The 72,089-nt window shown below is 35.7% G+C and overlaps 1 protein-coding gene across 2 annotated transcripts; it reads left to right on the forward strand.

Annotated features, from left to right (window-relative positions):
• Positions 1-6,383: 6,383 nt before the first annotated feature.
• On the forward strand, positions 6,384-58,452 carry LOC149543254 (D-tagatose-1,6-bisphosphate aldolase subunit). Of its 2 annotated transcripts, none has more exons than XM_089798102.1 (5): positions 6,384-7,023; positions 31,105-31,205; positions 31,443-31,559; positions 31,665-31,766; positions 58,024-58,452. In XM_089798102.1, exons 1-5 carry the CDS (start codon positions 6,681-6,683, stop codon positions 58,189-58,191), a joined length of 831 nt encoding a protein of 276 aa, XP_089654228.1. In that variant the 5' UTR covers positions 6,384-6,680; the 3' UTR covers positions 58,192-58,452. The 2 variants fall into 2 exon arrangements, with proteins under 2 accessions (XP_089654228.1, XP_089654227.1); XM_089798101.1 differs by having other exon boundaries at positions 6,534-7,023; positions 31,087-31,205.
• Positions 58,453-72,089: the final 13,637 nt, after the last annotated feature.

Raw genomic sequence — 72,089 nt, forward strand, 5'->3', positions numbered from 1 at the left:
GATGGTCAGTTTACAAAGCTATATGGGTATCATTTTATGTTAGCAAATCACTTTAGGCATGATGTAAGGATCAATTTCCCCTTTTACTTGAGGAAGTCTCTAAGTTTCTCTATTCATGCAATTCAAAATGATCCAAATGGAGAACATGTGTGTCATGAGGGTCTTATGGTTCTTATTATGAATGTGTTAAAATTCAAAAAGGCTGAGAAACCTAAGGGTAGCTTGAAGGCTGTGAGGTATGACGCGGAGGGCAGTCTCTCGGAGAAAGGTTATGATTTGGATATTGGAAATGATGTGAAAGGGGGTAATGTGAGTTTGAAAGGGGGTATTGGGTGTAGCTCTCAGAAGAAGAATAAGATTGCTGAAGGGAGTGACTTTGACTGTGAGAGTGATTTTGTGGAGGAAATGGTGAGAGATTACCAGAAGAAGAGGAGTGGTAGTAAGGGAAAGGGAATTAAGGGTCACAATGACGATAGGGTTTCGACCCCATCAAATGATGAACCCCTTGCCCACAGGATGGAGAGGAAGCATAAATCTATGAGGCTTCAAGAGGAGAAGATTCAAAATTCTATTAAGAATGTGGAGTTGGAAAGAGAGGAAAATGGGGAACAAGAGCATATTCCAAATTTTGATAAGACTGAGGGAGAGATTGGTTCTACCAAAGGTTTGTTAGGAAACCTTCAAACCATTCTGAAGGAGATTGGAATTCTAAAATAGTAAATGTAGCTTATTGGAAAGGAAGTTGAGCAGCTTAGCAAACTGGCCAAAGGGGAGCGCACTTTGGGTCAACACATTGACCAACTCTCTAAGGTAATTGGAAATGTTGAAGAGGTTAAAAACCTAATGCATACGATTCTACAGATTAAAGCTAACAACAGGGTGCTAGAGAAGGCTAATAGTGATAATCAGAAGAAGGTAACTAGACTAGAGGCCAAGTTGAACAATATTGAAAAGATGATTGAGAAAATGGCAGACAATAATAACAACTCTTTAAAGACTGGTAGATAATGTGGGCAATCTCCTGAAAAAGCTTGAGCAAGACAAAGGACAGGATTCCCCCTATGCGGTTGACAACCAGGGTCCTAGTAAACATACTCAGGCTCATTCTAAGAAGAATGAGGAAATGAACAAGATGGAAGAGGTGACGGCCACTGCAGAGAATATGCACATTCTGACAGACCAAGCTAGTGACCTAATAAAGACTATTTAGTTATTTCAGAGCTAGTCTTTTGTTGTCATTTTCAGCTCTATTTCTGGTTGGCCTCCTGTCTCTTTGATCTTTTAGGAGGTCTATTTTTTGTTGTTGATCTACACTTTTATACTCTAATCTTAACTTTACACTGCACTTTTATGACTCTTGGTTCTATGTAAAAGATTTCGGGTCCTTTAAAACCTATTTTTACTTAATCAAAACAATATTCTTCCTATTCTATTCTATTTTCCAAAAAATACTCTATTTTTATATTTCAAACTTCATTTTCTGTATTAAAGAGATTTGAACTCAACATCATATATGTGTTTAGACTTTTGACAATTATATAGTAAAAATATAATTATGTTATGAATCCGTAAGATAGATGGACAAACCCTCGAAAGAAATGGAAAAAGAGAACTTATGTCTTTTGTAACAAAAATATTGTTGAAGCTGAGTGGCACTACATTATAGAGTGTGCAACATATGAAAATATTGTAAAGAATGCAAAAACATTTTAAAATATTATAAACAATAAAAAAATTGTAGACGTTTTGAATTTGGATAGTCAAAATGAGAATTTGAGGAGACAAGGCTTCACAACTATGCACATTTTTTAACCAAGATTCATAATAATAAAATGTTGACACAGAGAAAAACTTAAAAATATGCTAATACTATAGTTGATAGTGGGAAATGTATTCCATAACAAGTCAAATTATGATATTGCTATTAGGATTGATCTGATTGTTAGGATCTAGACAATTATATGCTAAGTGAAATCACATAAAGGTGTACAAATACTTAATGTCTATTATGTAACTGAAAAGACATTAAATATTAAAAATAGTACGATTAATAGAAAGAGAGAGTTATACCACCAGAGATAGAGAAAAGAGAGAGAAAAGAGCCAATTTGATTACGGAGTTCATCCGATCTAAGCGAACTACATCTTTGGGTCTAGCTCAACTGAGTGACCGATGTATTATTGATGCTCCCAAAATTGATTTACAACATATTGCAGTCCATCCACAAAGTCATTATACAATTCCTGACTCGAACCATCCTACATACAAGCTCTCAAGGTGCAAGATTGGTTTCTAAAGAGCAAGAAAGACTTCACCTGAAAAAGGCTTTACTACAGAGATAGAGCATCATTACATCACATTCTCCTTATTCCTCCTACAAGAATTCTTCTTGATCAGAGAAACTCTCACATTCTTCTTGGCATCGACTGAATCAAATGCAAAATGCCTTACATAAGCCTCCTAACCCCCTTTTATACATAAAATTATGCTATAATAGGATTTAACCATATAACAAAAAAAAAAAACCCTTTTATGGAAAATATGATTTCATTCACAATCACCCTACAAATTAATTTGCTTGGCACCACTTATTATCTAGTCATTAGTTTGACGATACTCCTTATTTAATAAGGTTGGGTGGATACATATCAGTTAAGACAAATATTATCCACAAATAATTCAAACACTATAAATGGTGTAATAGTGGCCAACACTTTTGGTGGTGTGGTGGGTGGAGGATCAAATCCCACCGACAACATTCCTTCTTTGGATGCATTAGTTAATAAAAAATCCACTCCCAATAATAGTACAAGTGAATGGTTGGTTTAGTGATAAAGGTGGTTGCTTGAGGTTAAGGTGTCATGGGTTCAAATCCCACATTTGGATTTTTTTTTATAATAGTTCACTTGTCCTATATCCGAGGTGCTATGTGACATCATGTGGTGGTGCCACGTGGCACTGTCTTATTCATTCTTCAAACGTTGTGTCCAAGTTTGATTGGATAAAAATGATCAATGTACTAAATCTTCATCATGCCACATGTTAAGCACTGATTGGTGGATAAGCCAAGTCATTTTCTGTCATGTCAGCATGATGACATCATCAAAATAATGCTTTTCACTTGAACTTTGAATTGCCATAACTTCTACATCCCATCTTTGTTTTTGATGAAATGAACGCTGTCAGAAAGCTCTTTAATTTGAAATCCACTGTTGGCCACTTTTGAGATGGTCAAATTTTCACCTTTATGATGGCCTCTATATGAGGTTTGACCGAAACTTTGACTAGCTATAACTTGAGAAAATGAACTCCTTTCGAGCCTGTTCAAGTTCCATCAGGTTCAATTTGATGAGTTCTCTAATTTGACATTACTTCTAAGAGACGTTGGAACACTTTAATTTTTAGTGGTAGATCCACCTGGATCAAACCTCCCCACTGAAAAGGCTTTTGGTCCTCAAAAAGCGTATACAATAGAACCTTTATCTCCCTTGTGACAAATCTTAACTCTGTTGCCACCTTTGAGGCTTCACTACAATTCTTACTTTTGACAATTGATTCAGACTCTGGTCTTGGTCGAATTCACCTTTTCCTTGATACTAGCTATTCTGCCTTCTTAGGGTCTTACATTTTGACAATATCATGAAGCATATTTTTCTGCAAGGAGACTTATACTTTGGTCACACTAGGACTTCTAAAGAAGAGGAATGCAGTTCAAATGGAACTTGAAAAACCGTAAAGAAAGAAGAAAAATTGAGTATGATAAACCTGTCACTCAGTGGTTCTTACGATGGTAGTTCACATTTGCATTCCAACCTAGTCACTTTTGATGCTCCTTTCTTGCATACTGTACGAGCGATGGTAACAAAGCCTCAACTTGAAACATTCCTTCACCTTTGTACTTCAGAATGGCTAAGTAAAGGCATCACCAGAAAGCTCCAAATATGTGCATATGCACCAAGGTCATGACAAAGACCTGTAGGAACATCGGTCATCAATTGACCATTTTTAACCGAGTCATAAAGTGAAGAACTTTAAGGCATTAGCTAGCTGTTCTCTGCAATTGTGAATCACATTAGCTATAATAGGTGCTTCTTCTAGAGAGCCTTACACCAAACAAAGTCTGCAATAAGAAGTTCAAAGTATTCTCCTTTCTGGATTATAAGAGATATGGCTTTTAATAGCTGTACAAACATCTCAACCCTAGGATTATACAACTTCATTACATACAAATTTATTTAGAGTCATATATTCATAAACACACTCGCTTACTATCAACAATCACCCTACTCTAAAAAAGGTAACACACACAAAGTTGAGATTGCTAGTTAGCTGAAAATTGTTCCCAACTCTTACGAAGTTATTCAAAGGAACCTCCTTTCTTGGGTTTCTCACTACTCTATTGCGCTTCCACTAGGACTGCCTAAGGAGTGGTGGGAACTATTGGCATTGTTTGTGCCTTGGTCTCTTGCATGGTGATGCCAAGTACCATCTCGACTCCTGCCTTGTCTGCTTTGGGTTGACTAGATTTTGCAATGAACTTAGGAGAACGTCGGAGTTTTGGGTGTAGCTTCCAACACTTCTCTATCCAATGACCACTTATCTGACAATGGTTGCATAAGTTTTCGATCCTTTTATGCATCTTGACCTTCTTCTTTAGAGAAGACTCAGCTTCAACACCCTCAACATTGTCCAGAGAATTTGCCTTCAACAAGGCCTCAAAGTTCTTGTTGGTTCCCCCATATCCCAATCCTTGCTTTTAAAGCCTCTAGTTTGCCTCACTGGGATGGGTAATGCCTTGTTCATGGATACCTAGGCCTTTGCCACTATATCCCATTTTGGACATTAGTTTCTTACCGATGCTCTTGGTGTGCTTCTCAAAGCTCCCAATAGAGTGGTGTTTAGGTTCTTGCTTCTGTTCTGATGTAGAAGACATCTCTATCCAACCACTGTGGTTGGTAGGGGCTTGAAACTGTCTCAGGTACTCCATATGTTCGCAAAAAGCACAATGGCTTGCATTCTCCTTTGAGCCATAATTATCCCATTAATCAAATCAAGGATTCACCTAGGTAATATTTTGAGTCAAACTTATTGACCCATTTAAAGAGAACAAATTTCCACAATCCATTCTATTGTACTGATATGTTTCTGGATTCGATTGTGTGAAGATTTTTGCCATCAACGTTTCGAATCACACTACGTGATCCATCATCAGGATGAAGAGCAAGAGATTATTGACCCATGTTTCATGAGTAGCGGTTCACACAACCCATCTCTAATGAGAATGAATGGAACACTGAACACTCATTGCATCTAAGTGTAATGAGTGAATAAATGTATTTACAGACGTTCACAAGAGTAAACAATTTGGAGACCGTACATCATAAACTCAAGTCATTTTTCAACGTTGATCCTTCTGTTATTAATTTTTATTAAGAAAACCAATAATTTTGTGCATTCTTGCTTTGTCAAATAATTGATATAAGTCACTGCTTCACCTATGTGAGAATCAACTAGATCCAATGGTGCTAAGTGTTCCATTTATTTTTATGAAAGATGAAAACATGGGTCAATGAGTTTGACTCAAAAACTACATAGTTAAATCCTGATAGCAATATCACAATTTGACTTTTTGTGGGAAATATCTTCCGCTTATCAACTAATGAGCTTAAGGGGCTTTCTAATGACTGGTTCATAAGGCACAACACTTTATGAAGGTTTTGCAAATGAGATTGCAAGCAGAGTGGGTTTAACCATGAAGGAAAATCCATAGTTAAGTGTGTTCAAGCTAGAGTAGTACTAGGATGGGTGACCTCTCGGGAAGTCTCGATGCTTTACTTTTGTAAGCATCACCTAGATCTAATGAGTGCTAAGTGTTCCATTTATTCTCATGAGAGATGGAAACATGGGTCAATGAGTTTGACACAATTAAATCGTGATAGCAATATCACAATTTGACTTGCTGTGGAAAATATCTCCTACTTAGCAATCAATGAGTTTAAGGGGCTTTCTAATGAATGGTTCATAAGACACAACACTTGGTGAAGGTTTTGCAAATTAAGTTGCAAGAAGAGTGAGTTTAACCATGGAAGAAACTCCGAAGTTAAGTGCGCTCAAGTGTAGTACTTAGTACTAAGATGAATGATTTCTTTGAAAGTCTTGATGCCTCACCTTTATAAACATCACCTAGATCTAATGAATATTAAATATTCCATTTATTCTCATGAAATACAAATCCCTGTTGTAAAACATGAATTAATGAGTTTCACTCAAGAGCTACACTATACAACCCTCCTGCATATTGTTGACAAATGTCGTAATGTACGACGCATTCAAAAGTAAAATGCCACAACTTTGAATCAGGACATCCTTATTCGTACCCCGAGAGGAACTTTGTTTATTTGGTATGACAGATTACTTTTGTTTAAATTCAATCTGTAACCACGGGAGCGCGTGCAATTTGTCGTCCAGCTTGCCAGCTAAATAGAAATTCCATTGCGACTCTTCAAAAAGACACGACAAAAGGGAGATGAGAGAATGAAACTATAGCAACAGCTCGTGAAGATCCTTGTTGGCTGCTTCAGTCCACAATTATTATTAAATTTATATATTTTTGGTTTCCATTGAACAATTAACATAACAAGCCCCCACCTTGAAATCCGAAAATTATACAATTCTTGGAAATGGCAGCAGCCATTGCTTCTTCTTCCTGTTCAATTTCAGTCACAGTTTCTTCCTCACGCATTTCACTCCAATCTACTCTTGTGGGTGTGAACGTAAATTCCAAGAAGAGCTTGCGAAATTTGTCGACTTCCCGTTGCTACTCCTCCAAATTTCAATCCGCCACTGTATGCTGTAATTTCTTAAATCGTGCGCGTTCAAGGGATGCCGTCTTTTCAAGCAACAGTTTAACAACGTATAGACGTTTTGTGCGTGTGTATGTTGGGAGGAGAGACGAAGAGGAGAATGAATTTGGAATGTATCCCTGGGAGGCTTCCTCTTTTAATGACAACAGCAATCCTGAAGGTAATTGAATCCATTTAACGATTCTTTTTTCTTTTATTTACCGCAATTTATTACAAATATGCCTTGTTCCTTGAAGAAAGCTTTAAGAAAGCAGTTCATTTTTGGGCCTCCATTTTGTGTCGGTTTCGCCTGTTTTCTACAACGGTATGAGTATTTAACATAATGTTAAAGCATACGTGATATTTGGGAGCTAGGGGATCGATCAGCTCGTAGAATAGAAATTGTGATGTTTTCTATCGATATTGTTTCCTCCTTTTTAATAAGTTGGAATTTTTTCTACATCGTCTTACTTTTGCGGCTTTTCTTGGAGCACCCTGTTATCAGAGTTTATTATAGAGTTAAATTTTTGAAGGCAGCACGAACAACAATCACTAATCAAACACTCCTAGGCACCGAACAGCCACATGGGAATTGGTGCCTTTTAGCCCTAAGAATGTGATTTCTCTTCATCAGTCTAGGCAATATTACTGCCCTGTGTTGAAATGTAAATCCACCTTAACTCCGACAAAATTATAGGTATCTCCGAACTTGGCATTTTTTTTGTCTAAAATAGCTCACCAATATTTCTAAGCTTTTAAAAACAGGCCTCTCTTAAAATTTGCAACTATCTTGGGACAGTGCTTTCTTAGAGTATTGGGGTTACAATGCAGAGTTAAATAGAAATGCCTTCTGAACAATAGTGTTGCGACATAATATCCGACTGTTCCCAAGCTACGTGTTTGTGCCAGGTTATAAAACATTTCAATGTAGAGTGGAATGTTTTCACTTGTAGCTAGTTTGTAGACTAATAATGTAGAAGAGTTTATACGATTACACAGGTAGAATTCATATTTCCAGGTGACACTATATTACTTGTCTTTAGACAGCATATTTGTTGTCCCTCCACCTTCAAACATTATAAGCATTTGCAGTCTCCAAATGATAATTTTGAAGCCCACGATTACACATTACTGTCTTTTCGATGGTTGCAGAACCCAACTTAGCACATGTTTATAGATCACATTTGACTCTGACATCTGATCAATAAAAAATATAAATATAGCTCCACAGTGTTTGGCGTTAAAACAAAATAATTCAAACCGTGTCACCCTTTGTGATAAGCAAATAATGCAGATTCAGGAAAACAAATATGGAATGAAGGGAATGGAGAAAATATATGGCATGAAGGGAATGGTGAAAAAACTTGAACAAGAGGATGGAGAAAATCTATATGGCAGTTTATTGCATTCCATTAATTTGTAAGGAAGAAAGTGCATTATTGTTTTTGCCATTGGCCTCATGCTATATCAAAAAGAAAAAAAAATGTTGTGTTTGATATGGTTTTCTTTTTATGAACCATGAACTTAATTACTTTAGATCATCATAAAAACAGTAGACTGGTTGGATCAGATCTACACATTCTATTAGCTGAACATTTTATTATAAACAAAAAGTTATTACTTTAAGCTTTATGCAGGCTTCCAGAAATCAATAACAATTGTACTCTTTGAAAAAATTCCAATTCAGCAAGCAATCACCATCACCTGGAGCAGACTTTGTTCTAATGAAACTGGTGTGCACTGAGACTTGCAGTTCATATCATTTGAATCCATGTTGATCAGAGAAGATGAACATGAAATTTGAGTAATATCTTCTCAACAATGAATTAGATCTGAGAAGTCGCAGAATTATTGATGACATTATGTCCCTAAGTATCAACGTTTTTGTATGTACATATGAAAGTCTCACTAATGCTGAACTGTATTTTGAAGATCTCATTAAAAAACATAGCTACTGAAACACAATTCTTCATTTTGGTGGCCATATGCGAAAGATAAAATTGTAGATAGAACAGGTACTATAATAAACAAAAAATGACTGAGAAAACAAGATGAAAGTTATTTATGCAAAGACAACTACCATAAGAAATGCCACCTCCTGAGTGATTAGAAAATTACTTCAAGTTTTGAGGATTGGTGAAGGATCTTGCTATGCCAGATGAAGTTTGTAAAATAATCCAATTCAGCTGTTTATGTTGATTGAAGGTAAGAATTAAAACGATGAATTGGCCAGTAAAAAAGTTAACATGCAGTTGAGTTAGTTATAGCAAAGACTGAGGTAATTGCAAAATTAACTATTTCACCAAAGGCAGGGACTAGTATGAAATTGCTAGTATTGGAGTGTTTCTTTGAAGCTGAGTTGCTGTAAGTGTTGTCTTGATGTTATACTTGCTATGTGGAAATGAAGTACGAATGAAAAATAAGAAACATAACAAACATCCATTCTTAAATCTAAAAGATGCGTAGAGAACTGTTCCACAAAATAATTTATTTGAACATCTTGTGCATGACATTCTCTAAGGAGAACAATGACTGCTTGTCTTCTATCTAACTCGACCCCTGTATGTACATGCAATTGGTGATGTAGAAGGCAAAGGAGCTATTATGGAAGATGAAAGGCTGCTTGACAACATGTGATGGATTATGTTCTGATGTTTCTGGATGAGTTATACTTGAAGTAATGGTTGTTCATAGACGTTGAGTCATCACAGTTTGAATCCTCTCCTGAAGCTAAGGGGACAAAGTTGATTTTTTGAGGAGATTTGCATCTGTGAACTTGTCTACTAGAAGGGATGGTGGTGTGACAACATATGAAAGACTGTGTGCCTTAATTAAACAGGGAATTAACAGAGGTGCTGATATCACACGTAGGTTTGGAGCTGCCCTTTGGATACACAGCTACATTAAGCTTTGTAGAAGATCTCTATTTACCTTAAAGGTCGTCTGAAATTTAAGAAACATATAAGTACATTGGTAATTTGTTGATTAGCATGAAATTGGGTTAGTAATAGATAGAGTAGGATTATTCCTAAAAATGTTATTGTCAATTATGCAAGTTATCTTTTATGTTACATAGCCGCTCAAGCCCAATTCTTCATTCTTAATCAGAAATGGTTTGGTGGATCAAAAAAATTAGAAACATGGTTTGTGTTACCACAAAGACAGTGAATTCATTCCTTACATGCCAAAACCAGTTGAAACTGTGGACCTCTGTTTGAGGGTCTTTTGGAATTGCATTTTCAAATTTAAACCTGATGCAACTTTAGCCAATATAGACCTTCTCAAAAGTTTTTCAATGTTTTACTTGGAATCTTGACTCTGTAATCTTTACCAGACTTATCGCTTGTACATCAGTGACAAATTTCGACTGAATCAAACATGTTTCATGTGTACATGAAGAATAAGGTCCAGATTGAGTCCATCTCTGTGACGGAAAAAATAAAAGAAATAGATTCAAGATGGCCTGAACCCTCCTCCAAGAGTAACAGTTTTGTAAATGTCTTAACTATTCTACTAAAACATATTAACTTTTTGGATTGAAGATTGGTTGATTGACTTCCTGACTGTTGAGGCATTTCAGGTTTTGAAGTCGTTTTCATTGGCTTTGTAACATGTTTCAGGATAAGAAGAAGCCTTGGAAGGAAGGTGAAACTGAATTAGGAGTTTTGCATTATAGCAAGGAGAAGAATGTGAATTTATAAATCTCAATAGCTTTGCCAGCTTGTTAGCTTTCATTCTTGGTAATTGTAGGAGGTACAATCTCATTAGAAGCTGGGATCTTTCTACATTGGGTTTTCTATTGCGTATATAGTGTTACTCTTGTTTTTTTTTTCCCTTTCTTGATACATGAATGTGGATGTAGGGGTACACCGTACACTTCCTTCTTGTTAGGTGGATGTGGATTGAAGTTTGGTTGATTGACTTCCTGAGTGTCGAGGCATTTCAGGTTTTGAAGTCTTTTGCATTGGCTTTGTAACATGTTTCAGGATATGAAGAATCCTTGGAAGGAAGGTGAAACTGAATTAGGAGTTTTGCATTATAGCAAGGAAAAGATGTGAATTTATAAATCTCAATAGCTTTGCCAGCTTGTTAGCTTTCATTCTTGGTAATTGCAGGAGGTACAATCTCTTTAGAAGCTGGGATTTTTCTATATTGGGTTTTCTATTGCATATATAGTCTTACTCTTGTTCTTTTTTTCTGCTTGATACGTGAATGTGGATGTAGGGGTACACTTCCTTTGATCATATGAGCAAAAATACATAAAACAGCCTTTTCTGCTGGTGATGCAAACTTGGTAAAAAATTTACATTCCGGAAACACAATAAAAACACCAACACAGTCAAAGTTTCTGCTAGAGCTCTCATGAGAATTATCATCTTGAGAGTCGGCTGCACCATGAACATCAGCGTTTCTAAGCAAGAAGAGATTGATTGACAGTAGCCTTCACCCTGTCACATTGAGCTTTAGAAATGATGCTGTAACTATTGTTGAGCATGGTTCAAAATTCTCCCAGTTGTTGAGTTTGGTTCAAAAGCCACCCAGAGAGTTTGCCACGAGTTCTCCATTGCTGCCTAAGTATGTCTGTGATAATAGCAAAAGCAGCAACTTCTAGTGAGAAAATGCCACCTGCAGCCACTGTTATAGGGTGAGGGTTGTATTCAGCAATGGCAGAGGGTAGATAACTCAAATATAAATGTGAACAACCACCTTAATTAGATCTGCGTACAAGACAATATCCATAAGGTTGGAGAGGAGAATAGACACCATCACATCTTTAAGCCTTTTTTGTGGAAATTCTTGTCTCACAGCCATCCTAATGGTGCTTACTGAAGGAAAACTGATCCAAAAGACCTCCCAAAGACGCATGAGGTCAAAGCAATCAATTCATATTTCTTCCAAATTTGTGGCCCCAGTTAGATTCTCGTGTTCATTTTTTGTGTGCAAAAATCCACTTCCAATCTCTCACCTCAGAAACCATATTATGATTAATAGAACATGTGCCAGTGTTTTGACAATGGGGACGCAAAACACCAGTGGCTAATTACAGACTTATATCTACAACTGATTTTATAAGAGGAAGAACACAATCTTTATGTTCTCTTTTTTTACTGGAGGTGTCTATTAACTAGTTCATGAAGCCAGTCATCAGAAATTAAATATCTAAGGGACAACTGTTAGTACCAAAGCCAATTAACCAACTCTTACTAGTGCCCGTGGTCTCTTATATTTTCTGTAGTATCTTGTGCAAACAGGATAGGGTGCCTATCATAGCATAGACCATCCCATTGATTGATATCATCTACAATGACTAGCTGTTCCTTGTTATCAATGGCTTTGTTGTTGAGGAAGTCTGCCATGCCATCGGCTTCTCTATAGCAATGGCTGCATTCAAACATAGGGAGCAATTTTAGTACGACTCATAACCATTTAGTTTTCAATTCTGTTGTAAGAAATAACCATAAGTAATAATAAATAATAATAAAGTTAAAATAAATAAATTAGTAATAATTATTCATAATGAAATATGATTACAAAGAGTATCAATTACAGTAATGAGATTTGTCCTTTATATTGTGACCATGAATTCAGACCCTGTCTTACCAGTAAATTATGAACAGTGGTACTTCATATGTTGCTGGCCAATATCCTTGAGTACTGTTAACTTCAAATCACCTAGTATTGGCAGGGGTTGAGTACGTGTATCTACTGATAAAACAATCATCAAATCCATTATTGGGAAGTATAATAAGGGAGCATAAAAGGTATTGATGCTGTTGTATGAGGAGTCATCAATAAGATTAAAATGGCGATTGCTATTGCTTATCGTGGTGATAAAAGCTAAAAGGGTTTGCCGTGTTTATACCAGAAGGCTACAATTGGTATTCACATATGAACAACCAGCCAGCATAAACTGGAGTGATTGTATAACATCCATTTGCTGGGTTCGTCCACATCCATATTTATTATCGATGCATAATCGGAGACTTAACAATTTGGTTAGAAAGGATTACCTTAATCAGACACCGATCAGCTACAAAGGCATGTCTAGGCAATAATCATAGCGACAGGGTTCTAATATTATATCTGGCAATAGGCAAGTACCACTAATGATATCGTTACAGGCATGCCACTAATGGTCAAAGAATCCAAGCAAGTGGTCAAAGGAAATATATTTCTATTTTAGAAAGACAACACCCATACATTGTTAATGATAAACAATTCATTAGTTAATAATCATGAAAGGAAGTAGAATTAGATTATGAAAAGGCACGATAAGGATGATTAGGGTAGGGTTCAGCAAAATTAAAAAAATTAAACCTTGAGGGCAGGGTCCTGTAATAACCCTAGCTGGTTCGACTTTCACAATCTGATGTTTTGTCATTTTGTCAAACACTTTGCCAACAAACTTTTGATCCTACTATAAAATTCTAACTAGCTCTTAATTGAATTGATCTTACCTATATTAACTTGTAATTTTCTTTGTATTTTTAGAATGTAAGCTTATAACATTAATGCCTATAACCATGACAGATTAAGAGACTTCTCTCATCATATTCCAACTAATATAATAAACTGAAATGAGACTTCAAGAATTAGCAATTGGAATACATACAGCATCAACAAAACATTGTTACATATTAATTATAAATAGAAAACCTGACTATTATGCTGCTGTAAATAATGCTGATGCCCAAATCTTTCATTGTGACTTCACAAGAGCTCCCAAATGCCCATGCTGAAATATATATATGCAATGTAAGCACCCAGATTACATATACCCGACTAAGTATTGATAGCTGCAGCAGTGAGTGGACTTGCCAATAATGGTGTCCAAAAATTCAGTATGCAGCTGGCCCAGGTGTGCAAAGGAAACTGCGCCTAAAAACCTTATTGTCAAGCACTCAATGCAGTTTCAGCAGGCATAAATAACAGACCAGAATTTGCCCAGATTTTGCACAGCAGATCACGCCCAGAAATGATCAGTAATAGTGCCCAGCTCAAACAATTATATCAGAATTTAATGTCCTCAATTTGCAAATCTAGAGCGATCAGCTACAAAATCAGATTGCAAGAAACCCAAACCATTTTACCTCAGCAGTGGTAATGGAAGATAACACTAGCAGATTCTCTCCTCAAGCCACAGTAAGCACAGTATGAGGAAATCAATTACAGACTGTGTGATCAAACCCTTATAACTCAAGAGGATTGAAATCTCCAAACTCAGAAAACCTCACAAGAGATGAAACAAAATCAAATAGACAATTGGATGCCTTTCCCATCAAATGGCCTCATATTTATAATCTCCAAATGGCACAAGTTTCCCAGATGAACTTCACTTAAAAAGCTTCCTCTACACAACATTAAAATATAATAAAATGCCACTATAATATAATTCATTAATTGCTTTTGGCTCCAAAAATTCCCTTTTCTACCATAACATAATATTTTGACACACAAGGCCACTGTTTCTTGTTCCCAGGATTTAAAACTTTTCATCCCGGTTCCAACAAGTTATGATATATACCAACAAAAATAGCAAGCATGACATATTTAGATGGATAATAATAATTCACCCGTCTTGCAAAAACAACTGAAGAAACATCAGAATCAAGCTCTGACAACACCAGAGTGATCTTGATGAAGAGAGACGATGAATGAACCTGACGGGGTGAGTTACAATAAATAGACACCCCTCCCAAGATTCTTGGATCTCAAATGAGAAACCCTAAATAAAAACTGAGAGCATCACTCAACTCCTCTAACTCAACTGAGCTCATTGGAACCAACAGTTAACTTACTATAAATAGTAAGACCCTCAAATGGAGCCAAAACACACCATAGGCTGTTGGAAAGCCTATAACCCCACAACTGAGACCCTCAAATCCCACTATCAGCTCATGAGGGTTGTGATGGTGAATTGACCGAGCCAACTGCAGGAGCATGCTAAAAAATGGGGACATTATAGGTCCTAAGATAGGAAAGGGGCTTGGATCCATTACTTTGAGGGAGCCTATTGTGTTTGGTCTCTAAGTCCTTTGGCTACATTCACATCATCTTCCTTCTCAAACTGAGGTAGCAATAAGGTCAGCACAAACATTAAAGGACTATAAATAGAAAAAAGTTACCTAATATGTTTGATAAATGAGTAGTTTTTCTTACTTTGAACTAAGGAATATTATAGACTTGAATCATTGTATCTTATTTAATCAGCTTAGGCTATAAGTATATTAAATGGGGGTCAATTCTGGTTATAACAGGCCCACGTCTAGCAAAGAACATTAAATTTTGCCCCTTTGTTCCTTACTACAGCTATTATAATAATTAAGTGTTCCTCAATGAGTAGATGGGTGATACCACATTCCTTGGCTAGAGATAGTCCATGAACCAGAGTTTGATCCTTTGCTTCATTATTCATATTCCAAAGTATTTTCAAGAAAGCAGCCTTGTTTAAAGAAATTTGCAAATCATCGACCACACATCTTGCACCAGACAATCTTGGTTTCTTTTAGAAGCTTTGCCATAGTTAGGCTTGGAAGAATCATCTTGAGGATGAACTCACTTAACTCATGCTTAATCATTTTCCTTTGTTTTATCACTCACTACCCTGTGGGCATGGGAAGGGGTGGGGCTTAAGATGTTTCCAAGTAGCTATAAAAATTGATCCTATTTCAAGAAAATTTGGTTCTAATTTACTTCATGCATAACCTTTATCATAACAGCTTCAAAGATGGGAATCTCCAACTTTTCAATAACCTCACCAACAATTGCTGTCTTGCTCCCAAAAACTCACATATTCTTTTCTGGAGGTATATGCCAAAAGGGCAGGGAGTGGGCAGCAATCCTGATACATGGGTAGAAGCCTTAGAATGGAGCTTCGGCTAACATTGGAATAACCACAGGAGGATCTTTGGAAGGGCCCTTGCCCAATTGAAGCAAGCACACAACCATGGTCAACATTGACATGCAAAGGGCAATGATTCAGAAGGCGATTGGTTGATTTCTCTTCATTGTTGCACATTACACATTTATATAGGTTCACTAGTCCCAGCTTCACAAATTGATCCCTTGTGAGAATTCTATTGTGTAAGGTGAGCCAAGAAAAGGCAACTTTTAGAAGGCATGCCATGCCCCAACATAGAGAAAACAACAAATTAACACCGACCTTCAAGTTTAGTGAAGTCATATATTCAAGTATCCCATAGATTTCCCCTAATTTTGCATGTGCCTACCAGATAAGCTCATCATCATCATTTAAAACACTTTTTTGTGCATTATTTTTTTTGTTCAAAATCTCCTCCATATTGTTAGGAAAATTAATTTGCTTCATATCCATCCTGAAGTAATCCATGACATATTTATCCTATTCAAATTGTAGCCAAACTCTGGGTTCAACAAGATCTTGGCTCTTGGAAAGAATGGGGTGACCCTTTTCTAGCCCTTCAACTGATTGTCCAAAGCAGATTTCAAGTGGGTTTTCTGGCATGAAATGAAACGTGCCTCAAGAGGTGAAAGATATAACAAAGAATGAATAGTCTTGTTTTAGAAGTGTTGAATATACAACGGATTATCATTGGACTTCTTGGGATATTGAAATATCCCACCTTGTTTTGATTATGTAATTTTCTGAGTTTTAGGTGTTTTTTGTAGTTTTTCTGTTTTTTTGTGTATTGCAATTATTGAAAAAAATGTAGGAAACAAAGGAGGAAAAACAACTAAAAATATTAAATAGCAAGTTCAACAATTTTTTTTTAATTGCATTAACTCTTATAATTGAACATACCCAGTTCACAATCCTAGCTTGGCAAGATATAGAAACGATGGAGGAAATGTGATCGCTGAAATAACTCTGTATACCCTCTTTACAATTAGCTCCCTGAATTGCCCAAGAAACTCATGCTAAACTCTCTGAAGGGGTGTGGCCTGCACTAGTAATGGTACAGTTGGCTTACTGAATGATACTGCCTGCAATCTATGCCTCCAAACCCCTTGCATCTGCAATCATTCAATACGTTCAAATCTGCTTTTAAAAAACTGTGTCACTTCCTTCCACTGGTTGACTCAATCAAGCTTTCCAGCTATCCTTGAAATGAGATCACCTTGAGAGCACCTTATAGAGGTTTTTCACTCCCACAGGTGCTCATTCCTATGAAGGATTTCGTGTCCACATGCAGCTGGTTCAACCCTTTGCTTCAGCTTTTTATCCAAACTCTCCAAAATGAGTTTTTCTGAAAAGCCAAAGCCACTTGTAGGGTATTTAGCAATTTCAATCAGTAAATTTCATAGTACTATTATTTTGTTAACCTCAGAGGTGTCCACCTAGGGGAATCATTTAAGTGACCCTATAAAGTCATTTTAATATTTAATTATAAAGTTACTTCATAATTTATTCATAAAGTCTCTTTATTATGTAAAGTCAATTTACAATAAAGGAACTTATCTTATCTTATCTATCTAAATAAAACGTTAAAGATAACTTTTTGAGCTTTAATATTTAAGTATTTATTCATAATCGTTTCCTGCCCACTGAAACTAATATTGGATGGTGAACCTGTGGTCCATTGATGATGTCTAAAAATAGCAATACGTCCTAAAATATAGGAAGTTTGTACTGAGTCCCTAGAATGCCACAAGTGACCCCCTTCAAGGTCCACCAGTGTCTGGATAGGTTCCCTATCCATTGTGTTAGCCTACAGGAACTCTATTGATAGGCCAATCTTTCTAAAAATAGAAAGTGCTCAGGAAGGGGACATTATAGTCTGCTCTCCTTGAGAGTGCTTTCCCTCAAGTACTCCTAACTCAGGATGTTGTAATGTCTGCTCGCTCTTCCACATAGCATCCTCTACCTGCAAGTCCTTCCACTTCACCAGATACTCTATAATAACTCTCCTCCTTAGTTAGTGCTTTCTAGTGTTAATGATAGCCTCAGTGATGAGAATTAATCTCCCCTCTTCATCAAGGTGAGGTAAAACTATAGAAGGTACCACTTTGTGTCCCAATGCCTTCTTGAGGTGAGACACATGAAATATATTGTACACCTTGCTCTGCTGGTAGATCCAACCCATAAGTCACCTCTCCAATTCTCTTGGAGATTCTAAAACAGTCCATAATATCGTGGCTTTAATGTCTCAGCTCCCTTTGTCCCGAGTGTGGACTCACAATAGGGTTGTAACATCAAATACATCATGTCACCACCTCAAATGAATGCTTAACGCTTTGCACTTAGAAATAGCTTGGCTTTAAGGATTTGGGAACTCATAACTCTGAGCTCCAACACTGTGCATGTTATTAAAAAGAAGAATAACAACCCATTTCTGTATATGACTACTTGAGTGGGTGCTATAGCAAGAGTGAGATGGCTGATTCCTATAAGAGTCCTTTTGATGCTTCTCTAGATATCCAACAACTCCTGAAGGATGCTAACAAGGAGTGCACTATGCTTTTGGCTAGTTCTACAACCTGATGATGTTGTTGGATCAATGATCATGCCTTCCCCTATCACCTTGCAAGCTGGTATGGCTTTTCAAGATTGAGGCACTTTGTGAGTCCAAGTCAATTTGGACAATTTGTTGTTCCAAGAGAAGCTTGGCACTATGTTTCATAAGAGGATGACCACTTTCCCAACAATTGTGTAGCTAATACCAAGAATATTATCTTTATTGTACTGAAGTTGTACGACATGGAATGAAAACTATTTACACATTACTAAACGATATAATTTTTATTAAATTAACTTATACATAGGTACAAACACTTATGAACACCCCAACAAGGGATGTACAGAACAATGCATTTTGAATCAACTACCATTTAACGAGTACATATCTTATTATCAGATTTCTTTTTCTTTTATGTACGATGTAAATGTTTTCTCAACATTAAGCAAAAGACATTCTCATTAACACATTTACATCTACTAGCAAACACACCACAATATGTTTTCTGCAATGTTCTCCCTCACACATACTATCAAAGGTCTGAATTGAACATGATAGAGTCACAACACCATCTGAGCAGCAAAATAAATCAATTGGAATAGTCACCACGGAACAAAGGAAAATGCCCAAGTGGGGGAATTGCCAATTCCAACAGTATATCCCCAAAAATACATGCATTCAACAATAAATCAAGGTGACAATTGTCACAAAGAGAAAGTTCGGGAGAATTTGGTGACTAGACCAATCAAGGAGAATACCAAAACAATGCCAACCCACACAACATGTGGAAAGATCCACTAGGCAAATAAGATAAGGCGTCAATCAAACTACATTGCACTTGGTAATCGAGGACAGTCGCACAAGAGGGAGTAATTGCCTCTCAATGGTGAGGAATATATCATCCTAGCAGCATTAGAGAACATGTTCATGCACATCAAGGAATGATCTCAAACATATGCATAACTATATTATCTTCGAGAATGCAAAAGTACTATTTCCTAATTGCAGTTTTCTTTATTCTTTTCCATGCAATGCAATAATTCATACCGTGCAAGATTACAAGGTGCATAATTCCAAGCTTACATGATGCCATTGAACAATCATTTCTAACTAATATCTCACAATCACATATATTTTCCAAAAAGGTTAAGAAGCACGGAATTTGGGGACATAAGTCATTAACCCAAATGATTTATTGCAACAATTAATTCTATTCCTCATTGTTCAATTTTGTATTTATTTGACAATTACAATATTACATAATCATTGCCCTACAAAAGGAAACATTTTAATACTAAGATGAGATGTTGATATATACCAAGCATAATCCATTTCTTTTACTTTTAATCGGGAGAAAACATAAGAATATAGTGCACCACACTCAACAAGGAGCAACACAATAGACACCCAAGGCCAAACAAGGACACCAGTCACTTACTCCAACAAAGGGGTCACAAGAGCAATCAAGCCACACTTAGGCATATTAGTTCCAACCACACTTAAAGGGTTGACACAAACACATTAGCTATCATGCTATACCAAAAGACAATGTAATCCAAGTTGCCAAGCGGTCCACGCACATGGGCCACACAAGGGTCACCCAGATACTCACAATCCAAGAGTGACACACCAGCCATATGGTCTATGATACTTTGGCAAGGTTCTCAACAAGAGTATATTTCCTTGAGAGGTGCATAAGCTAGGAGATCACTTCCTTCTCCTCATGTCACATAGGTCAATCCCACTGGATGAATAAGTTTGTCACACTTTGGTACCCAGGTAACAAGATGCTACGAGCTCACAAAGCAAAACACTCACACTAACACAACCACAACGTCCACTATGTAGACTGCATATATACAGAGATCCCAATGTTTGAACATGGGCTCTGATGTCAAATGTAATGCCTTGCCCAAAAATCCTTGGAAACAAGGATAAAACATACACCAACATTTTTTTTGTTAATAAAAGCATAGATACATGCATACATCAATCATAATGAATCCAAGTAGAAGACTTAACCAACTAACCAAAGATTCCCATGTGTTCCATTATTCACAAAACACATACACTTTCCATCTAGGTGATTCATCATGCAAGGTTCATACTATTATCCATATTAGCATTAGATATGATATTCATTTTAATGCCCAAATACAAATTCCTAATGATTAAACCAAAGTAATGAGACTCGGACTCGGCTCGGACTTGGCAAGGGTAACTTGACTCGTGACCCGGCTCGGCGGTGACTCGGCAAAGTGAAAAAACCTCGAAATTTTGAGATTTTTTAGGATTTAAAGAACATTCCATGCACCCATTATTGAATAAAGCGTAAAGACACAATAACATCATTAAATAGAAGATAATTTGATCATAATGCAGAAATGCACATACTTAAAGTTAAAACTTAAAAGTCAAACATCAATTACATAAGTACAATACTACAAAGGTAAATTGCTAAATACTATATTACTAGTAATTAAAGTTTAAAGTTTAACTTTAAAGTTTAAACAGTGGCTGAAGCTCGAAGGAAATATTATAATTTATAAAAGTAAGTGTAAAACATAGAATCATATATAAAATGATAAATCCATGCAAACCATCAAAATGTATATGTATTATGTATTATGAAATCCAACACATCAAGATTCAATAGTCATCATCAAATTCAAATGTTCCAAATTTTGATCATATATTAAGTTAAACAAAAAGTTAAAACAAGACTATAAGTCTACAGCTATGGCTCCTAGTCGGAGTCCTCATCATCATTGTCATCGTCATCGTCATCGTCATCCTCATCCCCAACCTCATCGAACATGGCTCCCAAAAACCTTCATCATCATAAATGCATTTTGTTGCATCTATCCTTTCAGGGCTGGTGGCAAAGGAGGAGGAACTCCATTCTAGACAAACAAACATGCACCTCAACTCTAACCTTGAAGTCAGCAAGGATTTTAGTGTGATAAAGTTAGAGGCAAATCTTGTGATACTAGGACGAGCCAACTCCTTTCCCTTCGTGTATTGCCTCATAGTGCTGAGTACCAAGGCATGATTGTAGATGAACTTGCAAAGATTTTTGGCCTTGGTAACACATGATTTCACCCATACAAGCTTGCCAATATCCTCTAACGTGAGGTCGATGCAATGGGCCGCACATGGAGTCCAAAAGATTTTTGGGTGTCTCTTCATCAAAAGTTTTCCTGTAGCAATTTTAAATTAGTTAGTAAACAATGAAACTTTTTGATGTATTAAAAGACTTTTAATTTTCAAAATTTAATGAAAACCTAAAACAAATTTTTTAGAAGTAGAACTTAAAAAGTTAGAAGTTAAAATTTTACCTATAGCAACATAATTAGCTGCATTATCAGTCACCACTTGGACAACATTCTCTTCCCCCACCTCCCTTATGACCTCCTCAATAGTCTCACATAAGAATTTTGCATTTTTCACACGTGAGGAAGCATCTATGCACCTCAAAAACATGGTCAATCCTGAAAGTGAAAATTAAACGAAATAATTATCATTCAACAATCAATAGTCAATAAAACAAAATTTTCGTTATTCAATAATAGTATACATTAAATTTTAGACTTCAAGAAGTAGAGCATGATGAATTACCTCCGCTTGAAATAAAAAAATTTAGGAGGGTTCTATTCCTCCTATCTGTCCATCCATCCATCATAATGGTACACCCCTTTTGGCTCCAAATCTTTTTATGGTCCTCCAACTCAAGTTTCATCTCCTCAACCATATCTAGTAAGAGGGGGCCACTCAACTCATCTTCAGTGGGGGCTTTGAACCTCGCACCACAGATGAAAACTACATCAATCATCCCCTGCCAATAAGGAGTCCTGTTACATTTATAAAAATATTTTAATTAGCATATTTCAAATTTTCAACATCAAGTTAAAAGAATAAAATTGAATATAAATTTTAAAACTTAAAATGTAAAACAATCAAATATAAATGAAGTTGAAGTACCTGGCTACTATAAATGGAATGTTGCAGAAAAACCAAAACTTGCAAATTGCTCTTACTCTAGCTTCATGTATCTCCCTATTCCAGCCCATGCTCTCAAGTGAGGGTTGTGCACTAAGAGTGGTACGCGGTACAAAAAAATTGTCCAACCTACTAGATTTTCTGACTCTAGGACGAAAGGCAAAGCCAGTACTACTAGAAGGGGCAGTAGCTGTATCACCACTAGAAGTGCAAGGAATAGATGTAGAAGAAGAACGAGCAACAGAAGCGCTAGGACGATAGGGGGGATCGGAAGAACCTTCTCCAAAACAGCCTATTGACTCAGAAACATTTGCAGATGAGTGTGGAAGGGAACTAGAACCAATCTGAGCTAACTCTTCTAATTGTTTTCTTTTTAATTCTTTTTCTTGTTCATATTTTTTCAAGGCTACATAACAAAAACATTGAGCCTCAACAGTTGCAGTTCCACAAGGCTCAGTATCATGACCACGTATGCCAACAATATGGTATTTTAATCTATTTATCCCCCCACTATTAATGGTTTTGCAAAATAGGCATTTTGTTTGAGTTCTCTTTCTACTCGAAAAGTCTATGGTGAACTTCCAACACTCATCTTTTTTATTGCCTTTAGAGAGCTTGGGTTTTTTTACCTCCAGAAGCCATAATGAGTAAGGAAAAATGTAAAGGGTGCTGCAATAAGACATTTTAGACCAAATATTACCATTTCAACATTGTATTTTATGAAGATCTAAAGTAAAAAAAAAACTCATAAACAAACAAAAAAAACTCATGCAAAAAACCCATAAGCATAGAGAAAAAAATCATCAAAATCTAAACAATCAACTCTTACCTCTTTCAAATGCTCTAGGAAGTGTTGAGAAGAGCTTCTATAAACTCCTTGATGATCTAAATGCAAGCTCCAATGTCACAAATGCAAGCTTTTCTCCTCTTCCTTTCAGCTGGTTGCAAAACAAGAAAACTCTATTTCTCCTCTCTCTCTCTCTCTCTCTCTCTCTCTCTCTCTCTCTCTCTCTCTCTCTCTTTTCACTATAGAGTGTTATGGGAGCCCTTTTAGGGTTATAAGTGTGAGAAAGATAAAAAAAGTTGCAAAAAATTATATTTTAATAGTCGGATTTTTTGCCTGCCGCGGCTGGGTCAAGCTCTGCCGGGTCAGGCGAGTCACTCCGACTCGCGAGTCACGCCACGTGACTCGCCGCTCACGAGCCACGGGTCATTGTGACTCGGCGGGGTCAGCGCAACTCGTTGACTCGCGTGACTTGCGTGACTCGTCGCGAGTCACGTTACACTGGATTAAACATGCAAGTTCATTTCTATCTAAAACATAAAAATTACGCAACAACCTTGCTGACCAGCTTGAAGTGTCTGATATTCAATCTGTTCCAAATTGGGAAGATGTAATTTCCGAATGGATATAAAAAAAACGCAAACTCCAAACAAGGTCAGAAATGCTCATTGTCCAAGGTGCAATAATCCTCCTATAGTATCGTGCAATGGAACACTAGAAGGGGTGCGATACCATACTTCATCGCTCGATACGATGCTTGAAACTAGCAAGATATTTCACTAGTAAATGGTGCAATGAAGTGCATTGTACATCTCATTGTGCAATACAATGCTCAAATTGCATGCGATGGGATGTCCTTGTTGCATGCAATGAAATGCAAACCAAATTTCATCGTGCAATAAGATACATCAAAGGGGTGCGATAAAACACCCAAATCAACGTGAAAACAAAAAACGTAAGGAAACCTCCATATTGGATACACACGGATCAACGAGATAAGCTCTCGATCGTACCTCAAATCATATAATTTATTAAAACATCTAACGAATTAGATACAAGAATAACTTAGTACAATAAGAGCAATTTGCACCAAGAATGCAAGTACAAAGTGAAATCAAGAGGACATGAGGAGGGATAAGTCAACGAGATCCTGCATTTGGAAGGTAGCTGTCTCTATTCTTCGAAGCCTAGAATTGGTATAGGTAGCAACGTTTCCCTATCACGTGGAATCCGTAGGCCCATTGTGTCGTGCTCATGGAGATAATGACCCTACCACAATCACAAAAGACAAAGGCATCCAAAGCTTATGTGCCCACCAAACAATGCATGCCTACTATGAATAAGAACCAGGGACCGCGTAAGTGCACAAGGGCTCATTCCAAGAAGGTTGGGGATGCCAATAGGATGGAGGATATGAAGGCTACTGCGGAGAACATGCACATTCTAGTGAATCAAGCTGCTGACTTGCTGAAGACTACGTAACTGCTTGGGTGCTATTTTTTTGCTATCCTTTTGCTGTTTTTTTCAGCTTCATTTATGGTTAACCTCCTGATTTTTTGTTTGTATCTGATCTCTATGAGACCTTTTAGTTTGTGAACTATATTGTTAGACTTTTTGTGTTTCGTTTTAGACTTCTTATGTTATACTGTTATGACTACTTGATACTTTGTTAAAGGTCTCTGGTCCTTTAAAACCTGTTTTTACTTAATCAAAACAGTGCATGCCACAAGAACTCAATGATCATGAATGCAATGCAATACATCAAGTCACTAGCTAGATATACTATAGGATAACTATGTAGGGACTCTAGTGGAGTGTAATCACTTGGCTCGTACTAGCCCAAGCTATAAACTGGTATGCTCCCTTGGAAGACTTCATACTGTGTCCTCACGCCAACTTTCGTTGTAGATTGGTGATCGTACATACAATTTGCCCTTGAACCAACTTGCGCACAAGACTAGTTACTATATAGACACTACACCCTCGCATTGGGTCCCTCGGGACACTCAACAACCGTATAGGTGTTCTCTTATCTTGCATTACGTTTTATTATTCCACGTTTTTAATTTGGTTATCACTTGCTTAGAACCTCTTCATGTTAGCTTGTTGACCACTTTTAGGTAGTGGTACTTGAGAGAAGCCAGTCTACACGCCTACCCCTACATACGCATGCTTGTCACAATACGCTTTCCCATAGGCAATGCAAGTTCCCAACCCAACCCCCAAATGAATAATCACTCAACCAATATAAATTCAGGAGTTCAGGTCTCGCAAGATCCCTCCATATGCATGCATACATGCTCATGGGTGAGTACAACCAACTCCACTTGAAACCATGATAAAACCAATGCAAGGTTTGGATTCAGGAAATGCAACTAATGATACAAGCTTAAACTTGTTCACAGAAAACACCTGAATGAAAACCATAATGAGGCTCATAAGCACATAGGTCAATCAACCGTTTTGCTAAGAGCACGGATTTCCATGGATTCCTCCAATCACCTTGTTAGAACTTGAGGATGGCATACAATGCCCAAAATACACACAAACTCCAAAATCTGACAAAATCCAGCAAGAACCAAAAATGTACATTTATAATAAAAAGCACACTTTTGGATCAAGATATGAAATACCTCAGAATGTCATCTAATCTTTTTGACTCCACAATCCTACTCTTTGTAGCAGAGTCTACTAGCCAATAATTTAAGTCAATCCCAACAAGGCAACAAACAAATACTGGATGGCACACAAAACAAGGCGATGCCAAAAACACCCAAAGTTTAAAACATCTTGAAATTCAATGAAATTGAAAACCCACTTCCAAAAAATACCAAAACTACTAAAGATCAAATGAAATTAAAGTTTTGGATGCACACGCAAAATCTGGCAACATAACTAGATAAAAACTTCAAAAACCCTGGCGTGAAAACACTCAAATGCTCATTTCTATCCAACCGGGTGATGGAAATAAACAAAATGGTTGGGGAATACTAGTTCTTATCGCACACAATTATTGCAAAAGCTTTCATTTGAATTAACAAATCCATTTAAAAATGGTGAGATGTCCCACCGCACATGTTTGGTACAAACCATGAAAAAGGAAAACAAATATGAAGACTTCAACGAATCAGTTGAAAGCTTCCACAAATTGGAGCAATCTACACGAGTCCAACCAGTTGTTCCATGCAAGCATCCGACGACTGGATCAAACACGACAAACAAAAAAATAATTTTCTTCAAGAAAGTTTTGTAGCAAAATCCTCCAATTCTCAAACATAAAATGAGAAGTGAGTGTTGAAACTCACTTTTTGCATAATATAAGCATTTTATTGAAGTGACTTATAATTTAGAATATTAAATCACTTAATAGAATAATTGGCCCCTCACCCTAATTAAATTAATCAATTCCAGATATTTGGAACTTGACTACGATAAATTAGCCGATAGTTAAAATAAATTAAATCAAATTCTTAAAATCTCCAAAACAATTAAATCAACATATTAATTAATATTTTCTGCGACAATTGTAGAACCCTTAATGCACACATACGCTCACAGGTCTAACCACATAATGCATTATGACTTCATGTAACATCAGGTTTTTCTACAACTACAAAATCCGCTGAATTTAATACTCTAAAATAAAACTGTTGAGATCAATCTAAACTAACATTGAAGTTAATTTAAAAAAATAACTAAATCTATTTTAATTACTGAATTTTCAAGTTTATCCTAATGTTTGAGAATGTTGAAATTTAGCCCTAATATGAATTGTTGAAAAGGAAAGTTGCATCTAACAAACTAAAAAGATTCAATTTATGATACATCTATTTACAGGAAAAGAATCTTATAGTTATATATATTTATTGCATAAAAGAAATAAAGAAACTTAAAAGAAAACAAAGATACGTACTAATTTACTTGAGAGACTTTTCCAATTAATTGACCAAGCTCTGACTTTGGGGAGAGGAGAAGCATTAACGTAGGCTTAACCTCCCAACCGCGGACCTTTTTACTTATCCCCACAAGTTCTAAATAAATAGAATGGCCCTCCCTACCCTGAGGTCAGGCTTGGGACGTTCATCGATCTAGTCATCGGAGTACTCAAGTGGGTTGAGGTCCCAACAGCTATTCGGTTGAATAACTGAAGTATCAGGACAACAACACGATCATTTTGTTGTGGCATGTTTGCTCTTTTATCGCCTTGGCCAGGGATTTCAGAGGTGGGTTTTTATAACCCGATCTCCACCGCTCAACTTGACAATTAATTATCAAAGTGAAATTACATGAGCTAATCAGATTATTTTGAATATTATCAATTATTGATATCTTTCTTGTTTTTCTTGTGTCAGATTCATCTACACCTCACACCATCAACAGATCTTTAGATCGATGATTCCTCGGTGCTTGAATCTGTTACATCTTATACTTATTCATAAGATCATGATTCTGCATTCTGAGAATTTCCTTGGTATTCAGAGTTGATCATTATTACTGATTTTGGTTGATTGAGACAAAACATTTCATGACACAATTCTTAGATTTATGACACGGTTTGATAATGGTATAGTTCTACAATAAAAAAAACATTGTTGAATGAAGTGGTAATATCAGACAAAATAAGATAAGAACAAAAGTCTTTTTACTTCCTTTATCGATACTATCATAAGCATCAACTACTTTTATTGTTAATCATGTATACAAGCTCTGTTGGTATTTTACTAATATGATGAGCACGAGTGTAATATCAAGACTCAAATCTGTGCACACAACTCCTTCACTCTGTATCAACCCGACTCAAAAAAGAAGACAGAAAAAGATGGAAAAACGTGAGTAAAGGAAATAAAATTGATTTTAGCAACCCTTACTTGGCTACAATTTACTGTGCGCCCTGCTTGGTGAATTCTTCAATGTATGCTGAATTTCGTCGCACAGAAATGTGCAAAAATGATTTCACGTATGCTCAGATTTATGGTTTCATGGCTATACAGAATGATGTTGCAGGCGATGAATGTTTGGGCAGAAAAGGTCGATGGATCTTTGAAGGAAATCTTGAAACGGATATCTCACGGCAGAAGGACTTTCAATGATGGCAAACTCGGGTTACTGAAAGACAAATCACTGAGACCATGGCGGAAAAGCATGAACAGATGGGAATGTTGTTCTCGCATTTGAAAACGACAAAGGCAATATAAAAGATATTGATCAGCTTTACATCTTCTGCCTTTACAAGACTCTAATGCGATTTGAAATTCCATCGATTGGAAATATGAATCGTTGGAACAAAGGTGAAAAAGTTTTATTAATATAATTTAATGTTATATTATTATTTTGGTTAGGTTATAATTAAGTATATATAAAGTGACATTATTGTATTATAGATCCTAATATAATAGTGCCACTTTGCAAATATTTAATTCTGATTTTAATCAAAATAATGATATAATATTAAATGATATTACTATATAATAAAGGTAAGAATTTTTTATTTAATTTTATAATCTTGTATTATTTTTAGCTCATGTAACTTTCCACTTTGAACTTTGTTGTCAAGCTTTAACAATCTTGCCATGGCGACTTTTTGATCAAACTTGATATTCCTGATAACTAGGTCATATGATCATCCCATTTCCGTATGACCTCATTTCGTAATGCTTCCCCTCCTTCTCGAGTATTTATCCTACAACCTTCAAAACAATCTTTCTTGCCAAAAACATCAATTTCATTATTCACAATTTGCTATATAATATCGTTAGGAATTTCATCATAAATAATGACTGATTGAATAACAGTTAAAAATTATTTTCATTTCACATGAACACAACGGCTAAAAGCAATATTCATTTCACATGAACACAACAGCTAAAAACTATATTCATTTCACATGAACACAACGGCTAAAAACTATATTCATTTTCACATGAACACAACAACTAACTTTACTTGAACATGAAAAATTATTCTGGTTCAACGGCTATTTTTAACTAAAGAGAAATTAGGGCAAAAATTGGGATGTAACACTTCAGATTTACTAATTACTAGAGGGTTAATAATAACAATAATCATATACGTCGCCCATATAGGGATGGCATTGGCTCAACATGAAAGGTCAAAGCCACTATCTCTTGGTGCTCATTGTCGAGGATAAAGGACACACTTAGATCTTGTAATCAGGGTGAATGTACCTGGTACCTATTCAGTAAACAAGCAAGCATTGAGTGCAGATGCTAATTATATATAACAGCCAATGCACAAATAAACACATAAACATTTGAAGGAGAATGGGACACTGTTTAGATCTCGCAAACAAATGACTATGATTTTGTTCCCACTTCGTACTAGCACTAACGGGCAATCCTTGCATAGCAGTGGTGCAATACAACATAACAACATTCATTTACACGATATTGCATTTAAATTAAAATGTTTAAATAATCATTTCTAGTCCTTTGAGGATATATAAATTAACTGAAATTAAATGACATTTATCCACAACATAGGCACAATAATCGATAATCCAAATGAATATCTTCCATATACAAATATGATCCATAATCCCAAACTAAAATATAAATAAATCATTTCCCAATTATTCTAAGCATATAACAATGGAAATAAATAGCTAAAAATTTCAAAAGCATCTTGTAAAATCTTGGATAGTCATCCTGAAGAAACATCAATAACCTCAAATGTAAAATATACCAGATAACATCATAAGGCACCATCATTTGGATATGGTCAAAATACTACTAACAACATGATCAAATATATAAGCCAACGCTGCTGCAGGAACTAGAATCAGGTGCAGTAGTCCAATGCATCACACATTGCAACCATTGTTCATATCCTAAGGGTACTCACGGCATAACATTGTGATACCATACAAATCTAGGTTAACATTGGCACATACCTTAGTGAAACCATCGAATACATAATAAGTCTCATAAGTCAGGCATAAAACATAATTAGTAAACTGATACAACACAATAAATCAGATCACCCCAAGGGTGTAGACCACTCATGGGTCCCAACATGATCACTCAAAAAGAAAGAACATCAAGATCACATCGAGCAGGATGGCATACAAAAAGCAAGTGGGAGAGGCGCTACATGCAGTGTGGGCATGACATTGAACTTGTTAATATTGGGGAAGTCTAATTAGCATTTTTTGTGAAGCGGACTATCCTCTAAAGTACTATAAGAACAAGTGCATGAAACACTGGCAGCTGCCCAAGGGAAGAGATTAGTTGATGCAAGATTAACTCACAATAATTGTTATCAAGTATATTTAAACCTTCTCATTTACATCGTGAATCCTTTTGCAACTTAGTTGTGGCATGTTTATGTCTGTCGCAATTTAATAAGAATTCATCATTCCTGGTGTGGATATTACATATAGATTAATAATTGTCTTCTTAGACCCTTAGAGCCTTGGACCTTTAATTTGTCTTCTATTGGACATTAATAAATTTATCTTATCTTTATCCATTCTTGTTCATCTGTTGCTTTTTATAGCCTCTCTTTTTGTTAGATGGGAGCATCAAGTAATGAGACTACACACAGGCATTACTTGATGGCATAATGATGATGATTGTTCCCCAGATGCGATATGAGATATCCAAGAATTACAAAGATTAATAACAGCACCTGTGAAAGATAGTGTTCATGCTTCTAGATAAAACAAACAGCATAACTTCAATATAATGCAATTTGATGCCATTCGGGAAGTATTTTTGGGAATGAGATTTGTTGAAATAGTCTTGGGTTTATTGCATCTGATAAGATTGGAAGTTTTTTGCAGGTAAGGTTTAACATATTCATCTGTTACAAAGAATAATTAGCATGTGAAAATGCAAATTTGGCTCTTTACATAAATTATAGTGAAAATTTTATTAATTTTTGAGACATGGAGGCAACTGACATCTATTGCAATTGCCAAATTTGCAAGATTATGCCATTCTTCTACCATGTAGCTTTAGTATTTACATTGTATTTGAGAAAGCTCTAGAAAGATGATCATTTCTAGTATATATTTTCCATGCAGCTTTGCAGTGGGTTCAAGAAGATACTATCACTCTTTTTACCACTGATGGGCTTGTGCAAATTGGAGGTTCTGTAGTGCCCCGACGCATTAATAGTTCTCAAGTATGTATTTATATTTTCTCTGATTATTTGAGTGGAAGTTTCAGTCCAAAGCCATTAGAATATGACAGTTTTTTGGGCTGTTCCTCATTCTAGAATGATTATATGATGTCTCATTTCTTGGGATGGGGTCTCCAAAATTGAAAATGTTTGTTATTGTGGCCTTTTCATACTGCATCATATATATGCACAAACTTTTGTATCTTGACCTTTTTGAAGATTCGTTTGTATATTCTATAGAATAATCAAGGGAGATTGAGAGCTTCAAATAAACAGCAGCGATTTCAGGAAGAGGACTACATGGATCCCAGTCAAGGCCTTTGTCTAGGTGCCATCTTTGACATTGCAGCAACAAATGTGAGTCATTAAGGAATCTGTGCACATTTTATTTGTGGAGGAATATGTTGTAAGGTTCTATTAGTAATCATTCTAAACTCATTGCAAATTTCAAATGTGTTCTAGGGATTGGACTTAGGGCGCAGATTCTGCATATTTGGGTTTTGCCGTTCCATTGAAATGCTGAGTGATGTGGTGGAAGACACAGTTTTGGAGCAGGGCGGAGAGGTATGTTCTAACATACATTTTGTTTCTGAGGCTACAGTAACATATGGATTGTGGGGATTGAAAAGATTATTGGTTAGTTGGAGTAGAGGAAAATTTTGCCACATTTTTCCTTGACAATGTAACTTGATGGGTATGCTTCTTTTTCAATGGTAAAGGGAAAAATATTAGAACTGGATTTGTACACATACACATCATAAAATGCTAATTAGTTGACTTCATATGAGAAAAAATCAGATTGGTTTGAAGTTGGCAGTATTAAAAATTCTTATTATAATTAAACTGCCAAGTGTATCAGGTACAATTCAGGAAATCCAAGCTTCCTCATATTCCTTATTATCTACTGATGGGTATGGCTTGACCTCAGGCCTTGACCGTGTTAATCATAAAATTCAAATGATGTTATTAGGTTTGACCGTGTTAATCATAAACCTCAAATGATGTTATTAGGCTTGACCTTGTTAATCGTAAAACTCAAATGATGTTATTAGGCTTGACAGTGTTAATTATAAAACTCCAATGATGTTATTATTACTGTAACCATTGATTACCAAAGAACTAAGACAAAAGTATATGTGATTCTAATAATAGATGCAAATTATGCATGGAAAAAAAGAAACTCCCTTATTGGGCAACAAGGTCAAATGAAATAAAGATATCCCTGTCTAAAATATCAGATTAGTATTGATTCCAGTAAATGGGCAATGGACATGGCTTAGTTTTCCCTCCCTTAACTCAATTTGGATATTTCATAATGCATTGTGCTCTTTGTAATGATCCCGTGTCCTACATCTACTCTGAAATGATCTTTTTCTGTACACTACAGGAAAACTCACGTGATGGTGTAAGGGCTGTACGGTGGGCTGGAAAGTGGTACGGACCTGAGAAGATACTGTATGGTTACCTAGGGAATAGAGCTGTTCGATACCTAGAGTACGGTGGAGCAAGAGGAAGGATGTTCGTATGGTGGTATGGAGGGGCTGTACGGTTTAGCAAGGGAGGCCACAAGGATGAGATAGGGAGGCCGTACAGATGGGGGATGGGAAGCTGTATGGTGGGGAGGTAAGATGTAAACAAGGCCATACGTTAGAGGAAAATAGAGCTCTACAAATGAAAACACCTAGTAGTATGGATGAACAGATGGGTAGGATTGTGATACTTCAAGCTGTGGGGGCATGCTGGAGGGAACACTTAGTCATGCAATCATAAACTTATAGATTCGATGTTAGCCGATAAAACCAAACAAGAATAGAGATTGAACACGTATAACCTTTAATGAATATTTGCCACCAGATGGTGCTCCGATTTGCCATATCCGAGCAAAGTATTACAGGTGACGGAATAGGGTGAGGGTTGAATCCCACTGAAACCAAAAATAGCCAAGTAGGGAAGGTCTTCCACTTCCGAAATGGCAAACAACAGAGAATCCCAATAGGAATTCGCAGTACAAAGAAATAATCCAAATTGCATACCTAATGACTACCTATAAGCCGTGCTTAAATACCCATCGGGGAAAACTTTCTGAGGGTGTACAAAGATAGCTAACAGCGACATGAACTATGGGAACAAAACAAAATGGGTCCGAGATATATTAACTCAATTGGCCCATTAACAATAGTTTGAATAATAATCTATTTTATGATGGGGATATTACACTCTTCCGCTTGATGAAAAGATATCTCTATCTGAGACGTGAGGAAGAAAATATTGGGGCATACTTGCACATCTTATAAGGTCTCTTTGTCAGGCATCCCATTCACTTGTTTTTTCCTACTTCTAGGAGATATTGTATAACTGGCCTTCTTTAGTTACCCACTTTGTGTAGCTTGGGTTCCTTAGGGTGCTAATACATTTTTTAGCTTTACCATGATCTATCTACCAAGTTTAGAGAGAGGTTTTTGTTTTTTGCGATATTGATAGATGGTATTTAATGAATAAAACAATATGTGAACTTGATCAATTCAAATTTCATTCTATGGAAAACTGACATAACAAACATCTCTATCTTTAGTTTGACTTGGTTTCTAGTATATATTGCTTGTTGATTTTATGTTAATGAGTAGGGTAGGCATGATATGGAAAATTACTCTAGTAATATGAAGGTCCTCACTCTGGATAGGATTTCAGCTTGAACCATTGGGACCTTTCCTTCTCTTGGTCGTTGAGAGCACCTAACCTTTTCATCCCGTTCTTCAATTGCTTATGTTATAAAGCAAGTTTGCTTCACAGAGCATCAGTGAGATAGTTTTGCTTAGCAGGAGGTTTCTAGTTGATGCAATTGTGCAAGTAAGGCTTCAGCACTGATTTTCCTTTCATAAAAAATGTCAAGATTAATTTGCACTTTTAATGTCTTTTGATTTTCAGATGACAAGCTTATAGTATCCTTTGGCTTTGCCACATGGTTGAACTATAAAATCAAGGAACTAAATGGAAACAGTGGTATAGGTGCTTTTGTAGGGTTCTAACTTATTTGGAGAATTCACTGTCTTTATGTCACTTGTAAGTGTACTCTTCCAACCTGTATGAGCATACAAACAACACCAGATTTTGTTCGGATACCAGTGCTTTGGGCCTAAGTGCCCATGTGGTGGAGCATAGGACTGCATACCAAATGAGCTATGAGAGTTGTGATCATGCGATAATGTGTCAAGTCAGCAGATAAGTATTACTCATTCACACATGGGAACATATCATGAAAATCTTTTCTGTTTGATCCAAATGCATATGATGCATATGATGAATCCAATGTACAATGATTAGACTCACGAAAAGAACAAGTACTCTGGTTATGTAAAAGGATGATCTAAGTTGCCGATTTAGGTTCCGGTTCAGGTATTGATACGGGGTTCGGGTAGGTGGGTATGACAATTTTTTCTCCCTTGCAGGTTCGGACTCGTCCATACATGTATGCATGTACGTATGTTAAAACATCAAAGTTACAAATACAAAAGAAGAATGATACTCATAAATTCATAATGGCCGATAAAGTTATAAATTAATTAATTGTATTACTAATATAGTTTTAGATTACATGCATTGGCAATTGACATCAACATGAACATGACAAACAAACATAACTATTGGCTGGCTTTTACAAATCTATCAACAGTCATGTCCTTAGATCTACGAATAAAAAAAAATCAATCCCTGATCTTCAAACGAATCGAAGTAGATTTCTGTTCACTACTGTCATAAACCAAGGGCATTACATAGAACAATTTTGACTTGAATAACATTACCAAGCTGTTGCAAGACAGTATCTAATGTTGATAGAAAAAACATTCTGATGAACAAATCAGAAATACATGCATAAACTGACCTACCGCCCTGGGCTACTTCCTACATGCCCAGGTTCACTGTAGGTCGGTCTTTCACAGAAGGACCCACAGAGAACCCGTGAAGTACCCCGGAAGGACCAGTACCAAAACTGTACCAGTACCAGACCCAGGCCTGAATAGAAGAATCTGGTAACTGAGAGGACCATTAAGTTACAGGTTAGTTTAACTTCCACTAACAGTCCTTGGCTGTGAATTCAAATTTTGTTCTAGCATTCTGCCTTGATAGTTGTTGATGTAAGCAACAAAGGCAGAAGTTGTGTGAATGTTGTAAATGAAAAATGCACAAGGTAGTTGTGTGGCTAGATGGTGTGCATGTGGGTAGAAAACTTGCACTCAGATCAGATGCAATCTTTAATGATTTGGAAACTACTCTCGTAAGGATTTGGACTCTACGATTGTAGACCAAGCACTCTTCTAAGCGATAGTTTGGTCATGGTTTTATTTCATAGTTATGTGGTTAGCCCCAGATTTTGTTGTGAGGGGGAACCACCTCATTTAGGAGTATCAATTATGTTTATGTGTATGCTTTTAAGTTTTAACAGACTAACCAAAATTTGCTGGCAAATTGCTGTTTGGGGGGGGGGCGATTTTCCCATGATTTCTTGCTTCTTGTCCTTCAAACATGTTATTTTCTCACAATTTTTTTACCATCTACCTCTATGGGAATGGTTTAACTTGACTCTGAAGCATTATTATCTAAAAGAATTTAAGAATTTGGAAAAGCCACAAAGAGAAAGTACTCGCTGTAGAGAAAGCTTTTTAATACATCCCGTGTAAGAATTGAGGGACATGTCACTCTTTTGTTATGTATTTTGATAGCACATTCCTTGCTGCACCAAACTAATTAGAGAAGAATGATGATCACCTTCTGTTTGTAATTGTTAGTGATTTCAAGACATTTTTTAATTAAAAATTCTAATCATTTACAAATGTACTCATATGAGGATCAACATTAACACCAGTAAAAGATCTTACGAGCACAACTAAAAGACTAATACCAGTTCCTTTCAAGAGATCACATTAGAAACCATGTATGGAGACTTAGAATCACAACTTAGAAATCAACTTATTTAGAAACCATCTCCACACTAGAAGCCAACTATGGAAGATCATGAGTCACAACTTAGAATTCTATAGTAGATGTACCTTGGGGATTTGAACTTGGGTCTTCAGATTGAGAACTCAATGCTTTAACCATATAAGCTCAAGCCTTTGGACAGTATCTATACTTATGTTTTCACTTGCGTATCCAAATAATAATATTGATACCCACTTGCATGTCAAATTAATTGTAATGAACTTAATAATGATGTTTCTTCCATACCAAGAAAGTATTATTCTCACACCTAGCTAGATTTCTATTTAATAGTCCATAGAAGCAGATATTATATCTTGGAGAATATCAGACTTCGGACTGAATTACGATATGTTCAGAAAAAACGTGAAAACATTTTTGAAAAAATCTTCAGTTGTTTTAAATTTTCTCAACTGAGAACTTCCAAACATTTTTTGGGTTCTCCCAATATTATTTGATAGCCTTCAGTTTCTTCTCTGTAAAGGCTGTAATCTATGATTATTTTGCTCATTTTGACTTTAACAAAACAAACTGACTTTTAGGGTTCCTAGTGCCAAATGATTTTGACATGTTTAGGATGGCCAAGATATTTGATGAACTACATTGTAATGATATCAGGCATGAGTAGATTGTTGAGGCTTCATGTCATGTGCCCTCTTTAGTCTGACTAGTAGAGTTATGTGAGTTAGCCTATCATGGGGGTCTCGTAGACTAGCAGTTGTGGATAGAGACTCATACAGGATATTCAATGACCAAACATGACTTTATAGGCAATTGGGAGCCAGTTGGGTGCAGTTTCTTGATTTTAGGGGTATCCCTACATTTTAGGAGGATGTGGCAGTTACCAAATCTGAGATTCCATGGGACCATTCCATGGTTTCAGGTTCAGGGTGACAGGGAGTGTTCCCTAGTTTCTAGGAGCATCCCTAGATTATAGGGTAGGGATTGCCAGTTGACCCATCTTGTTCTGGTATCAGTCACAGATAGGTGACATGGTCAGTTTTATGTTTATTTGGTTGGTTTGGGGTTTCAGAGGCAAAATAGGGAATATTTTAATATATTTAAATATTTCCTAAGTTAGCATTTAAATAATTTATAATAAAGCTATTTATATAGCCATTTTGGAGTAATAAGAGGAATATGGCTTTGTTTGATCAGATGTGTTCTTGTGTTATAGCTAATTGGAAAGGTCTTGAATTATTATGAATTATTTTCACTATTCAGAGACTTATTGGTGCTATGAGTTATGACATTTTAATAAAGTAATGTTTTTCCTATAGCCCGAACGCCTTTATTTGGGAAAATGTTATTATATTATAAAGTGCAAGGTGTAATTCTCATTTAGGGTTCAATTTACACTTGGGAGGAGTTATAAGGAGATGAAGACCTAATTGTTCATTATCTTTTGGCATTTTGAAACTTATGAATTGTGAAATTGCTCTGGAAGGGCTATTTTGTGGCTTAGGACAAAACCCTCAAGTCTCGACTGTTGGGACGCAAACCTCAGCAAGTCTTGATGATTGGAGTTGTATTTCATTGCATTCAGATTGACAGAGAAGGTGGTCGATTTATCTTGGCATTATCATTTGAGTGGAGTAGGGCACTTGCAGCTAGGCGACACTTTTGGCTCACGTGGGGGTTGGAGGTGGTCTTTTCTTCATCATTGGACGCCATAGCTTCCCTTTGGCATTGGACGGTTCATTGCAGCAATTTATTTAGTATTGAATCATTCTCAAAGCATCTCCTTGTAGCTGGTGTTGATCCCTGTTTAAGACAATATTGTATATTGGTAGTGATCTCTTTGAAGTTAATATATCAGGTTGTTGGTTTGCGTATGTGCTATTTCAGAATTCAGTAATGATAGTATTTGTAGCATATGTTTACATTTCTTAAGTGCTATTTATTTTCTATTTGTTATGCAATTATTTTATTTCCGAAAAACCCCAAAGAACTGAAAAAACAAGGAAAAGAAAAAAGAAATCAGAATTCAGCTAAGATCATTTAGTGGTAACAAATGCTAGTCATAGATTTATATTTTGAAACAAAAGGTAATTTCTATGGTCACTGAAATTGGGAATCTTTCAATGGTATTAGAGCCTTGATCTTGCCAGCCTGTGAATTTTATTGACACTTCTATGCATCTGGGAAGAGATGAGATAAACAAATTTTACACATGTAGGAGAGCTCAACTCGAGCAAGGGTTTGGAATTGAACAAGAAACTATTATGGTAGATGAACATAGAGGTGCCAGACAGAACCAAATGGAGGAGGAAGAGAGGGAAGTAATGCGAACTCTCGTCACTACACAGTCAAAAATAGTTCAGACCTTGGAAAGGTTATAGGGTACCTTGGAACAAATGGAGTTGGATAGACAAGGAGGCAGGCATGAGAGACAAGGGTGGAGCAAATCAATTTCAGTCGCAAGAAGTCAGCATAGTCATAGATCCCACACATCAGTTGGGAGCTCCCTTCATTCCAACAGACAGGCACACCCTCGTACACAAGTTAGGGATAGACCCCTACTTCTGTGGTTTGTACCAGGTGAGCGGCCAACACAGGTAGAGCCTCTCGAGGTGGGATTCTAGGATTCAGTTATGGAAGCCACGAATGAGTGGAGAGCCCTGCCTCCGGAGGTTAGGGACGCTTTTCTTCTTGCCCAGTATTGTGCACAACAGAGAGATGCTGCCAAGTTTAGAGGAGACAGGGGCCATAGGCCACAGTGGAACAATGACCTTAATAGAGCTATTGGGAAGATCACATTGGCAATATATGATGGTACTAGTGGTACAAGTGCATGAGCTTGGATGCACAAGCTAGATATCTATCTTTGAGGCCCATGCTTGAGCGTGATGCTATTTAGTTTGCAGTCTTGCATTTAGAGGGGGTTTTCCTATGACTGGTGGCACCATGGATTGGTCACCTAGGATCACACCATGGTTCACTCCTATGTAGAGTTCACTGAGTGTCTCATTACCCTGTTTGACCGTAAGGACACAAAACTCTACTATAGGGAGTTGACACATCTTAGACAAACTGGACATGTAGAGGCATATGTTAATTAGTTCCAGCGTATTGTAGTTATGGTACCTGATATGCCTTAGAAGCGGGGTGTGATGTTATTTATTGAAGGACTGCAGAATAGGCTTAAGGGATTGGTACGTGCTTATAAGCCGACCACTCTCAAGGATGCCATCGATGTGATATTGAGACTGGACACCACCTCTACTTCTTATCAGATGGATAAGAAGTCATTCAGAGACTCACAACCTCCACAGAAGGCCAATACCTCACAGAATAGAGGTGGACCATCAACTAGACCTCCCAAGATGAAACAGGAGATGAGGAATGATTTGAGAAGGAGGAAGCTATGCTTCTCCTATAAGGAGCCATGGGAGCCCGGACACCATTGCCTTGGTAAAGACAAAGTTCATTTGATTGAGGTGACATTAGAGATGGGAGATGAGGAGATTTCTGACATTGATATTGAGGATAGTCTAGAGGAAATTGAGTAGGAGCATTCACAGTTGGAGTTAGACACTTCTGAGTCCTTGGTGTCAGTTAAGGTGACTATGGCTACTCTATCCAGTTATCCTAGATTTCACGCATTTTGTTTGAAAAGAACACTTCAAGGCCAGTGGGTTATGAGCTTGGTAGACATGGGCACTACACAACTTCATTGATATGAAATTAGTGGATAGGCGTGGCTTGTAGTATGAGGTGTTTGTTGGTTTTGGGGTGAAGGTTATAGATGGTGTAGTGTTGACTGTACTAGGAGTATTCCTTAGCTTAGCATTCAGATGGGGGATTATACCTTGATAGATGATTTCTATGTACTCCCACTGGAGGATTATGATGTGGTTTTGGGCATGCAGTGGTTACAGGGTATTGGATGGTACATTATTGACCATTGTCGTATGCAGTTAGAGTTCTTTTTTGGAGGGAAGAAGACTATCTTGAGGATAACATCAGATGGTGGACCTAGGGAGGTGTCTTTTAGCAAGGTGGAGACTATCATTAGACATGATGACGTGATTTGGGCTGCACATTATCATGTGAAGTCCAAGATACCTACACTTTAGGATGACAGGGCATTTCATGTTGATATATAGTCAATGATGGATCGGCATGGTCAGGTGTTTGGTGATATACCCTCGGATGTACCTCCTGATAGAGGATTTGAGCATGTGATAGAGATGGAGGATGAAGCTAAGCCAATAATCAGCAGTCCATATCATCATCCTAGAGTATACAAGGATGAGATTGAGAGGACCATTCATGAGTTGTTAGACATGGCGTTCATTTGCCCTGGCTCTAGTCCTTTCGCTTCTTCTGTGGTATTGGTTAAAAAGAAGGATGAGACTCTGTGGATGTGTATAAATTATAGGGCCTTGAACAAGAAGACGATAAAAAATAGATATCCCAGTACACGCATTGATGAGTTGTTGGATGAGCTTCATGGAGCTGTCTACTTCTCTAAGATTGATCTTCGTTTAGGCTATCATCATATATGTGTGCGGGATGAGGATGTACATAAGACTGCATTCCATTGTCACTATGGGCATTATGAGTTCTTGGTGATGCCTTTTGGTCTCACGAATGCATCGACCACTTTCCAGTCCTGTATGGACCATATCTTCAGCAAGCAGTTGAGGAAACCGGTTCTAGTATTTTTCGATGATACCTTGATTTACCTGGGAGGATCATCTCAGACACCTAGAGGAGGTACTTAGCATCATGGAGAGTCGGTCTCTATTTGCTAAGCTATCCAAATGTGAGTTTGGACTCATTGAGATTTTATATTTGGGCCATGTGATCAGGACTGATGGAGTGAAGGTGCATGAGGAGAAAATCTAGGCAATTCGGGATTGGCCCTATCCTAGGAACAATACTGAGATACGTGGATTCCTTGAGTTATGTGCATATTATCAAAGGTTTGTAAGGGGATTCTCTCAGTTAGTAGCACCCTTGACATATCTCACGAAGAAGGGAGCCTTCAGATGGATAGAGCAGGCACAGGGAGTCTTTGACAAACTCAAGGAGGTTATGAGCACCGGTTTTAACACTCCATGATCTCTTGCAGCCTTTTGTACTTGAGTGTGATACTTTAGGTGAGGGTATAGGGGCTGTTTTGATGCAAAACATACATCCCAATGCCTACGAGAGTAGGAAGCTGTGTGATAATGAGAGGTTGTATTCTACTTATGATAAGGAAATGTTGGCTATTATGCATGCATTAGTCAAATTCAGACAGTATCTTGTTGGCAACAAATTTGTGGTAAGAACTGATCACAATGGTCTAAAATATTTCCTTGATCAAAAAGAGCTTAATGATCATCAACAAAAGTGGGTAAGCAAGATTCAAGCCTATGATTTTGACATAGAATTTATTAAGGGGAAGAAGAATACTGTTGCTGATGAACTTTCTAGGAAACCTTCACTTGCTGCCCTATGTTCATTGAGTGAGATTTCAGTAGATTGGAAGGCTCAACTTTTAGTTGAGTATTCCAAAAATCAGCATGCTTGTGAGATCATGGATGGATTGGTATAGGATAATAAATACAGGTTGATTGATGATGTCATCTACTACAAAAACAAAGTCTACCTTGTTCCTGAATCATAATTAAAGGGATAGATTTTGCATGCTCTCCATGATACTCCTACAATAGGGCACCCGGGTTACGGTAAGACATATAAAGCGGTACAGAAAAGATTCTCTTGGAAGGGTCTCAAGGATGATGTCTTACGCCATGTTTGTGAATGCATGACTTGCCAACAGAACAAGACAGAGCATGCTTTCCTGGCTGGTTTTTTGCAGCCCTTGTCTATACCGGAATATAAGTGGACAAGAATCTTTATGGACTTCATTACAAGTCTTCCTTGAGTACAGGGGAAGGATTGTATTTACGTTGTGGTAGACAAGTTGACTAAATATGCCCACTTCTTTCCGAGTGCAGTTGATTTCACAACATCCCAAATAGATGAGCTATTCTTCAGGGTGGTGTTCAGACTCCATGGTCTCCCTAAGACCATAGTGAGTTACAGGGACAGTAGATTCTTGAGTTCCTTTCGGCAGGAACTTTTTAGGCTACAATAGAGTTGACACCTAGTACCAGCTATCACCCTCAAACGGATGGGTAGACGGAGATAGTAATAAGTGGATTGAGGGTTATCTGCTGTAACAAACAGATTTTCATAACAAAATAAAGGAGATTTAAAAAGAGTTTTCCTCAACTATTTATTGAAACAAAATATCTTGAATTCCTTTTCATGAGACATTAACTGATTTTAACTACTAATGATTAACTGAGATAACAAAGCCAACTGAAATAATTGTAATAACGTACAATTGAAATAATTGTAATCATGATTAACTGAAATAACGATCACCCGAAATAACTATAATAATGATCAATTGAAATAACTGTAATAATGATCCACTGAAATAACTGTAATAATGATCAATTGGAATAACTATAATAACAATCAACTGAAATAACGATTTACTATTTTTCCTTGCATACAAGTAAAGTAAATGCATAACATGAAATAGAAAGAGGAACATACAAGAAGTAATTGGTGAGTCTTTAATTAGTTGTGCAAGCCTCAGCTTTCGATAAGAGGAGAAACATTGATGTGGGCTTAACCTCCCAACCTCGGACCATTTAAATCTCGACACAATCTATTGAATAGAAAGACCCTCTCTACCCTGGGATTAGGCTTGGGATACTTTTACTCTAGCCACCTGAGCATTCCAGTGTTTAGAATGTCCGCACAGTTAAGGACGGACATGTCTGAATAACTGACACAGCTGATATCAAGTGATCATAGATGGAAAACATGCCTTTAACAACTTTAGCCAAGGTTTTTAGATGGGGTCCAATGACCCGATCATCACCGCTCGACTTGACAACAGGGGAACAATAAGTATGTACATGCATGAGCTATTAAATGATTTTTCTTTTTCAAATAATTTATAATTGTTATGTCACGTCTGATTTTTATTCTTTGTTAATGCAGATTTCTATCTCACCTCTTCACCTCTTCCTTGGCTATACCTCCGAGTGAGTCTCAGGTGTTTGAATCTCAGAGCAACCAGCTCTTTCTATTGATCCTCAACTGATATAAAAATATTATATTTTTCCAGCATATCACATTTCTGTGAGTTGAGAAATATAACTTTAAGACTTGCAGAATAAACACCATTTGATTCTGACATTCAATGGTAGAATAAAGATATATCATGTCATGGATACTTGGTCTTGACTCATCATAAGAAGTTCTGTCCTAAAGAGGAACTAATCGATGATATTAAACAAAGATGACTTACGGCTTATTCTGGAACTATATCTTATTACTGTAATTTCAAAAAAATTGTAGTAGTATCTAGTAAAAACATATTGTAATCATTGGGATATGGGGCAACCACATAACTTGGTAAAATTCAGAAAGTAATCGAGTCTTGACTGGACGCTATCAATCAGCTCCTTGACAGAAAGAACTTTGGAAGGAATCACGTACTTAAGGAAAATATAAATGAAAGGAAAGTTATTGTGGTAGAAATGTTATGTAGGGAAAGAATGAAAAGAAAATTTCAGAGGGATCCATCGTAAGAAATACGGTAGAGGTATATCGTGAGGAATGAGACTCTATGGTCTCTCACGACTTTCATAATTTAAAGTATTCGAAAAAACTTTTGGCTTCCAAGAAGTTGTAACTTATAAAGAAAGGACTTGGCTTCTTGAATGCCAATATAATATGCCAAATGTACATTTTGGTTTCTAGCAAATAAATTGAATAAATATGGACAAAGATTTGAAGGTTATAAATCAAGGATAATTTACAATATATTTATCTACTTGCACGTAGATGTATTTATGAGTTGGCACCATATTATATATTTTACCTAAGGTTTTATCTATTATTATGTATATCTAAATACATGCTTTATTTGGAAGATTATTTTATTTTCTTTTACATGTATTTAAAGTACATATTAGATAAAATCTTGTATAAAAATAATATTATGGTGTCACCTTTATTTCTATATCTATGTGTGCGTACATAAATATACATTATAATGATGTGGTGAAAAAGTCAATCAAAAGCCATTTGAGGTACCATTATTTTTAATTAATTTAAAATAACTAATATTTTAAATGTTTATTTAATAGCTCATGCGTGTACATCGATTGTATCATGATGTTCAAGTTGCTAAGTCATTACCAAGACAGTAAAAAGTCATATCTGTTAACCCGATAATTGGACTAAATTAGTATCCCATTCCATTAATCCCATTTAGCAATGCTTCTCCTCTTCATCTTCTCCTTCAACCACCCAGGCAACATTTTTTACGATAATAACAAGTTCCATGATGAATCTATAATAACATTTAATGTAGATAAGGAATTTAATTATTAACCATAATTCCGAAATCAAACAATTGCTAATCATTACATGACAAACAATGGATAACGACCATCATCATTAAACAGTTAACATAATGAATACAACAGATATATTTAACTACCCTTTTCACATGATTATGAAAGAAAATCCATTCAATTCAACAACTACAAATAAATTTAAATTAGGTCAAAATTTGGGATGTACATACCCTCCCCTTAAGTTTTTCATCGTCCCCGATGAATGTCACAACAAAACTTAAAATTAATATCTATTTAGACCATTACTTTAATGAAAAGAACTAAAAAAGTAAAATTTCAGGGTCTAGCCCTGGAGAAAAGATGAGGGTATTTTTGGAAAATTTCATGATAATCTTCCCAAGTAGCATTATCCTCTGCATACTGATCCCATTGGACCTTGCATTGAGTTACATCTCGATTTCCTAAGCATAACTGATGCACCTTGAGTATTCTGAGTGGTTCTATTTCCACCAACCCTGGTTCTCATACCTGTAATAGGTTCCAATCAATTAATGATCATGTTGAGTGATGTATTTCTATAAGGTATGACACATGAAAGACGTCATGGATCCTTGCAAGAGCTGGTGGTAGGGCAATTCTGTAGGCTATTGGGTTCATAATTTCCAATACTTCAAAGGGTCCCACATACCTTGGGGCCAACTTGGCATTCTTACCAAACTTGATGGTACTCTTCTGAGATTTTACTCTTAACAACACCTTTTCTCCCACTGAGAATTCTCTAGGTGTTCTTTTCCTATCTGCATAACTTTTCTGTTTATCATTAACTTCTTTCAAACTTTGATGAATTTGGATTACCTGTTCTTCCATTTCCTGAAGCATTTTGGGTCCAACAATAATTCTATCCTCCAACCGATTCCAGCTCACAGGGTTTCTACATTTGTTACCATATAGAGCCTCAAAGGGGGCCATTTTAATGGTGGATTGATACGAATTGTTATAAGCAAATTCTATCAAGGGTAAATACGTTTCCTACTGGTATTGCCACTCCATACAATAAACTCTTAAAAGATCTTCTTAAACCTGGTTTACTCTTTTTGTTTGACCATCAGTCTCGGGATGATAAGCTGAGTTGATGTTTAACTTAGTATCTAATGCCGAAATTAATGTTTGCCAAAATTTGGAAGTTATCTTAGAATTCCTATTTGAGATAATAATCTTTGGAACTCCATGTAGTCTGAAAATCTCCTTGATGAATTTATGAGTGATTTCTGGTGCTCCATCGGTTAGATTTCCTGGTATAAAATGAGCAACTTTAGTCAATCTATCTACTACTACTAGAATGGTGTTGTGTCTATTCTGTGTTATAGGTAACCCTTGTACAAAATCCATAGAAATTATCTACCATTTCCATTCTGGTATCTCGTTTGGGTGTAAAAGATCAACTAGATAATGATGTTCTACCTTTACTCTTTGGCATTCCAGGCATTCTGTACAAATTCTGTTATTTCCCTTTTCATTCCTTTCCAAAAATATAGAGGTTTTATATCGGACAACATTTTAGTCACTTCAGGGTGTCCTGAATATGGAGTTGAGTGGGATTCTTCTAGAACCATTCTTCGAAGTTCAGTTTTGTTGGGTATATAAATCCTGTCATGATATCTTAACAATCCATCCTCCTCTATTCTAAATTCTGAATACCTAGGATCTTGTGGCTCTCTGATGAGAGCTTGAATGATCTCTGCATAAAATTCATCATGCTCCAGATATTGTGGAATCAGATCTTTTAATATGAAATTTACAATAGCCATTGCGGAAATGTGTCTCCTACTTAAGGCATTTGCCACTTTGTTTTCCTTACCCTTGATGTAATTAATCTCAAACTCATAGTCTACTAGAAATTCAAGCTACCTCCTTTGTCTAGCATTAAGGTTGGGTTGGGTAAAAATGTATTTTAGGTCGTCGTGGTCGGATCGAAGATCAAAAAGTTTCCCAATCAAGTAATGTCTCCACATTTGGAGGGCATGTACTACAACTGCTAATTCCAGATCATGAGGGGCGTAATTCTGCTTGTAATTCTTTAACTTCCTTGACTTGTATGCATTTACCTGCTCATCTTGCATTAGTACTCCTCCAACTCCTTCCCTTGATGCATCCGTTATGACTACAAATTTCTTTTGTTGTTCAGGTACTCTTAGTATGGGTGCAGTAGTTAACTTTTCTTTCAAACATTCAAAAGGTGATTGATATTTTTCAGTCCATACAAACTTCCTTCCCTTTCTTTGGAGTGATGTGATGGAATAAGCTATCTTGTAAAATCTTTTGACAAACTTCTTATAGCACTCTGCCAATCCCATGAAACTTCTAACTTTTGTCACATTTTTAGGTATAGGCCATTGCTTAATTGCCCTTATTTTTGACGGATCTACAGTTATTCCCTGAGCTGATATAGTATGTCCTAAATACTGAATTTCCTTTTGATAGAAAGCGCACTTAGACAATTTTTTGTATAATTTATGTTCAGTTAGTCTTTGCAAAACCTTTTCTAGATGCTCTTGATGCTCCTCATTTTTTGAATAAATTAGGATATCATCTATAAAAACCAGTACAAATTTATCTAAACAATCTTGAAATATGCTATTCATCAAATTCATAAAAGTTGCTGGCGCATTGGTTAACCTGAAAGGTAACACTGTGAATTCATAATGCCCATACCTAGTTCTGAATGCGGTTTTGTGAATATCTTCATCCTTAATACGAAGCTAGTGATATCCTGATCTCAAATCAATCTTTGAAAATACTGTAATGCCTTTCATTTGATCAAAGAGGTCGTCAATTCTAGGAAGTGGGTATCAGTTCTTGATGGTAACCTTATTGAGCATTCTGTAATCTATGCATAATCTCATAGTTCCACCCTTCTTCCTAACAAACAATACTGAGGCTTCCCATGGCGAAACATTGGGCCGGATCAGTTTCTTATTTAGCATATCTTGAAACTGTAATTTCAACTCCAATAATTCTGTGGTTGTCATCCTGTAAGGGGCTCGGGAAATTGGTTTTGCTCTTGATGTTAATTCTATAGTGAAGTTAAAAACTCGAGATGGAGGTAACCTAGGAAGTTCTTCAAGAAATACATCCTGATATTTCTTTACATAAGGGTACTTCTTTTCGAAGGTATCGTTCAAATTTTTCTTCATTTCATGCGGCGCATCCCTCAAATCTTCAATCCTTACTGCAAAGATCTCACAACCTTTTCTTCCACATTTCTTAAGTTACATGGCGGATATCTGTTTTGACTTAAGTTCATGTATAACCCCGTTATGTTTATTGGTTTGCCTTGGTCATCCAAACAATTTACAATTTTAGCAAGATAGTCAACCTTGGCCTTATGCTCTTTGAGCCAATTAATGCCTATAATAATGTCGTAAGACCCAAGTGGTGCCACATATAAATTCAATTCAATAGAAAAATTTGGAAAATCAACCTGAGCCTCAAACAGACACTACTCTACCTTAGCCCTTGAGTGGTTTGCATACTCAACTGTCTATGGTTTTGCCATAAAACTAGATCTCTTTGGAAACCTACTTAATAATTTAGGTGATATAAAACATTCAGAAGCTCCAGTATCGATTAAGATGGTAACAGGGTTCCCGTAAATCTTACCCGGAGTTTTGATCAGGCCTAGCTGTTGTTCTGCTTATTGATTGTCAAGGGCTATGTGGATCCTTTGCTGATAAACATGCTACTGTTGTGGGAGGGGTGGTTAGTGTGGCTGATTGGCATTAGTCTTAACAAGGCATTTATTAGCATAATGATCTCCTTCACAAGTGAAGCATCTTGAAGGTGGCCCCTTCTTTTCACTGCCCTTATTATTCTTATCTGTATTGAAATTACTTTTGAAATCCTTGATTCCATTCCCTTTTGTTTCTAGCTTGTTAAATTTATAATCCTTAAACTGTTTCTTTTGAGATCCAGTATCTGTACTTTCAGTATTCCATTTTGTTTTTCTTTTATTATTCCGGATGGAATCATCTCTCTTGATTTTATATTCTTGTCGGACAACCTTTTTTAGAGCTTCTTCCATGGTTCAAGGAGTGAGAACATCAATTGCCCCTCCTATTCTATTATTCAGTCCCATGATGAATTTTCTCACCTTCAGGTTCCTGTCTTGTTGGTATGGTGGTACATACTTTAGTAATCGGGTGAATTTCTCCCAGTACTTATGTACGGTCATATCTCTTTGCTTAAGATTTTGGAAATCCAACAGCTTTTGGTCTTAAAAGGTTTGGGGTAACCAACGGTTCCTCAAAATGGTTAAATTTTTTTTTCCAGGTAATCTTAATAGTTTTAATGTTTAGTTCAACTTTGGTGTTTCCCCACCATGTAGCAGCTTCTCCAGTAAAGTGATATATTCCCCAAATTGCTTTTGAGGTTTCTGAAAAGTTCATAATTTCAAAGTACTGTTCTATTTCGGTTAACTAGGCCTCTACATCCTTTCCGGATTCAGAACTAGCAAATTTGGGTGGTTTGATCTTAATATCTACGGATAGGTCACTCACTATTTTTTTGTTTCTTTTGTTTTTCTGTTTGGGTGGGTGAAGCTTGAGAGGTTTTCTTGTTGTGTTCAGAGACTCTGTTTCTGTTCTGGGAGGAGGCGAGGATTGCATTTCCTCTTGATTTTGCCCCATCTGGGCTGCCATCTCATTCATTCTTTTTTTCATATTATCCAACTTTAGTTGCGTTTCTTGCAAAATCTGAAGTAATAAATCAATGGATGATTGTGGGTTATTTTCATGAACCATGTCATGACTTGCGACATTCTCATCGATGCTCATCTTGTTTGTTTACTGGTTTAACTTGGAAATTTGCAAGATTCTTATGTCAATTTGTTGTATATATATATATATATATATATATTTTTTTTTTGAAAGCATGCCTTCAACAATTAAAAGAGATTGCGAGTGGATATAACACATGAATAAACAAATTAATCTAATCAACTTTAATACTTCTATGCTACATTTGCAACAGCCTTTATTTACAAAAAATTCCTCTTTTGAGGATGTTTATATTATGGAATCTAAATTTTGTTTCTTAGCATTCAGTTCTGTTTCAGATTTGTACATATCTTGCACCATCCAAGATCTATGGAAGTGCATAAGAGAATTGTTCTGACTAGCATTCCGGTTCTGAATTACTTTGTTTCTATATGCTGCTTTACTAGGAGTCCACCTTACTCTTTCCTTCATTCGTTGCAAAGCCTATTTTAGGTTACATTGTCTTGAGGCATGGAACAAGTGTAATTGAAGTTTGGCATGTTCTTAATCAGGTACAAAAAAATGGGATGTCTTGCCTTCTTGCGAGGTGTTTTACGTACTTGCATCCTGTATGTTTATTCTAAGAGTTTTCAAATTTACTAGAAAGTAGTGTGCCTTAGGCTCAGTGTCGAACCTAGCGCTCTGATACCATATGTAACAAACGGATTTTCATAACAAAATAAAGGAGATCTAGAAAGAGTTTTCCTCAACTATTTATTGAAACAAAATATCTTGAATTCCTTTTCATGAGACATTAATTGATTTTAACTGCTAACGATTAACTAAGATAACAAAACCAACTGAAATAACGTTCAACTAAAATAATTGTAATAATGATTAACTAAAATAATTGTAATAATGATCAACTAAAATAACTGTAATAACGATCAATTGAAATAACTGTAATAACGATCAACTGAAATAACTATAATAATGATCAACTGAAATAACTATAATAACGATCAACTAAAATAACTGAAATAACGATTTACTATTTTTCCTTGGATACAATTAAAGTAAATGCACAACATGAAATAGAAAGAGGAACATACGAAAAGTATCTGGTGAGTCTTTAATTGGTTGTGCAAGTCTCAACTTTTGGTAAGAGGAGAAGCATTGACTTAGGCTTAACCTCCCAACCTCGGACCATATTCATCTCCACACAATCTATTGAATAGAAAGACCTTCCGTACCCCAGGATCAGGCTTGGGATACTTCTAGTCTAGCCATCTGAGCATTCCGGTGTTTAGAATGTCCGCACAGTTATGGACGGACATGTCTGAATAACTGGCATTACCGACATCAAGTGATTATAGATGGCAAACATGCCTTTAACGACCTTGGCCAAAGTTTTTAGATGGGTTCAATGACCCGATCACCACCGTTCGACTTGACAACAAGGGAATAATAAGTATGAATATGCATGAGCTATTAAATGATTTTTCTTTTTCAAATAATTTAGAATTGTTATGTCATGTCTGATTTTTATTCCTTGTTAATGCAAATTTCTATCTCACCTCTTCACCTCTTCCTTGCCTATACAGCTGGGTGAGTCCTAGGTGTTTGGATCTTAGAGAAACTAGCTCTTTCTGTTGATCCTCAACTGATATAAGAATATTATATGTTTCCAGCATATCACATTTCTATGATTTGAGAAACATAAATTTAAGACTTGTAGAATAAATAACATTTGATTATGATATTCAACAGTAGAATAAAGATATGATATCATGTCATGGATACTTGGTCTTGACTCATCATAAGAAGTTCTGTTCTAAAGAAGAACTAATCGATGATATTAAACAAAGATGACTTACGGCTTATTCTGGAACTGTATCTCACTGCTGTAATTTCAAAAAAATTCCAATAGTATCTAGTAAAAACATATTGTAATCTTTGGGATATGGGGGCAACCACATAACTTGGTAAAATTTGGAAAGTAATTGAGTCTTGACTAGATGCTATCAATCAGCTCCTTTACAGAAAGAACTCTGGACATAGTCACGTACTTTAGCAAGAAAAATATAAATGAAAGGAAAGTTATCGTAGCAAAAATGTTATGCAGGGAAAGCATGAAAAGAAAATTTCAGAGGGATCCACTGTAAGAAATGCTGCAGAGGTATATCGTAAGAAATGACTCTATGGTCTCTCATGGCTTTCATAATTTAAAGAAGTATTCGAAAAACCTTTTGGCTTCCAAGAAGTTGTAACTTATAAAGAAAGGACTTGGCTTCTTGAACGCCAATGTGATATGCCAAATGTGCATTTCAGTTTCTAGCAAGAAATTGAATAAATATGGAAAAAGATTTGAAGGTTATAAATCAAGGATAATTTACAATATATTTATCTACTTGCACGTAGATGTATTTATGATTTGGCACCATATTATATATTTTACCGAAGGTCGTATCTATTATTATGTATATCTAAATACATGCTTTATTTGGAAGATTGTTTTATCTTCTTGTAGATATATTTAAATGTACGTATTAGATAAAATTTTGTATAAAAATAATATTATGGTGCCACCTTTATTTATATATCTATGTGCATGTACATAAATATACATTATAATGATGTGGTGAAAAAATCAATCGAAAGCCATTTGAGGTACGCATTATTTTTAATTAATAAAAAATAACTAATATTTTAAATGTTTATTTAATTGCTAATGCGTGTCCATCAATTGTATCTTGATGTTCAAGTCACTAGGTCCTTACCAAGACTGTTAAAGGTTACCCGTTAACTCGATAATTGGACTAAACTAGTATCCCATTCCGTTGATCCCGTTTAGCAATGCTTTCCCCTTCATCTTCTCTTGCAACCACCCATGCAACATTTTCCACATTAATAACAAGTTCCATGATAAATCCATAATAACATTTAATGTAGATAAGGAATTTAATTATTAACCATAAATTTGAAATCAAGCAACTGCTAATCATCACATGACAAACAATGGATAACGACCATCATCATTAAATAGTTAGCATAATGAATACAACGGATATATTTAACTACCCTTTTCACATGATCATGAAAGAAAACCATTCAATTCAACGACTATAAATAAATTTAAATTAGGTCAAAATCTGGGATGTAACATCTGTGTAGCTATGTGTCGGGGCAGCAGAAGGCATGGGTGCGTTGTTTGCATCTGGTTGAGTATTTTTATTATACTACGCTCCACATGTCCATTGATATGTCTCCTTTTAGAGCTCTTTATGACTACAATGCATTATCATTTGTTGATCTTGCTTTGAGTGATGATAGAGTTCCTTTGGCACAGGATTGGTTACAAGAGAACCAAGATATCATGAGTTCTCTGAGGGAGAACTTATAGCATGCAGAGAATCAATAGAAGATGTATGTTGATTGGCATAGGACCAAGAGGGTATTTGAGGTGGATGACATGGTTTTCCTATGCTTATAGCCCTACCGACAGAGCACCCTTAAAGGGGGAGGAGCTGAGAAGCTCAAACCTCATTTTTATGGACCTTACAAAGTTCTCAGGCGAGTTGGAGAGGTTTCTTATGAGGTTGAGTTTCCACCTGATGGTAGGATTCATAATGTGTTCCACGTATAATGCTTGAAGAAGGCACTGGGGCAACATATTATAGCATCACCCGATTTACCTCCTTTGGATGAGGAAGGTAAGTTGACTTTGGTTCCTGAGGAGATTCTTGAGGTGAGGGAACGACAACTGAGAAGCATGGTGATTCGGGAGTATTTGGTACATTGGAGAGGTCTACCCATAGAGGATACCATTTGGGAGGGTGAATCCATTTTGCAGCACCCAACATTGCAAGTGCTTGTGGGCAAGCATCTCTGAGAAGGGAGGACTGTCATGCCCCCTCTTTAGTCTGACTAGCAGAGTTATGTGAGTTAGCCTATCATGGGGGTCTCGTAGGCTAGCAATTGTGGATAGAGACTCATACAGGATATTTTGTGAGCGGGCTTGACTTTATAGGCAGTTGGGAGTCAATTGTTTGTAGTTCCTTGATTATAGTGGGTACCTCTACATTTGAGGAGGATGTGGTACTTTACAGATGTGAGGCTCCACGGGACCATTCCATGGTTTCAGTTTCAGGATGCCAGGGTGCATTCCCTGGTTTCTAGGAGCATCCCTAGATTATAGGGAAGGGATTACCAATTGACCCATCTCGTCCAGTATTAGTCACAGACAGGTGACATGGTCAGTTTCATATTTATTTGGTTGGTTTGGGCTTTCAGAGGCAAAATGAAGAATATTTAAATATATTTAAATATTTCTTAAGCATTTAAATAATTTATAATAAGGCTATTTATATAGCCATTTCAGAGTAATAAGGGGAATATGGCTTCGTTTGATCAAATGTGCCTATGTTATAGCTCGTTGGAAAGGTCTTGAATTATTATAAACTATTTTCACTATCCAGAGACTTTTTGGTGCTAAGTTATGATATTTTAATAATGTTTTTTCTATAGCCTGGACGCCTTTATTTGGGAAAATGTTATTTTATTATAAAGTGCAAAGTGTAATTCTCATTTAGGGTTCGATTTGCACTTGGGAGAAGTTATAAGGAGATGAAGACCTAATTGTTCATTATCTTTTGGCATTTTGAAACTTATGAATTGTGAAATTGCTCAGGAAGGGCGATTTTGTGGCTTGGGACGAAACCCTCAAGTCTCAACTGTTGGGACGCAAACCGCAATAGGTCTCGATGATTGGAGTTGTATTTCATTGCATTCAGATTGACAAAGAAGTAGGTCGATTTATCTTGGCATTATCATTTGAGTGGAGTAGGGCACTTGCAGCTGGGCGACCAACTTTTGGCAACAAACATTTCATTGCAACAGCTCATGTGGGGGTTGGAGGTGGTCTTTTCTTCATCATTGGACGCCATAGCTTCCCTTTGGCATTGGATGGTTCATTGCAACAATTTATTAAGGGTTGAATCATTCTCAGAGCATCTCCCTGTAGCTGGTGTTGATCCCTGTTTAAGACAGTATTGTATATTGGCAGTGATCTCTTTGGAGTTAATATATTAGGTTGCTGGTTGGTTTGGGTCTGTACTATTTCAGAATTTAGTAATGATAATATTTGCAGTATATGTTTACATTTCTTAAGTGCTATTGATTTCCTATTTGTTATGCAATTATTTTATTTTCGAAAAACCCCAAAAAATTGAAAAAACAAGGAAAAGAAAAAAGAAACCAGAGTTCAGCTAAGATCATTTAGTGGTAACAAACGCTAGTCAGAGATTCAGATTTTGAAACAAAAGGTAATTTCTATGGTCACTGGAATTGGGAATCTTTCAGATTTCATCATAGGTCTACTAAGAGTTCAGGGTAGCAATAGCAACTTTGTTGTGGTTGACAAGATGGCTAATAGTGCACATTTCTATCCTATTACAACTATCTGGACAACCTCTCAAGGAGCAGAATTATTTTTTAGAAAGGTCTTTAGATTGCATGGTCTACCTAAGACCATTATTAGTGACAGGGACACCAAGTTTTCCAGTGTGTTCTGGCAGGAATTGTTCAGATTGGCAGAGACAAAGTTGACCCCTAGTACCAACTACCATTCTTAGACAGATTGACAGACAAAGGTGATGAATAAATGGTTAGAGGATTATCTTTGTAATTATGTTGCAGGGCAGCAAAGAGCATGGGTCAAATGGTTGTATATGGGAGAATATTGCCATAATTCAACTTACCACATGAATATCCACATTTAACCTTTCAAAGACCTCTATGGTTATGAGCCATTATCTTTCCTTGGGTTAGATTTAGAGGAGAGCAGAGCTCTAAGGGAAAAAGATCAGTTGCAGGATTAGTAGGATATCTTTTGTATTCTCAAGGATAACATTCAACATGGACAGGATCAACAAAATATATACGCTGATTGCCATAGAACCGAGAGGGGTTCTGAGATTGGGTACATGGTGTTCCAATAGTGGCAAAGTTCATTGAAGAATGGCTTAAAAAATCTTAGACCCCAATTTTATCATCTCTATAGGGTAGTGAGGGGAGTTACTAGATGATAGCGAGATCCATGATGTCTTCCACCTTTCTTGTCTCAAAAAGGCTATTAAACAACATATTATGCCCTCTCCAGGATTGCCCCATTTGGATGAGGAATGGAAATTAGTGTTGGTATCCATGGAGGTGTTCGAGGTAAGGGAGAAGCAACTGTGTAACAAAACCATCAAAGTATATTTGGTGCGATGGAAGGATACACCTGTTGACGATGCAACTTGGGAAAATGAGAACATTTTGCAACATCTGGCCTTACGATTGCTTGAGGGAAAGCAATCATGGGGAGGACTGTTCCCTTCACATATTTAATTCTTACAAGAGCTTAGTTAGTCTACTCACCATCTCGGTAGACTATTTTTAAAAGGGAAGTCATGACATGGTTAAAGTAAAACTAGCTTATATATGTTATATATATATAAAATAAGCCGAGAGATATCCTTCTTGAGGCGCCTATTTTCATAATCCCATAATTTTCATCATGACATTTTTATGTGAGTCTAAGAGGCATGAGGAAATGATTCGAGACTCTTGATCTGCCTCATTTTTACTTCCATTTCTCTTTGTTTTTTATTTTAATTATATTTAGTCTATTTCTATTTTGTTTTTCTGACATGTAAATGAACGTCAATTTTTTTTTTTTCAAAATGGAAAGTGTTTACATTGAATAGTGCTGCCACTGCAGAAAGCCTCTCGGCTTAATTATTTATGACCTCACTATAGTTGTCCCCACCACATTAAGTTTGGGATTTGCTGTATTAAGACAAAATTAAATATATGCCTCAGCATTGGAAGTTCCCTTCTTGAGTTGGCGGATATAATTTTGTCTTAAGCTAGACACTTGTCAAACCTCTGGTTGGGTGCTCCTTATGTAACGCTCTTCTTTGTCAACTCCCGAGAAAAAATCATGTGCATGGCTCTTATGTTGGGGAAAAGGGTATCACAAGAGGCATATTGGAGACTTTGCTAACAAATGGTGGTTTTTGTTACCATCTCTGTGACTGGTATTCCTTGAAGATGCAAACCTTCTGGGAAAAGCAGATTGGATGTAACCCCAGTTGCCGAGAGTGAATCTACCTTAGGATTAATGTTAATTGTCCGTTTTTGGAAGATTGTAATGGAGTTTGTAGATTGCTATCAAGTGGTCTAGCGGAGGAATCAATTATGAGATTGCATAAGTGATTTCTGTGACTGCTTAGTATCATGTGCCTCTGTGTGTGTTGTTATTGGGCCGAGAAACAATGTCACGACAGGAGGTTGTATTCTAGGCATGCGCTTGATTGTTTGGAAAGACTGTGTCAGCTCAAGGTTGCGATGCTGTCATTAAAGCTTTGTCAAAATATGTCAAGCGTGGTTTCTCAGCGGATATTGCCGTGTTATAAGGCTTTTGAAGTGGGTGCCTGTATTACAGCAGCAGGTCTGTGCCGTGTCACTGAGTAGTTTGTTGTATGCATGCTGTTGGGTGAATGTCGACTAGGAATGAACCTTGAGCCAGTGGAGTTGTCTGCCATTGCATTTGGCTTATATCAGGGATTCTTATTGTTGGCGTCTACATCCAGGTGCAACTAACTATGAATCATAATCCTATTTAATGAACAGCATCCTTGAAAAACTGTGATTGTGAAGGGATTCTTCTTATGTTTATTACTGTTATGATATAATTTGGTGTTTGTGAAATTGCTGGTGATTGTTTGGATAAGTTGATATTGTTCGGATATTCTCTGTCTTTTATATTACTGGTTTGGGTAAGTTTTTTATCTTGTTAAGAAGGAAGTGCAAATCCTTTTCATCAGTTGCTTTATCGAAAATAACAAGTAGTTGCTGGTTGAACCTTGAAATTTTAAATAAGTCCCTCAGTACAATTCAATTCTGGAAATTCAAATTGCATAATTTAAACCTTCAATATAGACTGTGACAGCTTGCCTCAGTTTTCGATTAAGAAACTTTCAGTAAGACCCCACTCGGGATATTGCGGGTCAATGAAGTGTTCACCATTTTTCTGGCATGAACTTACCTTGTCTTCAAATATTGATATGTTTTCCTTTTCTTTTCTAAGTGCCAGGTAAATTTTTTAACATGATTAGTGATGCTGTCATGACATGCCTTCTGGTACCATGTGAAATTCTTTTGACCGGATGCTATGACCCAAATAGGTCACAAACTGGGGAACTCATCCTCATTTAACAAAGCTGAGGCTTAAACCCATGAGCACAATGGATAGCGAAGGCACATGCCTGTGATCACAACAGTCTAGCAGACATTTGGGCCTTCGTGGTCACAACAACACCAGCACTTACCAACACACTGCGTGAAAAAGCCTTCAACTATTGATACGGTAGAATGGCTACAAGTTTAAGTTTGTCTTCAATCAAATGAAATCAAATCTTTCTAATTTCTTGTTTCCTATCAAATTGACTTCCTTTCCCTGGATTATTCCTTTTGTGTAGAGAATAATATGTTCTGAATATTCTTCTGTGGTATTTTCATATACTATAGAGGAACAAAACTAAATTTAGAAGTAGAACGAGGTTTCAAAAATAAAATTAAGAACGTGAGGAGATAAAGCTATCTGTTTCTAATTCTTTCTCATTCAACTTTTGTCTTTATCTAATAATGAGAAAATGTTACCAGGTTGTAATTGCTGAAAAGGAGAGCAAAGGAGGTTTACAGGAAAAGCTTACAATGACAGTTGCTGTACCACTTCTCTGGGGTATTCCACCTGCTGCTGAGAGGCTTCGTTTTGCTGTTCGAACTGGAGGTGGAATTGTTGAGAAAATATACTGGCAGTGGAATTTTTAATGCAGTTTTATAGACGGTCTTGAGAAATATCGATGAATTGTATATAACTCATCTGTCCATTTCATCTCATATTCATTGGCAACCAATGTACTGCCTTGCACAACCTCATCTTCTTTCATTCCTTTTGCAGGACTTTTTTGTAAGTATTGTAAGACATGGTTGATTGCTGCATGCACGTATCTTTCATCAAGGATGTTTGTCTTTGCGAAGAAAAGCATAGGCATTTAACTAAATTGACAAAAAATTGTTGCTCTTCAAAAATGGTCAAAAAATTAAAGATAACAGATTTCCACAATCCATGATAATGAGATTCCTGCTTCTGGGTAGCACTCTCATCCTGATGATGGATCATTGAGTATGATCCAAAATGTTGATGCAAAAAACTCTCACACAATCTTACCCAGAAGCAGGAATCTCATGGTCAAAAAATGTTATGATCAGATAATTTAAATGATTGTAGATGATTTTATTGTCATTTCCAACATGGCCACTTAACACTCTCTTATTGATTAGGGAATCCAGCAAAGAAATTTGTGTTTCAACTCACATATTAAAAGACACTGTTTTCTGTAGTGATAATAACATTCCTTCATGGCTTAACTCGTAACTACAATTAAGAATAAGGATATTTTTTGGGCGATTAGAAGAGCTGCTACAATGCATGCATAAGCAATAACGAAATGGCTTTGAGACAGGAGCTTCTTGTAAATGATCTTAACTAGCTCCAGAATCTTTATGTTAAGGTTTTCAATGAAGAGGATGATGTAGAAGGTACAAAAGAAAGACTTCCTTAAAAGTCCACTCTTTTGAGCGGTTACCCAAGAGTGTTAGGGTACAAATACATAATTTATGGAACCAATATGGTAGTGGTTGGAAATTGTAATAATAAAAAATAATTTAATTGCAGAATAAAATTTTACGTGAACACCCATGATCAAATAATGGATTAAAGTTGTACCAAACAGAAGAGACACAACAAACTATAAAGACCAAAGAATACAGTGTCAGTATAAACTATTATTGAATGAAATAAGATCATATTCCAAATTATTAAAAATGTAGGTGCCTTGGTATTACACTTAATAGTCAACTGGCAAAGTCAGAACGCAGAACATAAAGATACATTGTGATATTGCTATAAAGACGCATAACAAACTGTAAAGATCAAAAAATACAATGTCAATATAAACTATTATTAATGAATTAAGGTCATATTCCAAATTCTTGAAAATGTGGGTGCCGTGGGATTACACTCAAAAGTCATCTGGCAAAGTCAGAACGAAGAACATAAAGATGTGGGATCAATAGAAAAAAGTCACAAAAGCTGAAAGGTAGGTATAAATGTGTTTTTAATGTATTTGTGCTATGTTTAAGTTTGGTGGTATGATTTGCCTTTGTTTCTAAAGGAAAGTTTCTTTTATAGTTCACTGTACCAACCAATATAGTCCACAGTACCGAGAAGACCATGTACTCCTTGCATGATGCACCTAACTTACTAACCTGCAGACGTTTGAATATTTTTTTTAATAATGTTTGCATGAAGCACCTAACCTGCAGACGATTGAATAATTTTTTTACTTATGTTTGGGAGGCCAAAGGAGTCTATGAGACCTACAAATAACAAACTCTAAAATAGGGTGCTTAAGCTTTAAATAATTTGTCACTCTCCCTTCAAATTTGCCATTCGATAATGAATTTAAATGGATAAATTTGTTAAGTTTTTGTGTTTCTTCAATAAAGTACTAAAATGTGTTGTCCTCAATTTTGAAAACACAAAATTAGGGCAACTCTACACAATCTTCTCATGGACTCATAGGTGTATACATTTTCAATGTATTGGATAATGCGACGTAAGCCAATCCATCATCGTTGAATTGTCTTTTATTTTGCATTAGTCATACATTCTTTTTGAGGGTTTTCGACAAGATAATCATCTTATTGCTTGTTAGAACGAGTTTTTCTTCTTTGCTGCAAGCATGCGATTTTTAGTAACAAGTCTTTTTCTTTGTTTTGTGTTTTGTTTAGTGTTGTTTTTGCCCTAGGACTGTCACAGTTTAAATTTTACTCATTTTGAGCTATCTTAGGCCTTAAAGTTGTTGTCCAATTAAAATTAAATAAGGAATTAAGTGTGTTGTAGGTGGGGTATCAAGACTTGACTACATATCCTTGTTCATTAATTGCAAATCTCTTAAAAGTGAAATTTTTATTGACGGTTGCATAGAGTAAAAATGTCATTTATATTTAAAATGGGTTTAGAACCCCATTTTAAAATTTAACATCATTTCGATAAAGATTTAGTTGTAGCTTTTAATGAATTTATAATGTAAAAATGAACTTTTTTAGTCCCATTACATATCTCTTCATTTAAACTATAGTTAGATGTAAATTTAAAACATTGAGGGTTTTTGCGCAACAAAGTGGAGTTTTTATCTAGTATTGCATGCCATCACATATGTAAGTAATCTTTTAATCTCCATTATCAATATTTTGTACCCAAATTATAAACGGGAGTTTTTAAAATGCATTTATATGAATTAAAATCAAAGTTGTAAATACATGGAAAAGGGTTTAAATACTCCGTCAATATTATTTCAATGGCCTTTTAAACATGATTGCACATAAAAGATGTCATCACTACCTTTCAAACCTATATGCGTATAAGTGATGATTTTTATCCCAATTGCACATGCATTAGGTAATAAAAAATGACTCATTAGTAACTCTTATGCTTAAAACTCTTGGGTGGTGATTTTGAGGAAGTTTGCATATGTTTTAAACATAAAAATACATATGTTTAAAAGCACTTCGAAAACTTGTCTTTATTTTCCTAACAATTGCATTTTCTCTTGAAGAACATTGTTGATCAAAGTTACAAAATTCCGAAGGCTTCAACTGATCACCCATGGATCCTATTGGGGAAGCTAGAGAGTTCGACTAATGACAAGGCCATCAACTAGGTGGTTGATGAGAAAGATAGTCCTGTGGACATTTCGTTTGGCCCCAACAAGAGGACTAGATTTAGTGCTAGGAATGACCAACTTGTTGCGAAGGAGTTTCAAGACAATAGGAGGGCAACTGACAAAATGCTGAAACTAGAGTTAGAAGTTGCTGAGCTTCTTAAGTGCTTTGAGTAGTCTGCATTTGTTTGTAGTTTGTATATATTTTGTTGTCTTTTGTGTTGATGTTTGATAGCTTTGGTTGGATAAACCTATGAATATATATGATTATATAAATTTATTATTATATGAGAGATTAATTATGTATATATATATAATTAATATATATAAAATTAAATTTGTTATTATATTAATTATCTAATTAATGAATAGACATGTCCCATAAAGGGAAATGTCTCTTCGTGGCTTATGCCCATTATGAATACAAGAGGTTGCTACATTTGGAAAACACGTATAAAATATACATTTGCTTAGTACATTTGCAACAATCTTAAAAAAAAAAACATGCTATTAGAGCCATTACAAATGTACAGAAAAAATATTAAATTTCATTTGGACATGAAAATATATTAAGATGATGAATTGTAAAGACTTCCCCGACATTCTTTAAAGGTAAAGGAGTTCAAAAGATTGATGTTTAAAGGGACTCTAACACATCCGTCTAAAGGAGCAGATAGAGGACATTTATCAATTGATCTTTGAAGATAGCAATCATATCAAAATTAGAGGGAGTTTTGACTTAATGTAAACTTTCAGTATCATTTGTGTGACTGCATGATTTGATGGGACTACCCACAATGTACATCAAGAGGAAGTGGCGACTTTCAAATGATCATCACTTGCACTCACAGTATTTGGTGAATATCATGTGTTCATATTTTGACAGGCCAATACTCATGATATCAAGTGCAATATCAAAATGATGGATATCTTTTGATCAAAGATATTCTCAAAATTTGTCATTCCTAATATTACCAATGGTGTAATATCTGTTTTGTGTTTATCCTTCCTAGCTAAAGAGTGTTGATGTTTAGTGACTTCTGTTAGATAAACCTATGAATATATATAATTATATATGAGATATAATTTATATACGTGTTCATTATATTTGAGATATAATTTTATATTTATATGAGATAAATTAATATAATACTGATGTGTGTGTGTGTGTGTGTGGGTGTGTGTGTATCTATATCTCTATATATATAAATTAAATTTCTTATTATATTAATTATCTCATTAACGAATGGACATGTCCCATGAAGGGACATGTCTCTTCATGACTTATGCTCATTATAAATACAAGAGGTTGTTGCATTTGGAAAACACATATCAAATAGGCAATGCTTGGTACATTTGCAAGATCTTGGAAAAAAATTACATTTTGGTTGTCCTATCCCTTGCTATCAATTTCAATTGGCTGGCTTTTGTTCGATTTTCAACATGTCTTTTTTGATGCTGTCATGTCTTGTCGAGCTCTAATAGTTAATCTTTACATACTGTTGTAAAGGGTTTAGGGCGCCTTAAAAGCCCACATTCTCTTAATAAAAAAATGCATTTCTCTTGATGACATTTCTTTGGTGTAAGTGCTGATTTAAAATTCATGTAATCTTCACAAAAAGGCTCATTTTTATTATTATATGCAACATTTTATCTTCAAGACTCAAAGGTGGCGATTTTGCGCTCACTTACACACCCAAAATACATGCAAATGCATTCAAACATATTTTTACCTCTATATGAGGCATTTTCTCTTCTAGAGTCCATAAACAGTAGTTTTTGAAGCATTTGTACGCTTTTAAGAGCCACAATTTGCAAAAAACAACCAATCTAGGGAAAATTTTGATAAAAAAACTACCTGGAGATGAAATTTTTTAAGAGCTACATTTGGAGTTCAAAAGTTTGTCTAGGGCATGTTTTTTCCAAAAATGGGATTTGTAGCTGAGCTTCTTCATTTAAATTCAATTTTTTTCCTCTTCTTGGGCGTCATTTTTGCTTGACATTACATCTTGTAATGAGCTCAAGCATTTGCAAATTTGATTTGGTCTTTCTTGTTGTTATTATCATGCATTTTTGTTTTCTGTCTTTAACACTTATCAAAAATCTTCTATTGACTCATGAAATGCATTGATTTGAAGAAGTTTTCAAATCTTCTTTCCCATATGGCTTCAAACATGGGATCTTTTCTTCATTTCAAATTAGTTAGATTTTGTTTAATTTTTCAACAAGACTTTGAAAGAATTTTTCATTTGCATTTTTCAAGGAAAGAGGTAAGTTTTCTTGTGCAAATTTGGGGGGTTTTTTCCCCATGTGTTGCATACATTGTTTATAATGTGATTATTCCATTTCATTTTCAGATTTGCATAGTTTTATTTTTGTTAATTGTACTTTTACTTTTGTCTAAAATTTCTCTAAGTTGCATATACAAGAAGCTCTTCATTCTTATATATGCAAGTAGGATTAAAAACCCCTTTTAAACATTGAGTTACTTTAAAAAAGCAAGTTATTTGTCTCACATGAAAGCACAAGATTAAAGCCCATTTTTACAACACATTACACACTCATTCCATGCTTTTAAAGGCTACAAATGGACTTAAAAACCCCATTTGAAAGCTTTAAGTTCTTTTCAATTAATTTTAATGGAATTAAAAAATATCATTTATGAGAAGATGTCTCACCACATGTATAAATATCCGTTCTTGCTCCATTTTCCTACATAATTATTGTTGTCTGCTCATATGCAATGTCTTTAGGAAATCTCACTTTAGAGTTTTCTCCTCATTTTAAAAGATGGTTTTGATTAAAATTCTCATCCTTTGTTTTGATTAGGTAAAAATAGGTTTTGAAAGGACCCGAAACCTTGTACAAAAAGATCACAAAGATGTTACAATGAAGGATCTTAATACAATTGTGGAACACCGCCCGAAACTAGAGGGACACACCAATGTTCCCAACAAGAGGGCTAAAAATCTGGCCAGAGAAAACCCAAAGACCATCAAGATCCTTTGTTGTTCAAAGGTCTTCCACTTATATCCTATATGCATACTCCTCCAGATCTTCATATTTTAAGCTTGAATGACTATGCTATGGTTTTCACTAAAAATAAAAGAATGACAACATGATTCAACCATACAAAGAAAGGGATGAGAGATGCAATGATTGTAGACATTGACAAGACTGAAATGGTCATGAAAAAACATTTTTCCAGTAAGCACCACTATGATGCAAAATATATTCTAGTTCAAGATGCTTTTACTAAACTAGGGCACATCAATCATCAGACATCCTGTAGCAACATGGGGACCAATAAAGGATGATGTAATACAAGTTGTATTTGGTTAGACACTTAGACCGTTTTCATCACATGTTTTTTATTTTTATTTGACAGATTACATGTAATGTTAAACCAAAATTTAGTTTCGTGTGATGGTATCACTTGCAAAGCTGTTGATGGATTTCTAATGCAAAGGTGGATTTCTTCAGTCCCATTACATATCTCTTCATTTAAACTATAGTTACATTTAAATTTGAAATATAAGATACTTTTTGTGCAATAACATGGATTTTTTATCTAGTATTGCATGCCATCACATATGCAAGTCATCATTTAATATCCATTATCAATATTTTGTAACCATGTTATAAAGGGGTTTTTAAAAAATCAATTAACACGTATTAAAATCAAAGTTGTAAATTCATGCAAAAGGGTTTAAATACCATGTCATTATTTTTGATGACCTTTTAAACATCATTGTGCATATAATACACTTTGATTTATGTTACATATATTTTAAATGGAACACATGCAAATGCATATGAAAAGTGTGCCTTAAGTGATTCGAAGTGTAAGCTAGCGATTTTGAACTACTTAACACATGTTCTGAGTTTAATAAACATGTAAAGTGTTTCTAAAAAGACACATTACTACTTTTAAAATCTATCTGAGTATGAGTGATGATTTTTATCCCAATTGCATATGAACTAAGTAATAAAAATGTGTCATTAAAAGCTCTTATAATTAAAACCCTTGGGTGGTAATTTTGAGGAAGCTTGCATATGTTTTATATATAAAAATACATATGTAAAATAACTTTAAAAAACACATCTTTATTTTCCTAACAACTGTGTTTTTCTCTTGATGACATTTTTGGATGTAGGTGCATGATTTAGAATACATGTAATGTACATTAAATGCCCTTTTAAATTATTGTATACAACATTTTCTCTTCATGACTCTAAATGCAACAATTTTGTGCTGACTGGCAAACCCAAACACATGCAAATACATTCAAAAACATATTCCCCCCATTTCTTTGAAGCACTTTCTTTTCAAGAGTCCATAGACAATGATTTTCGAAGCATTTTCATGCATTTAAGAACCTCATTTTACAAAAAAACCATCTAGGACACATTTCCGATAATAAAAAAGAGTTGGAGATGAAAAATTTCAAGTTTAAAGAGTTTTGTTTGGAGTTTAAAGCCTATCTAGGGCATGTTTTTTCCCATAACGAGATTTGTGCTGATTTCTTCATTTAAATCCACATTTGTTCCCTTCTTGAGTGCCATTTTTTCTTGACATTGCATCTTGTAATGAGTTCAAGCATTTGCAAGTTTGATTTGGTCTTTCTTGTTGCTATTATCATGCATTTTTATTCTCTAACACTTGTCAAAACTCCTCTGTTGACTCAAGAAATGCATTGATTTGGAGAAGTTTTCAAATTTTCTTTCCTATATAGCTTCAAAGTTGGAATCTTTTTCCTTATTTTGAAATTACTAATATTTGGTTCAAATTTTCTCCAAGATTTTAAAAGGATTTTTCATTTGCATTTCTCAAGGAAAGAGGTAAGTTTTCTTGTGCAATTTTGGGGCTTTTTTTTCCATGTGCTGCATACATTTTCTAAAATGTGAGTATTCCATTTCATTTTCAGATTTGCATAGTTTTATTATTTGTTAATGATCTTTCTACTTCCATCTAAGATTTCTCTAAGTTGCATATGCAAGAAGCTCTTCACTCTTTTATATGCAAGTGGGATAAAAAACCCCCTTCCAAACATTGAGTTATTTTAACGAAGCAAGTTATTTATCTCACATGCAAGCACAAGATTAAAGCCCACTTTTATAACACATTACACAGTCATTCCATGCTCTTACCAAGACTGCAAATGGACTTAAAAACTCCATTTGAAATCTTTAAGTGCTTGTAGGATTACTTGTAATGGGATTTAGAAACCTCATTTATGAGTAGATGCCTCACCACATGTATAAATATCCATTCTTGCTCCATTTTCCTACCTAAACATTGTTTTTTTCTCATATGTAGTGCATCCAAAAAATCACATTAGGTTTTCCACTTATATCCTATATGCATACTCTTCTAGATTTGTAAAGTTCAAGCTTCAAAAACCATGTTATGGATTTTCTTGGAAATTAAATAATGACAAATTATGTGATCGTATAAAGAAAGGGATGAGAGATGCAATGCTTGTAGCCCTATTTTGCTTTCAAGGCCGAAATGGTCATGAAATGATGCTTTTCTAGTAACCACCACTGTGATACAAAATAATCAAAGATGTGGACTCATATTATGGTTCAAGATGCTTTTACCAAACTAGAACACGTCAACCATCAAACATTGTCTAGCAACATGGGGACCAACAAAGGATGATGTAATAGAAGTTTTGTCTGGTTAGACACATAGAATATTTGAATTAAATATTTTTAATATATATTTGACAGATTAAATATAATATAAAAACAAAATGTAATTGAGTGTGATGGTGCCACATGCAAAGCTATTTCATGCAATATTGTTGAAATCACCTAAAAAAGGTGTGATAAAATCGGTGCCCCTAAACTCAATTATCAATCAAAAAATCATTAAAGTCCTAATAAAAAGGAAATCTATTTCTCCCACCCTATGTGATTTGAGTATCAAATTGCATAAAATCCTTAACTTTCAATAATCATAAGAAATCAATTAATTCCTAAATATCAATTTTAATTGGCAATAAATCATCTTAAAATCAATAGTTTAATTCAATGTCCAAGCACATTAATTAAATTAAACCGATTTGCTAGGTACACATGAAAAATGAATTAAAATTGATTAAATTGAATTATATCTCTAAAAATATCAGTTATCGAATTAAGTATTCATTAATTGAGAAAATCATATTAAATGAGATAAATATTCAATTATCTTCTCTAAAATTCTAAAATTGATGAAAACAATACAAAAATAGAGTTTGAGTGAATGGTTGAGTTCAACTTCCATAACATGAAACAAAAAAGGAAATAAAAGAGTTGACCATGCACAAATAAAAAAGGCAAGTCAAGGGAACCATTGTATTGTTCCTAGAATAAGAGAGTCAGTTAACTAAGCAATCTAGTTGAGATAGACTAATCAATTCTCTTATCACTCCCAATAAGTGAGAATGAGCTACACTTTCACCTCCTAAGGTATCTAATCAACAAGAGGTGCATGTGTTGAACTCATGAAACATATGTGCCAACATGCACTGGCCCCATCCAAAATGAGCTAGATGATCTATCATCTTCGGTAACATCCTCCCTCATCTATAGGCTAGACCATGCTATCCCCTATTAGATATCAAGTAAAAACCTAAGAATCCATCAAGTATAACTGCAAGACAATTATCCTTCTCTTATCTATGGACTAACTCATCCCACGAGATGAATTTGTCCAAAATAATATCATCCTCAAATGTCACTTTGTGTTCCTCAATACTAGGACGAGGTTGTGGATCAAACTTGGTCCGAGTACCATGAAAGGGAATCCTCAGAATCTGACAGATATCCTTGGGAGTCATGTCATCTAGCCAAAAGGAAGGTGAAACACGTTTGTTTCACTTTGAAAATGATCAACAAGTGCAACGAGGAGACTGTGATTCACTTGAATGTTAGGGACATCACAGAGATGTAATAATCCAAGAGTGTCAATGTGAGCCACATCTACATCAGAAAAATCTCTGATTAGATATTGGATAGGTGGATATGTGGACCATAACTAAATATCAAGAAAGTCATCCTATAGAAGAAAAAACATAAAAGGGACCAGTAATTGATTCATAAAAAGATATCAAAAGTAGTTATAACTATGCTAAAAATAGGTACACAAGTTCTAGAAGAGTTGATAAAGAAAACCAAAGGACAAAAATTAGAGAAATTTCAATTCTAAACATAAGAGATTGACTTTCTATTTTCATGCGAGTAAATAGCATTTCAAAAAAATCACCAACACTCATGCAAGAGTTAAGTAGTTTCCAAATGAGTTAACTCTATTGTGTAAGACATTTCACTGGGTGATACAAATAAATAATTTGTTATATGACTTGCTGCATAAGAGGTGGGTGCCATGCCTAAAATTCCAAGGTAAAAACACACCAACAATTCTTTTTAGAGGACTACTGGTAAGGACCAAGTGGAGGAAAGTAGAGACAGAAAAAATGAATCAAATGTTGGGTCTAAAGCTTTAAAGGATGATGAGGGGAAAGATAAAGTTATTTTTTCTCCTCCTAATACTAAATCCAATGAGGAGAATATGGACATTGATACAATAAAGAAAAATGAGGGTAATGTCCTTGTTATGAAAGAGAAAAGCCTGAGTAAGGAGAAGCATGATGCTAACACTAACATCTAGGTCAATAACACTACCATTGACGCTGCGATTAGAACTGAAGAAGATACCAGGGATGAGATCTACCATGCAAAATTCTCCTTTCTTCGTACTGCCAAAATTAAAGTGGAGGTTTCTCTACAAGAGAATTCGTGGCTATACAATAAAATCATGGTGCTCAAGAAAAAGGTTGGAGTCATTGAGAAAGAGTTGAGCCATGAACATGTTATGAGAGCCCACCTAGAGAAACTTGTCGGCAACATCCCTAACAAACTAAACAATTATGAGCTGGAACTTTTTCACCTTATTAAGGAAAGTAGGTAGAGAATGGAGCAAGTCACTTACAGTTTGTGTCCTGCTATGGCCAATCTGGGCAAGAAAAGTAACGAGGAGATCATGTCTCTAGACACTGCTGTGGTGAGGAGTCTAGGAGGGCCTAGCAAGAGAACAATGCAAGGTATGAGAAAAAAGATTGTTGATGCTCCTGAGGTTCCTGTTTCTACCACGATCGATATTATCGAGGTTACTACTCAAGCTAGTAAGGAGGTGGAGAAGAGCATCAAGGAACTAGTGTAGGAGCTGGTTGTGATCATTAGTGTGCTGATTGCTGGTTTGGGTGGTTTAGCTGGTTCTATTTTTAATTTTTCCATCTTCCTATTTTAAAACTTTAGGTTCTAGGTCCTTGTAAAACTTGGGTGTGCTTGGTTAAAACTTGCAGTTTTAGGTCCTTGTAAAACCTAGTTTTTTGTGTTTTTTCTTTACTCTAGGTTTCAGGTCCTTGTAAAACCTAGCTACTTAATACTGATCTTTTACTTTTGTTAAAGGGTTTCAAGTCCCTTCAAAACCTGTTTTTACCTTAATCTAAAAAAAATCTTTTTTAGAGGTTTAAAACTAAGTTAACTAGACACTTATATTGATGGAGTTGCAACTAGGTTAACCACAAATTGAACATTTACAAGTTTCACGATCGAATGTCTACATGTGGCCAAGATTAGGTTTAGGTTTAATTTTATGTTTACTAAATAGATGATAGTTTGATGATGATACTAAAGCATGGATGAAGGGCTTCATTTTCATTTCTATATTTAAATATTGTATATAGAGTTTTCCAATTTACTCTAGGGTCCAACAATATCAAATTAAGATTAAATTTTTATCTATAATGCTATTATCGTTTATGAAGATATCCCTTAATCAATTCGATAAGCCAAATGTGGCACTCCCTATGTTCTTGATAGGGGACATATATTATAAGAATTAAAGTCTATTATTAATGTCTGAGCAATATAACTTATATATTTTAAAAAATATACTTGTGAAAATCATTCAACAATATCACAAATTTGAGTTAATAAATTAAATACATAATTTTTTTTATAAAAGAATATATTAGATCATATATAGATAATAATTTAAAATATAAATAAATTCATGTATAAAATGTTGAAATGAGATTGTTGACGTGAAGGAGATTGATGTAACTATCATGGAATAATCATTATTTTGTCACTGATGTCAAACCTATTACTTGTTGGTGAGACAATTACTTACTTTGGTTTGAATGCTATCATTTGTTTAATTGATGAAGAGGATTGGAAAGAAAGGATAACAAGAGAACCTAGAGAAAGGTTGAGTTATTTGGTGTATAAAAGGAGCACTAAGACCAGGCAAGTCATTGGTGATATTATGAATTATTGATCTACTTAAGGCTAAAGTGAATAGTTACTTTAGCTAAGCATAGAAGAAGTGTTTTCATAAAAAGTGTCCACCAAGCCTAGCCAAGAAAACAATGCAAGCTGAGAAAACTTAGTTAAGGCTGAGCAGAATTCAATGTGTCAAGTGTTAGAAAAATAATATGTTCCAAGCATTAGAAAAATATAGTTAGTGCCAAGCACCAGGGAAATGACAGTAGTGACTGAGCAAGGAGGACTTAGTTGATGCCAAGAAACTCAGTGTTGGTCAAGCATTAGAAGACTATTATTGCCAAGTGAACAATGTAGATGCCGAGTGGGAGTAAAAAGAGTTTAATCAAAGATTTAACTAATTTGAGATGACAAAGTTGATTTCTTGAATTGTGTGAAGCGTGTGGAAGATTTCTATGATGATCTGGTGGCACATATTTCAAGATAAACCATTTTGAGGTGAATTCAAAGAGGATTGTGGAAGAAATTTCTAAAAGGGACTAAAATGGAAAAGTGGGTAGATTTACTGAATCTTACCTAACCCTAGAATGGAGGATTGTGGTTAAGTGACAAAAGACCTAAATTTTTTATTTATAGAGATAGAAGGCCATAAGAAAAAATTATCATGTGTGAGAACCTAAGGAAGAAAATGAGTCTAGGGTGTTGCTTCATATGGTGGCCAAATAGAAGAATCTGCAATTAGCATGTAGAGGTTGAAGGCTTGAAGGGTGAACAAGAAATCAGAGATAAAAGGTATGAATGCCAAGAATAATGGAGGACTGAATGTGAGATTTGTAATCTACAAGTGAGTTGTGTCTTATTATCAGATCAAGTCCTACTGCTACTTTCTAATCATTGTACTGGTCTAGATAAATCCTTTGGATTAAGGTTTACCTAATAGTCATTTATAAATCCTTTAACAGGGTGACATTCTAATGGAATGTTCTAAATTCCTCTAACAAGGCTCACTCCTAATAGCGTGACTGAAATCCTTTAATCAGGTCACATTTGATAGTGTGTTTTGTAACCTTTAATAAGGTTGGCTCCTCCCAGATCACTTCAGAAGAGTGAAAATCAGTAGCATGTTACTGGTGGTTTTTCTAAAATTGGGTTTCCAAATAAAATCCTTGTGTCAAAATTTGTGATTTATTTTGTGGTTTTGCATGCTTACATTTCTATAAAGTTAATTTGACATAGGACAACAATATGCATATGTTTAATGCATTGAATGGTCAATGCATGCATAAGGATAAGTTGTAGTAATGAAAAGTTTTATTTGTACATTTGGACCTTGTATAACTAATTCACCCCCCCTCTCAATTCTAAAATATTCCAACAATTGATACCAGAGCACCAAGTGCTTGTGAAGATAAAGTTTGAAGGTACTTAAAGCTAAAGATCAAGATGTATGAAAAGGAGGTGCTCAACTTAAACAAGGAAAACTTTCTTGCATGGAAAATTTTGATGAAGCTACATCTAAGAGGTTTCAAAGATTATGCATAGTCAACTATCACCACTGAGCATGCTGATCCAGTTGGAGCTCCAACTACTGATCAATTGAAATAGAAGAAAGAACACAATATGGCAATGTTAGAGATTGTATATGCCCTAAGTTACTCAGAG

This window comes from Cupressus sempervirens, chromosome 8 (genome assembly GCF_028749045.1).
Source record: "Cupressus sempervirens isolate cs-2001-9-10 chromosome 8, ASM2874904v1, whole genome shotgun sequence".
Taxonomy (NCBI): domain Eukaryota; kingdom Viridiplantae; phylum Streptophyta; class Pinopsida; order Cupressales; family Cupressaceae; genus Cupressus; species Cupressus sempervirens.

Excerpts from the sequence above, each read along its gene's own strand:
- LOC149543254 (XM_089798101.1), top strand. The coding sequence starts at position 6,681 with ATGGCAGCAGCCATTGCTTCTTCTTCCTGTTCAATTTCAGTCACAGTT. Across the intron at positions 7,024-31,086 it reads TGACAACAGCAATCCTGAAG|TATATATTTTCCATGCAGCT; the intron begins GTAATTGAATCC and ends GATCATTTCTAG. Across the intron at positions 31,560-31,664 it reads TTGACATTGCAGCAACAAAT|GGATTGGACTTAGGGCGCAG; the intron begins GTGAGTCATTAA and ends AATGTGTTCTAG.